The sequence below is a fragment of the Callithrix jacchus genome, chromosome 4 (genome assembly GCF_049354715.1).
Source record: "Callithrix jacchus isolate 240 chromosome 4, calJac240_pri, whole genome shotgun sequence".
Classification (NCBI taxonomy): domain Eukaryota; kingdom Metazoa; phylum Chordata; class Mammalia; order Primates; family Cebidae; genus Callithrix; species Callithrix jacchus.
In genome coordinates, this window is record NC_133505.1 from 18,763,698 (window position 1) to 18,826,094 (window position 62,397).

Consider the following 62,397-nt stretch of genomic DNA (forward strand, 5'->3'; position numbering starts at 1 on the left):
CTTTTCAATAGCTGCACATAGTAGCTAACAGACATTTTGGTATGTTAAACCATCATATTATTTTAAATTTATATATAGATAGAGGTTGCTTGAGTGATACCAAGATAGATACTGAAAGCTAGAATTGTGAGTGGTTTTATTAAAACACTTAATAAGTTTAAAATATTAATTCATTTAAATGCGTTATTTTAAAAGTTGATATTTAATCATAATCTTTATGCTGATATTTAATTATACATTTTGATTTCATGTAATACAATTTTTATTTTTTATCTTATTTTTAATAAAACACTTTTGGAGGAAAGGTAACATTAAAAATAATTTTAATTTTTCAATGTTAGTATTTATTTAAGTTTGCTCTTAGATAAAAATATTTATATTTTGTATATATTGCACACAATTACATTTTAAATCCTTTGGTTTATTCCTACCCATAGAACAAACTATATGGAAGTTTTTATTATAACAACACTGTTAGTGTCTTTGCTGAAATGAAGGCAAGAAAAAAAAATATGGAGTATATACGCAATACTTCAAGAACTATGTGTATCTTTACAATTCACCCAAACATTGCCAACCTGTTCACAGGACAGCAAGACATCCATGAGAATAATTAAAGTCTATTTTCTTTGATATTGTAGAAGATAATTTTTAGTCATCTAAAAACCGTAGCTTTGCACATCTTTTATTGTTTCTTTATGAATGTGCGTTTCTTATGGCAGGAGGCCAGCACAGTTGATTGTTGCTATTTGTGGTAGTTACGTCCTATAAAGTCACAGGGAACACTGAATTATCAAATACTGAACCACTGCCCTAGGGGAAATGCATGGTTAGGTTTCTGGTCACAGCATTTTTATCAACTGATGAGTACATAAACTGTTCCTGTTAAAAGACACCTTATTTAACATGTATTGTTAGTTCATTAATGTTGAACTCAGGGCTAACAGCGTTATCACTCATGTCTGAGCAATGCCTATCATATGCTCCCCATAAAACTCATCACAGCATCTCTGCAGTTAGGAGCACTGTATGGCAGCGATCTCCTACCTTTTTGGCACCAGGTACTGGTTTAATGGAAGACAATTTTTCCACAGATTGAGCGGTGGGGAATTGTTTCAGGATGATTCAAGTGTATTGCATTTATTGTGAACTTTATTTCTATTATAATTACATTATAATATATAATGAAATAGTTACACAACTCAGCATAATGTAGAATCAGTGGGAGGCTTGAGTTTGTTTTCCTGCAAGTAGACAGTGCCATCCGGGAATAATTGGAGACAGTGACAGGTCACGAGGCATTAGATTCTCATAAGGAGCATGCAACCTACATCCCTCCCACGTGTAGTTCACCATGGGGCTCACGCTTGTATGTGAATCTAATGCTACCACTGATCTGACAGGAGGCGGAGTTCAGGCAGTAATGTGAGTGATGGAGAGTGGCTGTAAATACAGAAGAAGCTTTGCTAATCCACTGGCCACTCACCTCGTGCTGTGCTGCCCAGTTCCTAATGGGCTGTGGACCCAATATCTGGCGCTTCAGCATGACACTTGAGGCCATTTTAAACAGAATTACCAACAAAAAGCACTAAAATTTAAAAAATGTGACATTAAATAGATCATAAAAAGGACACCCATTTACCAGATGAATACTGAAAGGAGGAGGCAGTGCTTTTTCCTTGTTCATTTCAGCTGGGAACACGCATGTTGGCAACTGAAAGGTTTGTCCTTCCATTACAGTCTGTGAATGTCTGCAACAGTGACTCAAGAGCTGATTTTGGGTTTCCAAATAAATTTTAGCTAGTAGGCAAATTAGCAGATACAGAATTTGAGAATAAGGCAAATCAATTGTACATATTTTATATAATAATTTGTTAACTTGATTTATAATTTTAAATACTTAGTCATATGGTATGTGAATTTCTGTTTGAATTCTTAGGCCCTACAAGTGTAAAGAATGGGACTGGAACACAACATTTGTTGCTGAAGTTACATATTTTGGTATGTTTGATAAATTTAGGTAAATATCATAAGAGAGATAATTCATTTTAGAATAGAATTTTTAAAAGACTAATTTAAATGCTAACGAAAATCTGCTGCAGCCAATACTCTAACAGAAAAACTTAAAAAGATCCAAAAATGTGCTGTTTTTCTAACTGTATCATAAATTTTAATATTATGATAAATTAAATTAATGTGTCTCTTAGTAGTAGTAAAATAAGAAAGAGCGTTGTATTCAAATCAGGGTGACACACACTAATTGTTGTGTTTCAGACAGCTGTAAGCAGTTTTGTGCCACTGGGAGACAATGATTCTGGTTGTGTGGAACAGACACAAGGGATTAGGCAAAGGATAACTTAAACCAGGCAACTTCTTAGGAACTGTCTCCAAAGCTGGCCCTGGAGAGCCCCATTTCTCAGATGATAGCAATTAAGAAAGGAGGTTGTAAGTCAGCTAGCTGTTTAGAGACTAGGGGCTGTCAGAACCACGGTAACCAATAGATTGTGTGAGGCAGGGTGGGGGAGTAGAAAGACTGATAGCGTGCATAGGTTGATGACTGGACGGTTGTTATTTTTTTTAAGTCACCTCTAGTCTTATTTATCTTTACTTTTGTTGCCTGTGCTTTTGGTGTCATATTCAAGAAATATTTCTGTGTATCAAAGGAAATAATTAGTAGAATGAAAAGGTAACCTACAGAATGGAGAAAATATTTGCAGATTACATAGTGGATAAGGGTTTCATGTCCAGAATATATAAAGAACTCTTACAATTCAACAACAAAAATCCAAATAACCTGATTTTAAAATGAGCAAAGGATTTGAATAGACATTTCTCCAAAGAAGATATACAAACAGACAATAAATGTATAAAAAGATGTTCAACATCACCAATCATTAGAGAATACAAATAAAAACCACAATGAGATACTGCTTCACATCTGTCAGAAGGACTATCATGAAAAAAAAAAAAAACACAGAAAATAATAAGTGTTGGTGAGGATATAGAGAAATGGGAACCTTTCTGCACTGTTGGTGGGAAAGTAAATGGTGCAGCTGCTATAGAAAAACTCTATGGAGATTCCTCAGAAAATTAAAAATAGAACTACCATATGATCTGGCATTTCCATTTCTGGGCACGTAACCAAAAGAACTGAAAGCAGAATATTGAAGAAATATTTGCACATCCATGTTTAGAGCACCATTATTCACAATAGCCAAAGGTGGGAATAACTCAATGTCTGTTGCCAGATGAATGGATAAACAAGAGATGTTCTATACCTACAATGGAATATTATTCAGCCTTAAAAAGGAGGAAATCTTGTCTCATGCCACAATATCGATAAATCTTGAGGGCATGTGGTAAGTGAAATAGGGTAGTTACAAAAAGACACATACTGTATGATCCCATTTGGATTAAGTATCTAAGGTGGTCAAGTTCACAGAAACAGAAAATACAATGGTGGTTGACAGGGGCTGGGAGGAGACAGAAATGGGGAATTGTTTAATGGGTATAAAGTATCAGGTTTGCAAGATTAAAGTGTTCTAGAGGTCAGTTTCACACAATGTGAATATACTTAACACTACTAAACTGGATGCTTAAAAATGGCTCAGATGGGCTTACATCATATGGCCAGAAACATTAGCTAGTGCTTATTCTACCCTCTAATGCGGAAGCAGTGGACTACCAGAGACTAAACTGTATCTGCCTCTATTTCCAAGAGACTCACATTCAACTTTGGCTCATAAAAAGCTGGGAAAATTTCATGAGTCCTTCTTTAAAAAAAATTATTATTATGGCAAAAAAAAGCAATCTGAACTTTAATAACGCAACTGAAACAGTCAGCAGCAGTAGCAGCAATGGCAGAAAAAGAGGTTTAATTTACTTGATTTTCTGTGGTTGCTGGTTTGTTCACTGGGAGCCGCACATTTTTCCTAAGGGACAGAAAAGCTGCTGAAGGTCTGGTTCTCCTGAAAGCAACTCAACGCAAAGCAAGGATCTAGGGCTCTTCGTACCATCCCAAGATCTGAATGGGGGCATACCTTTTTGTCTGGTATTTGATGGAGCCTTCTCACTAAAGGTACCTTGGATTTCCAGAAAGAAATTGAGTTTCTCAATGCAGGTTTCCAAATGGAGCAGTGTATTGTATGTGACATATGAATTCTGACTGTTGGTAATTATATATTACAGATTTTGCAGACAGTGGGGTAGTAAGCCAGATCAAACCCTGGGAATTCTGATGAGTGAGCTTGACCCGTCAGTTAAGGAAAGACTCTTTCTCCATGAAAGACTGTGTCACTGCAGAGGATGTCACTCAGACTGGAATTGGTGCCCTTGCGCTAGGTTCTGTCATTGATGCCACGCTGTTCAATCCTTGTGAGTAGTTGATGAAAGGAAGGAAGGCAGATGGCCCTTATGGGACTACTCACATCACTCCAGAACCAGAAGTTTTATATGTTAGCTTTGAAACAAACTTAAATCAGACCTCCCGTGATGACCTGATCAGGAAATTTGTGGAATTTTTTTTTTTTTTTTTTAGAATGGAGTCTTGCTATGTCTTCCAGGCTGGAATGCAGTGGCACAATCTTGGCTCACTGCAACTTCCACCTCCCAGGTGATTTTCCTGCCTCAGCCAGATTTTCCTGATAGTTGCAATTGCAGGAGCATACCACTGCAACCAGCTTATTTTCATATTTTTAGTAGAGACAGAGTTTCGCCATGTTGGCCAGGCTGGTTTCAAACTCCTGACCTCAAGTGATCTGCCCACCTCGGCCTCCCAATGTGCTGGGATTACAGGCGTGAGCCTGGCCCACTTTGTTTATCAGAGTTCTATACAGTGCTTTTTTTTTGCCCCAGAAGATTGAAGTTTTAAGTGTCTTGAGAGTGCTGGTTCAATGATTATTATTTTGTTTTTACTGGTTTTGTTAAGAAGCAGCAACAGCAGCATTGACTAAGAAAAATGAAGACTAGATATTGAAACCAGGAGCCATGCTTTCCATAACTACCACCTTGTAGTTTCAGAAACCCTAGACATAATGAGAGTATAATCATTTTTGAATTGTATGTGTCATTATATCAAGGAATTAGATATATTGCATGAATGCTCACTTCTGTGTTTAGGTACTCTTTGCCATTCTTGCTGTGAAATTAAAGTGTATGTAGAAAAAACCTTTTACTCTATGAAACTTTACGACACTTGTGAAAGCAACTCAGTTTGGTTTAGGCACAGTGTAATCTTTCTTCAGGAATCATCCAAAATTCCCCACAGGCAAAACGCTTATCTTCAGGCTAATCATCTGGGATTGTCCAATTAAACTGGTGCTAGAATTTTACATCCAGTTTTGTCTACTTTCCAGGACGTATTCTTTACTAATGTTATTGAAACCAATTTCTGCTTAAAACAAATATTTTTTGCAACAGCAAAAAAGTTTTTCTTCCATGAGTAGAGTCCTTTAGAAAAAAAAAAAATGGTTAAGGTGGTAAATGTCATGTAATTTTTACCACAACTAAAAATTAAAAAAATTATTAAGCAAAAAGAAAGTCATCTGTAAAAGAACAGGTAATATTGATCTGTTTTCCATCCTAGTCTTAATGAGATAAAATACATCTATGGAAATATCACTGATGCTTATAATTTTTTTCTCATTCTTACATAAAGAGAGAAACAGCTGACTCCATAGATTGAAGAATCAAGTTGTTTGCTGGAGATGATTAAAAACAATCTAAAGGATCCATTAATAGAAGATTTATAAAAGGGATTTGTCGCTGGGGGACTAAAGAGGTTTAGCTGTCATTGGAATATGCAGTTTTCAAGATCAACACTATCATTATCTACGTATCTACAACGATCCTGATCTTTCTCCAAGCTGGTTTTCCACTTCTTGAAGTCGTATTCAAAAACCATCTTAATACTAACTTTTTCATCATGACACTAAAGCAATGCCAAACTATCAAAAAGTACCTCAAAGTTGATACACAATATCTCAGTCTTAGTTACTGTGTTCTTCCGAGAACTTGTTTTTTTAGGAAAATTGTAAAACAACACCAATAATTACAATTCTTGTCTCTATTCAAAGTGGTGACATTGAGGTCTTCTAAAGTAACTATAGCCCTTGGAATAAATTTCTTGAGGCTAATTTCTATGTAACGGGAAATTACAACCCTGATGAAAGCATCAGGAACATTTTGTTTCTACCTGTAGAGGGGGACAGGGATAGGATGTCAATTCTCGTTCTTCTGACTGGCTCTGCTTAGCGAATGGTTTAGGTGGACCAGGATTAGCTCTTACTCTTTGTCCTTGTCCCTGAAATTCATTATCTATTGCTGCATATCAAATTATTCAGAAATGTAGTGACTTAAAACAACAACATTTATTATTCTATTTCACAGTTCCTATAGGTCAGGAAATCCTGGCTGGCCCATGGCTTAGCTGGGTCCTCTGTCTCGGGTCTTTTTAAAACTGCAATCAAGGCGTCCACTGGGGCTGTGGTCATCTCAAAGCTTGGCTGGGGGTAGATTTGCTTCGAATGTTGCCCACGTGATTGTTGGAACGATTCAGTTCCTTGATGGCTGTTGACAGGATGTGCCCTTCATTCTGGACATGTGAGTCGCTCCATCAGGACAGCTCACTTGAGAGCTGGACTCATCAGAACAAGTGAGAAGGGCCTAAAAGATGTTAGCAAGACTGAAGTTGTTGTGTTTTATAACCTCCTCAAAGTGGCATTCTATCACTTTTGCTGTAGTTCATTCATTAGAAGCAGCCCATGTTCAAGGGGAGAAGATTCCGCAGGGCATGAGGACCACTGGGGGGCATTCTAAAGACTGCCTGCCACACCAACCTTCACACGGATGTGTTTCATTTGGGCTCACATTTCTATTCAATTTCTAAAGGAGGAAAAGAGATTTGTAAGAAGTACATGAAGTAGGAATGGAATTAAAAGTGTATCCACGGAAATAGGCTATAGATCCAAGAAACACAGAGAGAGGAGAGCTGGAAGCGTGCAGGAGTGACTGGGATTCTGGCCATTAAAAAGATGCGGTTCTATGGAGAACCCTCGGGACCTGGAGAGGCGATGCATTGGTGGGAGGAACATGTTAGTGGTTTTCAAATATCTGAAGTTATAGACAGAGGGGGAATGATATTTACTTTTTAAAAAAAATTCCAGAAAAGAAAGTCAGGACCAAAGTCAAGAGACCAATTTCTGCCAGTGGAGCCATGAACCAGCGGAATGTGCACCACTGCAGTGGGTGCTCCACTGCACGGAAACGTTCAGGAAGAGGCTGGGCAGCTGCCGATAGAGATTGTGACACTGTCTTCTCTCTCTATTTCTCCCTGTTTCCCAGTTTTGGTTAGTCATATTATAATTTATTGCTAACGTTTATCACTTTTAAATTCAATTAGCCACCTGTAACTGCCCTCCATGTTTTGTCCTTAGATATTTACTCTGAAGAAGTATCGGACTATTATAATTATAGAAACATTATTCATAAAGATATCCATAAAGAGTAATATGATCCCATGCCACAAGCTTTCGCTGTTCCAAGGAGAATGTCCAATTAATATCTGTTTAATTCTTTTTAACTTTGTCTTCAGCTCTCCTCACCTCTTCTTGGTCACACTTCATTGTCATGTGTCTTATTTCTCATGTTCCTTTGAAAATTCCTTTATTTTGGGAGTAAGCAAGCCTCTGGGGAATACTTTCACAGGGGATACGTGAGTAATATACTTTTTGAGTTACTGCATATCAGGAGATGTTTTAATTTGACCGTGTGCTTTATGATTATTTGGCCGGGTGTAGTATGCAAGAACCAAATTTGTTTCTCTTCAGAACGTTGAAGTTTTGCCACCCTGTCTTCCAGTGTCTTCTGTTGCTAATGGAATGTCTGACGTTAATTTGATTTTCATCCCTTGGCATGTGGCCAATATTCTTCCTTCTCTGGTTTCTAGGCTTTTCTATTTATTCTGTGGAATTCTAAGATTTCATCACCTTGAATCCAGGGGTGAGTTTTTTCATCTACCTGCTTAATCCTTAGTAGATATTTTCAGTATTAAGACTTCTAATATTTTCAACTCATAGGAACTCTATCAATTATGATTATTATCTCCAATTTACTAATAAGGTTCAGGGAGATAAAAACGAGTGACCGAGGTCACTGCCTCGTCTTTCTATTGAATTATGTTTGGAGTAAGGAAATATACCTGAAGATCATGATTAAGACTATACTTGGTACAAAATATAAAGCACTTTGATTTTACTTTAGAAAGCTGGATAGTTGCTACCTTGAAATTTTGATGTTCATAACAGTAATGATTAATAATAAATGGATAAGTGTATATATACAAGTTCTATTTACTGTAAAAAAATGAAGAAACACTTGAATAGTTACTTTTGGGCACTCTCCTTGACCACACTTCAAGCTAAACACTTCTTTTATGGGCCCTGAAGGTGAGACGGATGCAGAAACAGTGAAAGTAAGATCTGTTGGAGTAGGCGATAGCAGCATTTGGGGTTCATCCGCTAATCAAACCTTCCCTGTTGATGGAAGAAAAAGGTAAGTTGACACCACACACACACACACACACACACACACTTTCTCTCTCACACATACATATATAAAGAAATCATAGTTGATTCTTTTAACGAATTAGAAGAATAAACAGAGAGGCAACACCATGTGCTCTCAATATGTCACAGATCATGGAGATCTCATGAGTCATTATGTTTTTAAGCCAGGGAGTTCCCCAAGGTCCCATTGCAAATCAGTGGCAGAGTATATACTAAGTATTTTTTTAAAAAGATATCAAATTATTTTCCCATCTTATCAGCTGAGAATGGATTTCTTTGCCTCCTTTCTCTATAGGCACCCAGGAAATTTGCTACCACTAATAAGGATAGCATGAAATTCTCTTTAAAGTAAAATGAGCTAGAATCTCTCACTTCCAAGTTGGGGTCAGTTCCCTGACTACACATGCACAGAAAGGGGGGATGTGTACTCTCAGGCCAACAGGGTTATAATTGCAAAGGCCACTGGTGGCTGTTCTGGGTATGTTATGGGCAAAATTCTCTATTGGATGGAACAAGCTGTAGTGTTGTGATGTATGACCAAAATGGATGCTCTATACTGGGTCTCTCAGCCTTGGCATTATTGAGATTTGGGGCTGGATAATCCTTTGCTGTGTGGCCTGTCCTGTGCATGGTCAGAGGTTTTGAAGCACTTCTGGCTTCTGCCCACTCGATGCTGCTTGTGACAACCACAGATATCTTCAGTCATTGCCAAATGTCCCCTGGGAAGCAAAATCACCTCTGGTTGAGAACCACAGATCGAAGCAAATTCAATAAAAATTGTTTTTGGTAAATAACTCTGAAAAATACACAACAGGTATTTAAAAACACATTGTACTTTTCACACTGGAGTATTTGAAGATTATGTGCTAAAATATAAACATTCCAGGCTCTGGAAAGAGGCAAGGAATGTTTATATAAACACAATGAACCCTTGGGATGATCAGTTGGCAATAATGAAATACACACAAAATTCTACATGTTGCATGAGAAATAATTCTCTGAGCAGATTATTAATCTCAGCTTTGTGTTACTTATAGCCACATACATGACAATTAATCTCTCTGTGCATGCCTTTAAGCTTTGCAATGTTTAAACATCATCAAAATATATATATTCTTACTTTGAAAATAGAACAACTATGTGTAAAGATGTATCAGTCCCCAGGATGCTGTGGTTGGTGCTCCCCTAAATTCTATCTTTGCTGAGAGGAGCGACTGCCTTAAAAAAGAGACACTGAACCTTGGAATATGTTAAATCACGTTTTCCTGCACAGTTTTGCTTGGATAAATTTGCTTAATGGACATAGCTTGTGCCCTAAAGATACTCGTTTTATGTTTTTTTTTTGAGACGGAGTTTCGCTCTCGTTACCCAGGCTGGAGTGCAATGGCGCCATCTCGGCTCACCGCAACCTCCGCCTCGTGGGTTCAGGCAATTCTCCTGCCTCAGCCTCCTGAGTAGCTGAGATTACAGGCATGCGCCACCATGCCCAGCTAATTTTTTGTATTTTTAGTAGAGATGGGGTTTCACCATGTTGACCAGGATGGTCTTGATCTCTTGACCTTGTGATGCACCCACCTCGGCCTCCCAAAGTGCTGGGATTACAGGCGTGAGCCACTGCACCCAGCCTAGGAATTACTCAGAAATTACTAGGGGACTGAAATGGACCAAGTTCCAGAAACGCATTTGAATTTTTTGACTGTTGCCTAATATTGACATTTCTGAATTCTGTTGACTGTATTGACAATGGAACGTTGCCATTAACCCAATCTGTTGTTCCTGGGTGGGGGGTGGGGGTGAAGCTAGTAGGGGGTGAGGTGGGGAAGGGAACAAAGAGTAAAAGGTTTCTAATCAAAGAAGGGGAATCTATTTTTTTTTTTTTGAGACCGAGTTCTCACTCTGTCGCCCAGGCTGGAGTGCAATGGTGCTATCTCAGCTCACTGCAACCTCTGCCTCTCAGGTTCAAGTGATTCTCCTGCCTCAGCTTCCCAAGCAGCTGGGACTACAGGCGTGTGCCACCATGCCTGGCTAATTTTTGTATTGTTAGTAGAGATGGGGTTTCACCATGTTAGTGAGGATGGTCTCGATCTTCTGACCTCATGATCTGCCCACCTGGGCCTCCAAAGTGCCAGGATTACAGGCATGAGCTACCGCACCAGCCAAGAAAGGGAAACTTTAAGTAAAATGGCTTATTTGTAAGTTTAAAGTGTTTTTTTATGCTAAGCATTTTTGGAGTGTTAGATCCTTAGACATATATACATAAGGGTCTATGTATATATCTATATAAACACACACACATACACACACACATATATACATACATGTATATATATAGACACACACAAATATTTATAACTATATTTGATCTCTAACAACAGCTAGTCCTGAAAAACAACCTTCACAGAGCCCTTCAGAAGATGAATCCTGTTTGACTTGTGGAATTATGAGGTTGTCAGTAAAATTGTTCTTTTTTGTGTTTTAATAACACCTCTGTAAGGCCATTCGCTAAATCAGCCAGTCCATTAATTAATAGCCAGCCAGTTGGCCTCAAAGGTCTGGAAGTCTGCAGTAGGACAAGTCTCCAAGCTTCCTGGAGGAACATGTGTCCTAAAGCTTGAGTTGGAAAAAGAATCCACCAACCCAGGAATCCCGACTCCCAAGTCTCTTTGCTGGCAAGCTCTTCTGAATATTTATAAGACTCTTATGTAGAGGAGAAATAAACAAAGAATACATATCCTCCCCAAGAGAGTGGAGAAGACACAAACAGCTCCTTTGTAACAGCAGGACGAACAAGATGTGGGGCAAAGTCACGAAGAAAGGCAGCACAGCACGAAAGGAAGAAGCTCCTGCCAGAAGTGCAAGGCTTTGATAAAACCCAGAGACGCCATTTTTAGGCCTCTGCCCGTTCTAACCTGTTAAAAAGGGAGAGGGTGCGTCCTCTCCTTTCTCTCCGCTCAGGGAATAGAAAATTCAAAGGAATTCTTCATTTCAAGAAGCAGCAAAGGTTATGTGGCTTCTTTCATAGTAGACGTAGCAGCTTCAAACCAGGGCAGAAGTGTTCCTAAAAATAAATATGTAAATAAATAAATAACATTTCCTAAAAAGGCGATCACACTGAGGAAAGCAAATGGAGGAAATGATGTGTTGAGTCTTGGTCTTTTGAACTGCAGCGGTATGAGAAGTCTTCAAGCTGCCTTCTGCAGGCAATGGGATAGGGAGACAGCTTATTTCCTCAGCAGGGCGGTACTCAGGGGGTGGGAGGGGGCTTTCCCTTGATCTGTTAACCCTGCTCCCTCCTCTCCTCCGCTCTCATTCTGCACTGCTGCAGCAAAATTGACGCAAGACCTGACTCTGCACACCCCAGCGAAATGCATCTGTTGTACATACCTCTAATATTCTGAGTGTGAAACGCTAACTATAAATACCTGAAAGAATGGATGTCACAAATGTTTTTTGAACCCAAATGTGCTTTACAAAGTGGAATTATTAATATAAAGACTACAAACACGCGTGAAGACCTGGTAATCAAAAGTTTCAATCTGCCTCTACTGTGAGTAGAGACACCCAAAGCTGCGGCCTCATATTGTCTCGTGGCTTTGGCAATTGTTTTCATTCATGCAGTCAGTTGCACAGTCAACCAGGTAATCAATTATCTACGTCTGTAAACCTTTTAAAAAAATCTTAGGCCAACAGAAGTGTCTCTGGTTTTGCCATGTTTTCCATTTCAACCCACCACACTGGTTCCCTATACTATTAGATTAAGAATAGATTCTGTCTTTACTAAGAAAAATGCTCAAGCTCCCCCTTGAAAAGAGTGTGTGAAAGAAAACAACCAGGATATATTTTGGGACAAACAGAGTATTGTCTATGATGTATCCTTTTTTTGTTGTCTTATAAACCATCCCAAAACATAGTGGTTGAAAATAGCAATCATTTATTAGTTAATGATTCTGACCCAGCAGTTGGAACTGGGCTTGGCAGAGCAGTTCTGCTGGTATTGCCTGGGCTCATGTGTCCACCTGTGGTCAATGGGCTGGTGATCTGGGATCTGCTTGATTTACGATGTCCTTATTCACATGTTTGGCTCTTGGTGCTGGTTGTTAACTGGAGTGAGACAGCTAGCTGGGTCAAGAGTCTCCAGCTAGTTAGCCTAGGTTCACGGCACTTTTAGGATTCCTAGGGGCAGCAATAGGGAAATCCCTGATACACAAGCACTTCTGAAGCATCTCCTTCACAAATGAGTCACATTTTCTGATGTCTCATTAGTCAAAAAAAAAAAAGTCACAGGGCCAAGCCAAAATTCAAGGGGTTGAGAAATAAACTCTTGATGGGAGATGCTACCATAATGTCACATTGCAAAGGAGTGCACATAAAGGAATGGGAGAAATTCAGGGTTCTTTTTACAATTGGCCATACAAGACTACTGGCATATTTTTTACATGGAGGGAAGAATGCACATTAGAAGTTCATTCAGGCTGATCTCCCATCTAAAGATGGAACCAACAGCGTATGGGTAAATGTCTTTCCAATTATTGCTATGATTATTATAAGTCCCTTGCTTAGAATAAAAAATGTGATTGTATCCATGCAATTTGCATCTGCTGGTCTCAGTTCTACCTGTGGGATCAGTCACACAGGTCAAGATCTCACTTTCATGTGACAGCCCTTCTGATCTGTAGGACGACTGCCATAGCCCTTGGACCATCCCTTTTGCAGCCTGTTCATCTCAGGTCCTTCCACTATTTCTCATCAGACATGGCTACAGGACTCTTCATACCCCACTTGCTCTTTTCTACCTTCGCTCCACCTGGAAAGTCTGGTGCCTACCTGAGTCAAAAGCAAGATTCCAAGTGTGATCCATCAGCATGCAAAAAAGGGGACTACCTTTTCCTTCATGATCTGTTCTTCACTTCCTTTAGGGAAGCCTTAAGTCACACCGTTAACTCGTAGTGTGGGGAGCCACAAGTTCCCTCAACCTACACACAGATGCTGTTTGAGAAGATGTTACAGAGCCTTAGATTTTATTCTTGTCAAATTTCATCTGACAACATGCATACCATTTTCTCTTATTATTGAATCCTCTCAAGTTCCTTGTTCTGGCTTGCAAAGTTTTTTGATGACAGATGTTCTCTATGAATCCAGTCCATGTGCCTCCTGAATCTTCATTCAAGTGTTGGACAAACTATTACATAGGACAAGGTTGAGAACAAAACTCTAGGACGGACCACTAGAAACCTACTTGCATTTCCCACTAATTGGCATCAAGACAACATCCTCTTGCTTTTCTGTACTCACCTCATTTAGAACAGAGTAGTGTAGACCTTGTCAGATGGACCATTAAAGTCTATATATGTGGAGTCCGTCTCATTTTTCTAATTCAACAGACTAATTAACCTGTCCCACAAGAAGTGAGATTCCGATATTCCTGGTGAAAACAACTACATTTTAGTAAATCATAACAAAATGTCATTATCACTATTTCTGAGATTGACATGAATCTAACCAGTTTGTATTGAAAACCATAGCACCCACCTCCTCTGAATTCCTGGTGTTTTTTTCTGTGCCCATAGTTGATTCCCCTAAGAACACTGATGATAGGTTGAGATCACTCTGCAGTCAGCTTTCTCACCATCTCCTAGGATGTTACTCCCTGTGGCCAGCAAAACTACCAATGGCTCATTAAGAAACAATATGCGGCCGAGCGCGGTGGCTCATGCCTGTAATCCCAGCACTTTCGGAGGCTGAGGTGGGTGGATCACAAGGTCAACAGATCAAGACCATCCTGGCCAACATGGTGAAACCCTGTTTCTACTAAAAATACAAAAAAAATTAGCTGGGCATGGTGGCACACACCTGTAGTCCCAGCTACTCGGGAGGCTGAGGCAAGAGAACTGCTTGAACCCAGGAGGCGGAGATTGCAGTCAGCTGAGATCATGCCACTGCACTACAGCCTGGGTAACAGAGCAAGACTCTGCCTCAAAAAAAAAAAAAAAAAAGAAACTATATATACCTCTCGCTTAGGTCAGACATCGAACCCTCGTACAAACCCATTGCTCCATTCAATGTGCCTTTATTAAACATCTACTATGTCATATGCACCAAGAGGCACTGGGGATAAATATGGACAAAAACCAAGTCTGTGTAGGATGTTGACACTATGCCTGTGGGTGACGCTGACATTCTGTCTATGTGGGATGTTGTCACTGTATCTGAGGGTGACGTTTCTACCACGTTTGGGTGTAATGTTGACACTGTGCTGAAAGATGAGAGATCATGTGTTGTGGGTGTGGGTCTCTGAGAGTATCTGGGGGGGTGTTAGTGAGTGTGTGTATGAGAAAATGTGTGTGCGGTATATAGGCCAACATACCCTCTATGATGTGTATGCAGGAGATTATCTAACCATGGCCCTGGGCCTTGTTGATGGAACTATCTAAGAGTTTATATTCTAGTCAAGAAGATAAAGAAAAGTTAATTGAGGTTTGCAACAAAAACGAACATGATGTTATGGAGGTATGTTCAGGGTGCTGTAGAAGCTCAGAGGGGCACCTTGCTCAGAGTGGATATCCGGGAAGGCAGATGGTGACTGCAGTAAGATGTGGAGGTAGACCCATAAGGTTGGCATATTCAGACAGTGCCTGTGGGAGTTTCTAAGAGTTTGTTTTGGCTGGAGGCCCATTTGGGAATGAGCATGCCTAGAAATAAAGCCAGATAATTGCTTTTTATACCATGCTTGGGAGTTTGAAATTCTTCTGTACACAGTGGGGATCTGATGCCTAGTTTCAAGTAGGAAAGGGGCATAATCAAATTTGTGGGTTAAACAGATCTCTCTAGAAGGAATTTGGAGAACGGCGTAAGGGTGTAAATTATGAGGCTTCCACAGTAAACTAAGATACACAAAGCAAAGAACTGAATTAAGGCAGCAGCAGTTGAGATGAAAATGAGATCTATTTAGCTATGAGATACATTTAGGAATGTAAAGCCTTGAGCAATTGATTGAATGGGATGAAAGTGAAAAACAAGATTCTAGCACAACTCACCTTAGTTCCGGCCCTTTCAATTGGATAAATGGTCATACATCTACTGAAATAGGAAATAAATTATTGGTTTTTAAGTTACCATTTCCAGAGTTATACATATTTTATTACATTTGGATTCTTTTGAGAATTTTCTATGTAATTACAATCATTATCCTATGTTTATTTTTTTTCTTACTATTTAGTGTCTACTATGATGGAATAATCAGATGTAAAAATTCTGGGATTCCCCCCACAAGCTCCTGAACTCTTTGTCCTTTTAGTATCCCATGCAGATGAGACACTTCCTTGGACTTTTCAAAGCCTGTCTGCCAGTTGACCATGTGCTATCCTAGTACTGAGAATTTACTTTCTCTTAAAGTTCCCACTAAGTTCACTTTCCCAGAAAATTTCTCTAAATCTATACAAGATCTAGATTGCCTCCCCGCCTTACTATCTAGGACATGAAATGATTGAGAGTCAGTCTAATATTTCTTAGGTACTCTGCATTTTTGCTGAATGAGATTTAGAACTGGTGTCTCGATGCAGAGAGTCCATGATCACTCACTTCTATTTCTTGCTTTTGTGCCAATTTTATGGTTTATTTCAAAAGCATATTATCCATTCCCTACATCTGGCCAGGAAGTCCAGGCCATTCAATATCTCTCTCAGATACATACATGGTAGGATTATATCCTACCATGATTATATCCTACCATGTATGTATCTGAGAGAGATACTGAATCATACTTGTAGAATTTCAGGCCTAGAAGGGACTCAAGAGTCCACCAAATGCTTGTTTTGCAGGTAAGGAAACCGAAGTCCGGGGAGGTGATGTGATTTATATAAGACTGTAAGCCTGGCGAGTCAGGGACAGAGCCAGGGCGAGAATATATGTCTCCTGATTTCAGCCAGAATTTGTATTAAGTTATTCCCTTGGTAGGAAGTCAGACACTAGGACTTAAGTAAAGAATTTAGAGTATTCCACTTGCAGCACCGCAGGAGCCCAGTGACGCACGGAGGGTATAACACGGAAGTGCATGATCGTGAGAGGCTGTGAAGATGTCCTTATATAGTAACAGGAGACCCTCGGGTATGGATGGAGTTTCAACTACATCCTTCAGCTTAAAGAGCTCACAGTTCTGGGCATCTTTGACCCAACAGCTTCTTTACTTCCCAGGGGCTACCGTGACCACTGGACAGGTCTCTGAAAATTCACAGCAGCATCAAGGAGCTGTGATCACTCGCTGTGTCACCATGTACGTTTCCTTTTGCACTGTCTTATCTAGTTCAGTAGTAAACCTAAAAGAAAGTGTCATCTAACACAGCTCAAGCTGTTCTTCTTGCTCATCTCTAAACTCAAACCACCCCTTTGTCATCTGGTCTATTTCAGGTGAATTCCAGAAAGTCCTTTTTCACAACTGCCCCCTGGAACCAGTGCACTAATTATGTCTTGTAGTAAGAGACAATAAAATAATAAAGAAAAGGAGTTCCAACAGAGAGAGGGGCACGTTTCTCTGAGAGGAGTCACATAGATTTGGTGCCTAAAAAACTCTTCATAGAAGCCTCTGAGTCATGAGCAGATGGAGTGACATATAAGTTGACCCATGTACCACAATCTGGCCTGTTATATCAGTCCATTTTCATACTGCTATGAGGAAATACCCAAGACTGGTTAATTCATAAAGAAAAAGAGGTTTAACAGACTCACAGTTCCACGTGGCTGGGGAGGCCTCATAATCATGGTGGAAGGCAAAGGAGGAGCAAAGGCATGTCTTACATGGTGGCAGGCAAAAGAACATGTACAGGGGAATTGGAATTCCCCTTTAAACAACCATCAGATCTTCTGAGACTTATTCACTATCATGAGAACAGCATGGGTAAACCTGCCCCCCTGATTCAATTACCTCCCACTGGGTCCTTCCCATGACACGTGGGGCTTATGGGCACTACAATTTGAGATGAGATTTCAGCGTGGACACAGCCAAACCATATCACCTGTCATTGTCATTGATTGTAGTCTGAGAGCTGACAAATGAGCCATCACCCCTAATTAGAATGCAAGGGTGGCTTCTAGGAACTGTTCCTAAGAAGAGTAAATGCCATCTGAAAGAAGACGCCAGCCCACCTACCTGAAGAAATGTTGTAAGTGACTGAGGATGTTATAACTGTGAGTTGGCCATGCCATTGGGGGAGATCTACCATCAGGGCATTGGAGGGTCAAGACGCAAAGTGCAGATGGAGCCCTGGAGTGTGGTGCCTGGGACCTTACAGGTGGTCATGTGTTTTAAAACACTCTCCCTCTGGGACATTGAAGGATTCTTGTAGGACCAGGAAATACTGTGCTAGTAACGACATTTCTATGAACAGATAATAGCCACTGACCTTCTCTTTAAATTTTTCCTCCCTATGGCAAACTGAAACAGAATAAGAGTGACTCTCTAATATGAGGAATGATCTATGTTTGGGGAGGGAGGAATGTACCTCTACTACTCTCCCTCACCCCAATCAATGTTAATCTAGAATATTCTTGCTGTATGTGGTTTGGCATTAGAAGCAGTAGTGTGAAATTAAGAGTGAAAGGTGGGAGCTAGGATCCTCAAATCTTATTTTCTGTTCTGTTGGTGGCTCATTGACTAACTGAAGGTTCTTTGACAAGGACAGCCACAGACCTGGGGGACAGATGCCAGAAATCGCCAGCCACATTGATAAAGGGTCACAATACAACACAGTTTGTTTTCCAAGTGAATATGTAATAATAAGACAACATCATCCACATCAGTCATTTACTGCTTCAAGCTTGCTTTACTCTCTGGAGAGCTACGGGCCACTGCAGGTTTGCCAGGAGGCTGCCCCAGGTGTGTGCCCACATAGCCTGAACCTTTAAAAGGATTGCATTCCTTGGTTCTTTCTCAGTAGAACTGGTCTTTTCAGTCAAATTCTTTGGGGCTGTGAGGACAATGTACCCACAGATCATATAACTGTAAAATGAAAATTATTTTAAGTGTTTATGGAAATGTGGGGTGGGGGGCCGTTTTTCATCATACCATCACCTTGGATATTAGACCTTGTCCTAGAATCTGTGATGTGTTTTTGATTCTACCAAGAAAATAATCTCAGTGTCCCTAAGGAAATGTACTGGAGCTCAAGTGACTAGACCTTTTTGTGTTCACCTACCACTTAACGCTTTCCAAAAGAAATAATCAGACAAGATGACCTCATTGCCAAGCACTTCCACTGGCTAATCAATGCCTTCCTATAAGGGGTAGACTGCTCTCTAGCCCAGTGGCATTGGGCATGATACCAGTTCTTATCCAGTTCCGATCTGCTATCTCCAGAGTAAACATGGTAATTAATTTTACCTCCCAATCTAAACAGCCTGAGCAAGTCACAGGATCTATTGAGGCAGATCAAAGGATTTAGGGCCGTTTCTTTAAAGATGGGATTGTGCCACTGCAGGCACAAAAGCCTTCCTGAGCTCTGCCATAAGTGCATGGAACACCCACACCCCATGTGACTACCTCCATCCACTAAAGTGCAGTCACCATTTCAAATCACCTACACCGGGCTCCAGAAGGGATTTTCATTACAGGTTGGTCGTCTTCAATCCCCAAATCCAAAATCCAAAATGCTCCAAAATCTGAAACTGTTAGAGCCCCAAAATGATGCCACAAGTGAAAAACTCCACACTCAACCTCATGTGATAGATCACAGTCAAAACTTTGTTTTATGCACAAAATTATTAAACATCTTGTATAAAATCACTTTCAGGCAATCTAAAACATAAGTGAATTTTGCTTGGGTCCTATCCCCAAGATATCTCATTATATATATGGAAATATTTTAAAATTTGAAAAAAAAAATTCAAAATCCAAAATATGTCTGGTTCTAAGCATTTCAGATAAGGAATACTCAACCTGTATTGCAAAGTTGAGTCTCGCTACACATTCTGAAAATGTGACCAAAAGACTTACCTGTTAGCGCAGTGCTCTGACGTGCATCAGAGAAAGTTTCAGATGTCCTTGCGATTCCCCAGATGAAAAGGATGATGGAAGTGCAAATTATTGGCATTAGATAGGAAAGAGGATCATTGGAAGCTCAAGTGCAGTTTGGGGGAAATTAAAATAAGAACAAAGGAAAGGAAATTAAATTCAGGACTGTTCTTTAAAAGGCTGGGTTCTGATTTTGATCTTGAAAAAAAAAAATCTTCGAGGAGAAGCTGTTTCCAACTCTGTCCATCTTCTAACCTTTTATAATGTCTTTCATCTGTTGCATGGTGAGGCAGAGGGAGGGAGTTGATGGTGATAAAGTCTTCCTAGGATTTAGCATTTAAAAATAACAGCTAGTTTATATAAAATGATGGGAGCTGTACACATCTGTCACAAATATCTAGGTCAGTACAAACAAAGAGTAAAGAAATATAACTTGTACAAGTAAAACAAAAAGACAGCAACAAATGTAGCATTCTTATTCTAATACTATTCTTTTGCTATTTATCTCTCTGGTAAAAATATAATTTTCATTTTAGATAGAAAATATAAACTGTGTAGGCATTGGAAGAAAGGTGTGACATTGACATCATGAAATTCTTTGAAGATTTAATGTATGGCTCTCCCTTTTTCCCTCTTCTTTTCAGCCCCTCTGGGGAATTTGGCCAAATGACAGTTACATTTACTGCAGTAACAACTTAGATTGCAAGATAGGTTTGTGGGATTGCTATAGTTTCTGCCATCATTAATAAAAATTGAAACTATTTTACCAAAAATATTGCCTACAATAAATGAAAAAAAATATTTTTTAAGTGTTGGCATTAGTCTTGACAAATGGAAGAAAATTATTTTTCTCTGGTGGTTTAGAGCATAGGGTTACGAGGCTGAAGACCATCTCCCCAACTCAGTTTTCGGTCATGAAGATAATGTCTTCTGCCCTGAGTTTCTCAAAGGCACAAAGAAACTAACAAAGTAAAAGGTGTGATGATTCTCTGGAGAGTTTTAACTGAGGAGCAGTAGGAAAGAAGGCACAGCCCTAATGCTCATATGTCTGTATGACGACTGTAATCAGTAGTGAAGGAAACCATTCTTGGTGGTGGAATGGCTTCAAGTAGTGCCAGGCTCCGACAAAGTGAGAAGTAATGGATACCCACAGGTTTCCTATGGAGAACCACTTCTCTCCATTCTGCCCACCAAACACAAATATGGCAGCATCCCCCAGCCATCCCCATTCCCTTCTCCCTGTCTCTCTTTAAAACTTTCTAAAAAGCAGTTTGAGATGCGGTGATAATGTGACAAAGTTTTCATTTGTTATTCTCTCCGAGGTCTTTTTGTACTTAAACATGGATCTGTGTCTTAACCCATAGAAATGGCTTTAATGGCAGAGATCTTGGGCTCCTGTTTATTTATTCGTTACTGTATACTTTAATCTTTCGATCATGGATTCAACAAATATTTATTGAGCATTGACACTGCCAGACAATGTGCCAGAACTGGAGATGCAACTGAGAAAAAGAGGAGCATAGTCTGGGCTCTCATGAAACTGACTTGGAAATAGACACTCAAATAGGGAAGGACAGCCCATGAGGTGAGGGCTTTGACAGAGTGCCCTGGGATGCTGTGAGATGCCTCCAGAGAGGGAGAAGGTACTGGGGAAAGGTGGTTTGGGAGATGTGGGGGGCAGCTGTGCAGGGTTTAATATATACATATGTATTTATTTATTATACTTTAAGTTCTGGGGTACATGTGCAGAACATGCAGGTATGTTTCATAGGTATACATGTGCCATGGTAGCTTGCTGTACCCATCAAGCCATCATCTACATTAGGTATTTCCCCAAATGCTATCTGTACCCTAGCCTTCCAACCCCTGACAGGCCCCGGTGTATGATATGCCCCTCTCTGTGTCCATGTGTTCTCATTGTCCAGCTCCCACTTGTGAGTAAGAACATGTGGTATTTGGTTTTCTGTTCCATGTTAGTATGCTGAGAATGATGGTTTCTAGCTTCATCCATGTCCCTGCAAAGGACATGAACTCATCCTTTTTAATGGCTGCATAGTATTCCATGGTATATATATGTTACATTTTCTTTATCCAGTCCATCACTGATGGAGGAGGGGCATTTGGGTTGGTTCCAAGTCTTTACTACTGTGAATACTGCTGCAATAAACATACTTGTGCATGTGTCTTTATAATATAACAATTTACAATCCTTTGGGTATATACCCACCTTCTAGGTTGCTCTTGCTGAGAGCTGCAGAACGGAACTGTTCCCATTCAGCCATCTTGCCCAGGTCCCCTCAGCTATGCAAGTTTTGATGCCATCACTTAGGAGACCAATTAGTCTTCCACCTGCAAATAGGGCCAGTTCTGTTAAGAAGAAACTGATGATGGGGCCGGGTGCAGTGGCTCACGCCTGCAATCCAAGAACTTTGGGAGGCCGAGGTGGGTGGATCATTTGAGGTCAGGAGTTTGAGACCAGCCTGACCAACATGGTGAAACCCTGTCTCTACTAAAAATACAAAAAATTAGCCTGGTGTTGTGGTGGAAGCCTGTAATCCCAGCTACTTGGGAGGCTGAGGCAGGAGAATCAGTTGAACCTGGGAGGCGGAGGTTGCACTGAGCTGTGATTGTGCCATTGCAGTCCAGCTGTGGCTACAGAGCAAGACTCCTTCTCAAAAAAAAAAAAAAAAAAGAAAAGAAAAGAAAGAAAAGAAACTGATGGGGAAAAGAAAAAAAGGTTGAATTGAGAGTGGAATGCCCTAGACTGAGTCTCAGTCCTGCCTTAACCAGCAATATTTCTCTGGATAATTCCCTCAACTTTTCTGAGCTGAATTTTGTGGTCTTTATCAAAACTTTTTATCAACATGCTGTCTAATGCCTATATGAACCTTTCCTACTGAGGGGTTATATTCTAAATCTAAGGTCCAAAATGCAGTTTTGCTTGGTTCTACCCAAAGGATGTCTCATTGCCCATCTATTTTTCAGTGGAACAATTTCTTTACCACTGATTATGGCTGCTCCTATAACTTTCTTGAAAATCTGATGCAAGGACCTTGGTCAGATGAATGATAAACACATGTTCTGCGTTGCCACCCACAGGCAATGAAGAATGGACTGATAACCAACCTGAGATGCTCAATAGATGTCTTATCATATCAGGACAAGAATCCTTAGATCTATTGCACATGACAAATTTAATGAACCTCACCAAGGGGGTAATGGGAAAACATTAAAGGAAATAATAAATCTAAATCAGGTAAGTATACTTTGTCATACAAATTTTCCTTGTTATCAAGCTTTAAAAAACACGACCCCTACAGAGCCAAATTACAATGACAACTTCTCTCAGGCATATAATTGTAAAAAATGAAAGCCACTTAAGAGGTCATTTGATCCAAACCCTGCACTTCAGAGATGAGGAAATTGAGGCTCAGAGGGGATAAAGTATTCGGCCAAGAACTCACAGCTACTTGGAGACAGACTAAGACTAGAATTCTGATGTTCTGATTCCCAGGCTCCGGGGCTCTCTGGTTCACCTCACTATCTATGCTAGATTTTAGCTTTGGTCTTTAAGCCGTACATTTCCAAAATGAACCCTGCCACTCTTGGGGTCTGTTTTGGTTCCTCACCTCTAAACAGGTCACCACCACAGCTTCACTGACTTTGTGAGTGCCTCTCTTGCTCAGAGGGCCTCTGTTCCTAGCCTCTGGAAATCCCACTTCCTTTGCTGTTTTCTTCATGGCCTAACATTGTTGCTGCATCCGGGTAAATGCAATCTGGGTTTGACACAAAGAAGGATTGTTGAAGAACCAGTTAGGGGACTTGTTTCCTCACCACACATTATTTTTGTGTTTTCATGCATCTCTTGGGATGTGAATGGCACTGCTGTGGAACAAATGCTAGAGCCATCAGGGAAGTCAGCAAGGCCAGAGACAGACCTCAGTGCCAATTGGGTAATGCTTTTAGTGGAATTGGGGTCTGGGCCACTCTTTCACGTTTCCTGCTCTTAAAGGGCATGTTGAAAGACAGGAGGGAAAGGTGGCCTTTCCAGCAACCCCACGCTCTAGGACCGGCTTTCTCCTCCTGCCAGTGAGCAGCCAGATCACAAGGAGAAAACATTCATGCTGCCCCACACTCTTATTTTCATGTCCAAAGAACATCGATTTTAATTTAAATGATTTCTGAAAAATGAATTGCTGTTTTTTTCTGAGAGAAAGAAAACACGCTCACGTTTGCATTCTCTTAAGAATATGCAACAGCAGATACTTTTGGTACATACATTACAGAAAGAAAATCAATAAGAAATAAGAAGAGCAAGATAAATGGATGATCATATTGATTTAAATAGAACAAAGACTGTCCTAAATCCATAATCTCTAAAAATCATTACACACACACAAGCGTGCACTTATCTTTAGGAGTATTTACCAATCAATAAGCAGACATGTATTAAATACCTATGTATATGTAAAAGGCACTGAGCTAGTAGCTTTTTTCCAATATCTGAATTCCAAAATTCAAGGGGTCTTATTACTAGCTAAAGATAGTACTACCTATGGAAGAAAAGAAAGAAGGCAGTATTTTATCCCATACGTGCTCTGACACAATGTTCTCCAAGACCGGGCCACCTACCTGATGGTTATTTTAAGAAGGGGAATTCTGGCTACAGCTGGGACTCTGCCATAAACAACTTACACACCAACGTTCGACCTAACACTGAAAACTTCTAAGACAGAAACATCTTTCTAAGTAAATTTTGGAGATATCTCAGGTGACCAGTCTATCCAGAGCCATAGAAAATGGCAGAATCATGCTTGTGTCCATGACCACTTTCTTTTCATCCACCCTCTCCACCTGCAAGCTGAGTGTGGGCTTCAAAGAACTTTCCATTGTGGGAAGGGCTGAAGAACATCAACAGCACACGAATCATCATTGTTACTATCTCAGGCATTGACATCAACTCAATGAAATAATTAAACCCAAGCATATTTCAAAAGCTTCTAGGAACTACCTTGGCAATTAATTTCAACCTCAAAATTTCACTCTGGGCATTTGAAGTTCTGCCAGACCTCCTGACTGCTTTGGTTATTTGTCTCCTCCAAATCTCATGTTGAAATTTGATCCCTCATTGGAGGTGGGGCCTCGTGGGACATGTTTGGGTCACGGGGGTGGATCCCTCAAAAATGAGTTGGCACCGACCTGTGGAAATGGAGGAGTTTTTGCTCGATTAGCTCACCTGAGAGTTGGTTGTTGGAAAAGGCCTGGTACCTCTCCCTTTTCTCTCTTGCTCCCTTTCTCTTGCTAAGTGATGCCTGCTCTCCTTCATCTTCTGCTGTGAGTGGAAGCTCCCGGCAGCCATGCTTTTTGTACAGCCTGCAGAACTGTGAACCAAATAAGCCTCTTTTCTTTATATATGACCCAGCCTCAGGTGTTCCTTTATAACAACACAAATGCACTGAGACAACTCCCAACCTCCCCATAACTATGCTTCTGATCGGCTCCAGCTGCACTGGCTCCTTCCTGACTCTACCCAATTCTTTACCTGATTCACTGGTTCCTGCTCTAATGGCTTTCCTGTTACCGAGAAGAGCTCAGCACCCACCTGTCTTCCCAAAGTCCTCCCTCTCATTCGATCTGAAAAAACCTTGGCAGGGTGCTGAGGATCACACCTGTAATCCCAGCACTTTGAGAGGCCAAGGCAGGCAGATGTCGAGGTGAAGAGATTTGAGACCATCCTGGCCAACATGGTGAAACCCTGTCTCTACTAAAAATACAAAAATTAACCAGGTGTGGGGGTGCATGCCTGTAGTCTCAGCTACTCAGGTGGCTGAGGCAGGAGAATCGCTTGAACCTGGGAGGCGGAGGTTCCAGTGAGCCAAGATCACACCACTGCACTGCAGCCTGGCAACAGAGTGAGACTCGACCTCAAAAAAAAAAAAATCTTAACCTAATAAGTGTATTTTACATCCATGTGACACATATGTCTTTTTGTGCAAGTGTTTTCTACATCATGGTCATTTGTAGGGAGGTTTACTTGCCCAGAGGTAAATAAAATTCAAGTTATTCAAAACCATGACATTAATGAATTCAGTCTTAAAACTAGCATTAAAAACAAGGAACATTCGTGTTCAAGTGGGAACTGGAGCCGCTGTCTTAAAGGTTCTTCCAAAATTCAGCAAAAATAGGTCAGTTGACTTTAATCTATTTTGCTTATTTTGTTTGTCACTTGATTGGGACTGGAACATTTCTGGTGCTCTGCCCTTTTCTTCACAGTATGTGTCAAGGTACAACAATTCAGTTGGCTTTGACTGGCACTGGCATTTTCTCCCAACATGGACATTTGCAGATAAGAAGACCTAACCGCATACACATATATGTACACGCCTTTACATCAGAGCTCAAGCACAACTAATACCCCACTTTTGTGAATGAGATTTAATCACTATATACCACATCTTAAGAATTGTGTAATCTTTAAAACATCCTAGTACAGGGTCTCATACTTGGAAGGCACTCAATAAATTTTGGCTGTAAGAAGATCTAGCTGACAAAACATCTCACTGATTATCAATATAGCTAACCTTAGTGGGGACCCTTATTATTTGATTTCCAAATATAAAATACAAATTCAACCTCACCTTTCTTTTCTTCCACGGATTTCGAGAAGGTCTTAAGGGTTTTGGAGTTTCGCAGCCAGCCTTTTCTTAAATTGCTTTTCTTCTTTTTAATATTTTTAATTTTTGTAATTGCTTTTCTTCTATACTGTATATAAATCTATGGTTTTAAAAGATACTAAGCATATTCAAATAATCATCCCACTTAACTTTATAAGAAGAGAGTTGTGTTCATGGAAGTGTTTTTTCTACTAACAGAAAAAAAGGAAGAATTTTCTGATATTCGTCTGGCTATCTGAGTGTCAGTGAAACAGAGTAACTGGCATCGACATCTTCCATCTCTGCAACAGGAATACTTATGAGCTGGCGTCCTTCACCCTTTCTAGGAACAAACAACTAATTTTCAAAGCTGCCTTTAAGTGGTATTGATTCAAAGTGCTGGGAAAGGAAGAGCCTGGTCCTTTAAATGACAGGGAAGCAGGGAAAGGAAGCCCTGTGTAGAGAAAGGGCGTGGCCCCGGCTAGGGCTCCACCCCCACAGACCTAAGTGAGGACAGGCACTTCTTCCCTGGTGCTCAAATGTTTCATTTTCCAAGACCACGCCCCCAACCTGGGCCTATAAAAACCCAAGCCCTTGGCCAGGTAGAGATAGAAGCCTTTGGATGTTCGAAAGCACGTATGTAGCAGAGTAGGAGAAAGAACACACAGGCAGCTGGACTGGGAGTGAAATACGAGAGAACCTCAGCTGAGGAGGAACACACCGGTGCCTGGGCTGCTAGCGAAACCCAGCGATTCCAGCACTGGCCTGCGGATAGGCCACTGACCAGCAGAACTACGTGGAGTTTGCCGGGGCAGTCGGATTTGAGCCGGGCCAAGTGCCCAGACTACAGAGTTAAACTGTCTCCCTGTAGCTCCCCCATCTCTCTTGAGTTGCTGAGTAAAATCTTGCACTAGGGCCAGGAGTGGTGCCTCATGCCTGTAATCCCAGCTCTTTGGGAGGCCAGGGCGAGCGGATCATGACGTGAAGAGTTCGAGACCAGTCTGGTAGACTTGGTGAAACCCATCTCTAATAAAACTACAAAAAAATTAGCAGGGCATGTGTTGTGTGTAATCTCAGCGACTCGGGAGAATTAACTAACCCTGGGAGGTGGAGGTTGCAGTAAACCAAAATGGTGCCCTTGTACTCCAGGCCGGCCAACAATGCAAGGCTCTTTCTCAACAACAACAAAAAACTTTGTGCTCGGTGTGGTGGTGCGTGCCTGTAGTCCCACCTACTCGGGAGGCTGAGTGGGGAGGATCGCTTGAGCCTAGGAGTTCTGGGCTGTAGTGCCCTATGCCGATCAGGTGTCCGCACTAAGTTCAGCATCAATATGGTGACCTCCCAGCAGCGAGGAACCACCAGATTGCCTAAGGAGAGGTGAATTGTCCCAGCTTGGAAACAGAGCAGATCAAAACTCCAGTGCTGATCCGTCATGGGATCGTGCCTATGAAAAGCCACTGCACTCCAGCCTGGGCATCATAGTGAGACCCTGTCTCAAAAATAAATAAATAAATAAATAAAATAAACAAACAAAAATACCTTTGTACTCATTCCCCATTCTTCATGCCTATGTGTGATCCGATTCTTTAGGTCCACCAAGACCAGAAACACCAGGATACAGACTATTCCTCTGCCCTTGTGAAAAGGTAGAATATCTAATTGAGCTAACAGTAGCTGCCTATTGACTGCAAAGTAAAAGAGCACCCTGTAACACATGCCTACTGGGGCTTCAGGAGCTGAAAACATTCACTCTTAGACACTACTGTGGGGTCAGAGCCTCACAGCCTGTCTGTATGCTCCCCTAGAGGTTTGAGAAATGGGGTGCTGAAGAAGCAAGCCTCCTCCTGTCATACAGGGCGTCAAGGAAACCTTACCCATTTCAGTACTTAACAGTGATAGTCACTGTTGGGCAGAAGTTTTGATGATGTTTTGCTGCCACCTGTTTAAATAGATCTATACCTTGGTTGTCTAAAGAGTCTGATCCTCTGCTGTCTCTCTTGCTCTTTCTCTTCCTTTGTGATGCCTGCTCTCCTTTGCCCTCTGTGAGTGGAAGCTCCCGGCGGCCCTCATCAGAAGCAGATGCTGGTGCCATGCTTCTTGTACAGCCTGCAGAACTGTGAACTCAATAAACTTCTTTTCTTAATATATGACCCTGCCTCAGGTGTTCCTTTATAGCAACACAAATGCACTAAGGCAACTCCCAACCTCCCCATGACTATGCTTCTGACCTGCTGCAGCTGCACTGGCTCCTTCCTGATTCTATCTGATTCTTCACCTGATTCACTGGTTCCTACTCAAATGGCTTCCCTGATACTGAGAAGAGCTCAGCACCCACCTATCTCCCCAAAGTCCCCCCCTCATTGGAGCTGAAAAAAATCCTGGCAGGGCACGATGGCTCGCGCCTGTAATCCCAGCAGTTTGAGAGGCCGAGGCAGGTGGATGGCTAGGTGAAGAGATTGAGACCATCCTGGCCAACATGGTGAAACCCTGTCTCTACTAAAAATACAAAAATTAGCCAGGCATGGTGGGGCATGCCTGTAGTCCCAGCCACTCAGGTGGCTGAGGCAGGAGAATCACTTGAACCTGGGAGGCAGAGGTTCCAATGAGCCAGCATCACACCACTGCACTCCAGCTTTGTAACAAAGCACGACTGAATCTCAAAAAAAAAAAAACTTAACCTAAGAAGTGTATTTTACATCCATGTGACACATATGTCTATTTGTGCAAGTGTTTTCTACATCATGGTCATTTGTAGGGAGGTTTACTTGCCCAGAGGAAAATAAAATTCAAGTTATTCAAAACCATGACATTAATGAATTCAGTCTTAAAACTAGCATTAAAAACAAGGAACATTCGTGTTCAAGTGGGAACTGGAGCCGCTGTCTTGAAGGTTCTTCCAAAATTCAGCAAAAATAGGTCAGTTGACTTTAATCTATTTTGCTTATTTTGTTTGTCACTTGATTGGGACTGGAACATTTCTGGTGCTCTGCCCTTTTCTTCACAGTATGTGTCAAGGTACAACAATTCAGTTGGCTTTGACTGGCACTGGCATTTTCTCCCAACATGGACATTTGCAGATAAGAAGACCTAACCGCATACACATATATGTACACGCCTTTACGTCTGAGCTCAAGCACAACTAATACTCCACTTTTATGAATGAGATTTAATCACTATATACCACATCTTAAGAATTGTGTAATCTTTAAAACATCCTAGTACAGGGTCTCATACTTGGAAGGCACTCAATAAATTTTGGCTGTAAGAAGATCTAGCTCACAAAACATGTCACTGATTATCAATATACCTGACCTTAGTGGGGAAGCTTACTTATTATTTGATATACAAATATGAAATACAAATTCAACCTCACCTTTCTTTTCTTCCATGTATTTCTAGAAGGTCTTAAGGGTTTTGGAGTTTCAGAGCCAGTGTTTTCTTAAATTGCTTTTCTTCTATACTGTATATAAATCTATGGTTTTAAAAGATACCAAGCATATTCAAATTATCATCTCACTTAATAAGAAGAGAGTTGTGTTCATGGAAGTGTTTTTCCTACTAACAGAAAAAAAGGAAGAATTTTCTGATAGCTGTCTGGCTATCTGAGGGTCACTGAAACAGATTGGCCTCGACATCTTACATCTCTGCAACAGGAATACTTATGAGCTGGCGTCCTTCACCCTTTCTAGGAACGAACAACTAATTTTCAAAGCTGGCTTTAAGTGGTATTGATACAAAGTGCTGGGAGGGGAAGAGTGTGGTCCCTTTAAATGACAGGGAAGCAGGGAAAGGAAGCCCTGTGTACAGAAAGGGCGTGGTCCCGGCTAGGGCTCCACCCCCACAGACCTAAGTGAGGACAGGCACTTCTTCCCTGGTGCTCAAATGTTGCATTTTCCAAGACCACGCCCCCAAACTGGGTCTATAAAAACCCGAGCCCCTGGCCAGGCAGAGACAGTAGCACATGGACATCAAAAGGAGCAGATAGGCGGCCAGGCTGCGAGAGGAATGTGAGAGGAACACAGCGGAGGAGGAACACACAGGAGGCCGGGCTGCCAGAGGAACCTGAGAGAAACCCAGCGGTACCAGCACTGGCCTGCAGACGGGCCACTGACCAGCAGACCCACATTGCGTTTGCCAGGGCATTCTAAGTAGAGCCGGGCCGAGTGGCCAGATTCCAGTTAAACCCTTTCCCTGTAGCTCCTCCATCTCCTGTGAATTACTCTGTAAAATCTTGCACTAGGGCCAGGTGTGGTGGCTCACGCCTATAATCACAGCTCTTTGGGAGGCCAGGGCGAGCAGATCAGGATGTGAGAAGTTTGAGACCAGTCTGGCCAATGTGGTGAAACCTGTCTCTAATAAAACTACAAAAAAATTAGCCGGCTGTGTGGTGTGCATTATCTCAGCTACTTGGAGGAGTGCAGCGGGAGAATTGACTTAACCTGGGAGGTGGAGGTTGCAGTGAGCTGAGATGGCGCCATTGCACTCCAGGCTGGGCGACAGTGCGAGGCTCTGTCTCAAAACAAAAAAACCTTTGCCAGCTATGGTGGCGGGTGCCTGTAGCCCCAGCTACTCGGGGGGCTGAGGTGGGAGGATCGCTGGAGCCCAGGAGTCCTGGACTGTACTGTGCTATGCCGATCAGGTGTCTGCACTAAGTTCGGCATCAATATGGTGGCCTCCTGGGAGCGGGGGACCACTAGATTGCCTAAGGAGGGGTGAACCGGTCCAGGTTGCAAATGGAACAGGTCAAAACTCCCATGCTGATCAGTCGTGGGGTCGTGCCTGTGAATAGCCACTGCCCTGCAGCCTGGGCAACATGGCCAGACCCTGTCTCTAAAACAAAACAAAACAAAAAAACCTTTTTACTCATTCCCCATTCTCTAAGCCCACGTGTGATCTGATTCTTTAGGTCAACCAAGGCCAGAAACACCAGGATACAGACATTCCTCTGCCCTTGTGACAAGGTGGAATGCCTAATGGAGCTAACAGTAGCTGCCTATAGACTGCAATGTAAAAGAGCACCCTGTAACACACGCCCACTGAGGCTTCAGGAGCTATAAACATTCTCCCTTAGACACTACTGTGGGGTCAGAGCCTGCCTATCTGTATGCTCCCCTAGGCGTTTGAGAAGCGGGGTGCTGAAGAAGCCAGCCACTCTTCCTGTAGTACAGGGGGACAAGGGAACCTTACCCATTTCAGTACTTAACAGTGATAGTCACTGTTGGGCAGAAGTTTTGATGATATTTTGCTTCCACCAGTTTAAATAGATACCTTGGTTGTCTAAAGAACCTGGTCCTCTGCTGTCTCTCTTGCTCTTTCTCTTCCTTTGTGATGCCTGCTCTCCTTTGCCCTCTGTGAGTGGAAGCTCCCGGCGGCCCTCATCAGAAGCAGATGCTGGTGCCATGCTTCTTGTACAGCCTGCAGAACTGTGAACCCAATAAGCCTCTTTTCTTTACTTATGACCCAGCCTCAGGTGTTCCTTTGTAGCAACACAAATGCACTGAGACCACTCCCAACCTCCCCATGACTTTGCTTCTGACCTGCTGCAGCTGAACCGGCTCCTTCCTGATTTTATCTGACTCTTCACCTGATTCACTGGTTCCTACTCAAATGGCTTTCCTGTTACTGAGAAGAGCTCAGCACCCTCCTTTCTCCCTCCTTTCAGTTCGCCTCTCTCTCATGCGAACTGAAAAAATCTTGGCAGGGCGCCATGGCTCACGCCTGTAATGCCAGCACTTTAATAGGTGGATCACGACGGTAGGTGGATCATGATGTGAAGAGATTGAGACCATCCTGGCCAACATGGTGAAACCCTGTCTCTACTAAAAATACAAAAATTAGCCAGGCATGTGGGGCATGCCTGTAGTCCCAGCTACTCAGGTGGCTGAGGCAGGAGAATCGCTTGAAACTCTGAGGCAGAGGTTCCCGTGAGCCAAGATCACACCACTGCGCTCCAGCCTGGCAACAGAGTGAGACTCGATCTACACACACAAAAAAAATCTTAACCTAGGAAGTATATTTTACATCCATGTGACATATATGTCTATTTGTGCAAGTGTTTTCTACATCATGGTCATTTGTAGGGAGGTTTACTTGCCCAGAGGTAAATAAAATTCAAGTTATTCAAAACCATGACATTAATGAATTCAACCTTAAAACTAGCATTAAAAACAACAACAGACATTCGTGCTCAAGTGGGAATTGAACCGCTGTCTTAATGGTTCTTCCAAAATTCAGTAAAAATCGATAAGTTGACTTTAATATCTTTTGTTTGTCACTTGATTGGGACTGGAACATTTTTGTTGCTCTGCCCTTTTCTTCACAGTATGTGTCAATGTACAACAATTCAGTTGGCTTTGACTGGCACTGGCATTTTCTCCCAACATGGACATTTGCAGATAAGAAGACCTAACCACATACATGTATATGTACACCCCTTTACATCTGAGCTCAAGCACAACTCATACTCCACCTTTGTGAATACCAAAACTAATACCACACAACTAATACCCCACAACCAATACTCCACCTTTGTGAATACCCCACTAATACCACACAAGTAATACTCCACCTTTGTGAATACCCCACTAATACCACACAACTAATACCCCACAAGTAATACTCCACCTTTGTGAATACCCCACTAATACCCCACAACCAATACTCCACCTTTGTGAATACCCCACTAATAACACACAACTAATACCCCACAACTAATACTCCACCTTTGTGAATACCGAAACTAATATCACACAACTAATACCGCACAACTAATACCCCACAACTAATACTCCACCATTGTGAATAACCCAATACCCAACTAATACCACACAACTAATACTCCACAACTAACACTCCACCTTTGTGAATACCCCAATACCCAACTAATACCGCACAACTAATACTCCACAACTAACACTCCACCTTTGTGAATACACCAGTACCCAACTAATACCGCACAACTAATACCCCACAACTAATACCCTACAACTAATACTCCACCTTTGTGAATACCGAAACTAAAACCCCACAACTGATACCCCACAACTGATACCCCACAACTAATACCCAACTATATACCACATCTTAAGTAAGAACTGTGTGACCTTTGAAACATCCTAGTGCAGGGGCTCATACTTGGAAGGCACTCAATAAATTTTGGCTGTAAGAAGATCTAGCTGACAAAACATCTCACTGATTATCAATATAGCTGATCTTAGCAGGACCCTTACTTATTATTTGATTTCCAAATATAAAATACAAATTCAACCTCACCTTTCTTTTCTTCCACGGATTTCGAGAAGGTCTTAAGGGTTTTGGAGTTTCACAGCCAGCCTTTTCTTAAATTGCTTTTCTTCTTTTTAATATTTTTTAATTTTTGTAATTGCTTTTCTTCTATACTGTATATAAATCTATGGTTTTAAAAGATACTAAGCACATTCAAATAATCATCCCACTTAACTTTATAAGAAGAGAGTTGTGTTCATGGAAGTGTTTTTCCTACTAACAGAAAAAAAGGAAGAATTTTCCGATAGTCGTCTGGCTATCTGAGTGTCAGTGAAACAGAGTAACTGGCCTCGACATCTTCCATCTCTGCAACAGGAATACTTATGAGCTGGCGTCCTTCACCCTTTCTAGGAACAAACAACTAATTTTCAAAGCTGCCTTTAAGTGGTATTGATACAAAGTGCTGGGAAAGGAAGAGCCTGGTCCATTTAAATGACAGGGAAGCAGGGAAAGGAAGCCCCGTGTAGAGAAAGGGCGTGGCCCCAGCTAGGGCTCCACCCCCACAGACCTAAGTGAGGACAGGCACTTCTTCCCTGGTGCTCAAATGTTTCATTTTCCAAGACCACGCCCCCAACCTGGGCCTATAAAAACCCAAGCCCTTGGCCAGGGGAAGACAGAAGCCCTAGGATGTTCAAAAGAGCAGGTCTGTAGTAGAGTAGGAGAAAGAACACACAGGCAGCTGGACTGGGAGTGGAATACGAGAGAACCGCAGCTGAGGAGGAAAACACCGGTGCCTGGGCTGCTAGCGAAACCCAGCGGTTCCAGCACTGGCCTGCGGATAGGCCACTGACCAGCAGAACTACGTGGAGTTTGCCGGGGCAGTCGGAGTAGAGCTGGGCCAAGTGCCCAGACTACAGAGTTAAACTGTCTCCCTGTAGCTCCCCCATCTCTCTTGAGTTGCTGAGTAAAATCTTGCACTAGGGCCAGGTGTGGTGCCTCATGCCTGTAATCCCAGCACTTTGGGAGGCCAGGGCGAGCGGATCATGACGTGAAGAGTTCGAGACCAGTTTGGCAGACTTGGTGAAACCCATCTCTAATAAAACTACAAAAAAATTAGCAGGGCGTGTGGTGTGTGTAATCTCAGCTACTCTGGCGAATTAACTGAACCGGGGAGGTGGAGGTTGCGGTAAACCAAAATGGTGCCCTTGTACTCCAGGCTGGCCAACAGTGCAAGGCACTGTCTCAACAAAAAAAAAAAACTTTGTGCTCAGTGTGGTGGCGTGTGCCTGTGAACTCAATAAACTTCTTTTCTTACTATATGACCCTGCCTCAGGTGTTCCTTTATAGCAACATAAATGCACTGAGGCAACTCCCAACCTCCCCATGACTATGCTTCTGACCTGCTGCAGCTGCACTGGCTCCTTCCTGATTCTATCTGATTCTTCACCTGATTCACTGGTTCCTACTCAAATGGCTTCCCTGATACTGAGAAGAGCTCAGCACCCACCTGTCTCCCCGAAGTTCCCCCTCTCATCAGAGCTGAAAAAAATCTTGGCAGGGCACCATGGCTCACGCCTGTAATCCCAGCAATTTGAGAGGCCGAGGCAGGTGGATGGTTAGGTGAAGAGATTGAGAACATCCTGGCCAACATGATGAAACCCTGTCTACTAAAAATACAAAAATTGGTCAGGCATAGTGGTGCATGCCTGTAGTCCCAGCCACTCAGGCACTGAGTCAGGAGAATCGCTTGAACCTGGGAGGCAGAGGTTCCAATGAGCCAACATCACACCACTGCACTCCAGCTTTGCAACAAAGCAAGACTGAATCTCAAAAAAAAACACTTAACCTAAGAAGTGTATTTTACATCCATGTGACACATATGTCTATTCGTGCAAGTTTTTTCTACATCATGGTCATTTGTAGGGAGGTTTACTTGCCCAGAGGTAAATGAAATTCAAGTTATTCAAAACCATGACATTAATGAATTCAGTCTTAAAACTAGCATTAAAAACAACAACAGACATTCGTGCTCAAGTGGGAACTTGAACCGCTGTCTTAATGATTCTTCCAAAATTCAGTAAAAATCGATAAGTTGACTTTAATATATTTTGTTTATCACTTGATTGGGACTGGAACATTTCTGTTGCTCTGCCCTTTTCTTCACAGTATGTGTCAAGGTACAACAATTCAGTTGGCTTTGACTGGCACTGGCATTTTCTCCCAACATGGACATTTGCAGATAAGAAGACCTAACCACATACATGTATATGTACACGCCTTTACATCTGAGCTCAAGCACAACTCATACTCCACCTTTGTGAAACTAATACCACACAACTAATACCACACAACTAATACCCCACAACCAATACTCCACCTTTGTGAATACCCCACTAATACCACACAACTAATACCCCACAAGTAATACTCCACCTTTGTGAATACCCCACTAATACCACACAACTAATACCCCACAAGTAATACTCCACCTTTGTGAATACCCCAATACCCAACTAATACCACACAACTAATACCCCACAACTAATACTCCACCTTTGTGAATACCCCACTAATACCGCACAACTGATACCCCACAATTGATACTGCACAACTGATACCCCACAACTGATACCCCACAGCTGATACCGCAAAACTGATACCGCATAACCAATACCGCACAACCGATACCGCACAACCGATACCGCACAACCGATACCGCACAACCGATACCTCACAACCGATACCCCACAACCGATACCGCACAACCGATACCCCACAACCGATACCCCACAACCGATACCGCACAACCGATACCCCACAACCGATACCGCACAACCGATACCGCACAACTGATACCCCACAACTGATACCCCACAACTAATACCCAACTATATACCACATCTTAAGTAAGAACTGTGTGACCTTTGAACCATCCTAGTGCAGGGGCTCATACTTGGAAGGCACTTAATAAATTTTGACTGTAAGAACATGTAGCTCACAAAACGTCTTAGTGATTATCAATATAGCTGATCTTAGCGGGACCCTTACTTATTATTTGATTTCCAAATATAAAATACAAATTCAACTTCAGCTTTGTTTTCTTCCACGGATTTCGAGAAGGTCTTAAGGGTTTTGGAGTTTCACAGCCAGCCTTTTCTTAAATTGCTTTTCTTCTTTTTATTTTTTTTTAATTTCTGTAATTGCTTTTCTTCTATACTGTCTATAAATCTATGGTTTTAAAAGATACTAAGCATATTCAAATAATCATCCCACTTAACTTTATAAGAAGAGAGTTGTGTTCATGGAAGTGTTTTTCCTACTAACAGAAAAAAAGGAAGAATTTTCCGATAGTCGTCTGGCTATCTGAGGGTCAGTGAAACAGAGTAACTGGCATCGACATCTTCCATCTCTGCAACAGGAATACTTATGAGCTGGCGTCCTTCACCCTTTCTAGGAACAAACAACTAATTTTCAAAGCTGCCTTTAAGTGGTATTGATACAAAGTGCTGGGAAAGGAAGAGCCTGGTCCATTTAAATGACAGGGAAGCAGGGAAAGGAAGCCCCGTGTAGAGAAAGGGCGTGGCCCCAGCTAGGGCTCCACCCCCACAGACCTAAGTGAGGACAGGCACTTCTTCCCTGGTGCTCAAATGTTTCATTTTCCAAGACCACGCCCCCAACCTGGGCCTATAAGAACTTGAGCCTCTGGCCAGGCAGAGACAGAAGAGGCTGGAAGTCCGAAGAAGCAGAAGGGCTGCGGAGGAGGAACCAAGCGGTACCAGCACTGGCCTGCGAGTAGGCCACTGACCAGAACTATGTGGAGTTTGCCAGGGCAGTCGGAGTAGAGTCAGGTCAAGCGGCCAGACTCCAAAGCTAAACCGTCTCCCTGTAGCTCCCTCATCCCCTGAGTTACTCAGTAAAACCTTGCACTCCGGCCATGCATGGTGGCTCAGGCCTGTAACCGCAGCCCTTTGGGAGGCCAAGGCAAGCTGATAACGACGTGAGAAGTTTGGGACCAGTTTTGGCCGGTCCCTAATAAAACTACAAAAAAATTAGCCGGGTGTGTGGTGTGCATAATCGCAGCTATTTGAGAGGCTGCTGCAGGAGAATCTAGTGAACCTGGGAGGCAGAGGTTGTAGTGAACCGAGATGGCGCCATTGCACTCCAGGCCTGGCAACAAAGCGAGGTTCTTTCTAAAAACGAAAAAGCCTTTGTGCCGGGTGCGGTGGCGCATGCCTGTAGTCCCAGCTATTTGGGAAGCGAAGGCTGGGGATCCCTTGAGCCCAGTAGTTCTGGGCTGTAGTACGCTATGGCGATCAGGTGTCCGCACTAAGTTCGGCATCAACATGGTGACCTCCCGGGAGTGGGGGACCACTAGGTGGCCTAAGGAGGGGTGAACCGGACCAGGTTGCAAACAGAGCAGGTCAAAACTCCCGTGCTGATCAGTCTTGGAATCGTGCATCTGAATAGCCAGTGCACTCCAGCCTGGGCAACATGGTCAGACCCTGTCTCTTAACAAAAATAAATAAATAAAAACCCTTTGCAGTCATTCCCCATTCTCCAAGCCCACATGTGCTTCGATTCTTTAGGTCCACCAAGGCAAGAAACCCCAGGATACAGAAATCCCTCTGCCCTTGTGACAAGGTAGAATGTCTAACTGAGCTAACAGTAGCTGCCTATAGACTGCAAAGTAAAAGAGCACCCTGTAACACACTCCCACTGGGGCTTCAGGAGCTGTAAACATTCACCCCTGGACATTACTGTGGGTTCAGAGCTCCACAACCTGAGCCCCACAACCTGCCTGTCTGTATGCTCCCCTAGAGGTTTGAGAAGTAGGGTGCTGAAGAAGCCAGCCACTTCCCCTGTCGTGCAGGGGGACATGGGAACTTTTCCCATTTCAGTACTTAACAGTGATAGTCACTGTGTGGGCAGAAGTTTTTATGATGTTTTGCTTCCACCGGTTTAAGCAGATCTATAACTTGGTTGTCTGAAGAACCTGGTCCTCTGCTGTCTCTCTTGCTCTTTCTCTTCCTTTGTGATGCCTGCTGTCCTTTGCCCTCCGTGAGTGGAAGCTCCCGGTGGCCCTCATCAGAAGCAGATGCTGGTGTCATGCTTCATGTACAGCCTGCAGAACTGTGAACCCAATAAGCCTCTTTTCTTTATATATGACCCAGCCTCAGGTGTTCCTTTATAGCAACACAAATGCACTGAGACCACTCCCAACCTCCCCATGACTTTGCTTCTGACCTACTGCAGCTGCACTGGCTCCTTCCTGATTTTATCTGATTCTTCACCTGATTCACTGGTTCCTACTCAAATGGCTTTCCTGTTACCGGGAAGAGCTCAGCACCCTCCTTTCTCCCCAAAGGCCTCCCTCTTATGCGAACTGAAAAAATCTTGGCAGGGCGCCTTGGCTCATGCCTGTAATTCCAGCACTTTAAGAGGCCAAGGCAGGTGGATAACGATGTGAAGAGATTGAGACCATCCTGGCCAACATGGTGAAACCCTGTCTCTACTAAAAATACAAAAATTAGCCAGGCATGGTGGGGCATGCCTGTAGTCCCAGCTACTCAGGTGGCTGAGGCAGGAGAATCACTTGAACCTGGGAGGCAGAGTTTCCAGTGAGCCAAGATCACACCACTGCACTCCAGCCTGGCAACAGAGCAAGACTCAATATAAAAAAAAAAAAAAAAAAATCTTAAGAAGTATGTTATACATTCATGTGACACCTATGTCTATTCATGCAAGTATTTTCTACATCATGGTCATTTGTAGGGAGGTTTACTTGCCCAGAGGTAAATGAAATTCAAATTGTTTACAACCATGACATTAATGAATTCAGTCTTAAAACTAGCATTAAAAACAAGGAGCATTCGTGTTCAAGTGGGAACTGGAGTCGCTGTCTTAATGGTTCTTCCAAAATTCAGCAAAAATAGGTCAGTTGACTTTAATCTATTTTGCTTATTTTGTTTGTCACTTGATTGGGACTGGAACATTTCTGTTGCTCTGCCCTTTTCTTCACAGTATGTGTCAAGGTACAACAATTCAGTTGGCTTTGACTGGCACTGGCATTTTCTCCCAACATGGACATTTGCAGATAAGAAGACCTAACCGCATACACATATATGTACACGCCTTTACATCTGAGCTCAAGCACAACTAATACCCCACTTTTGTGAATGAGATTTAATCACTATATACCACATCTTAAGTAAGAATTGTGTAATTTTTAAAACATCCTAGTATGGGGTCTCATACTTGGAAGGCACTCAATAAATTTTGGCTGTAAGAAGATCTAGCTGACAAAACATCTCACTGATTATCAATATAGCTGATCTTAGCGGGACCCTTACTTATTATTTGATTTCCAAATATAAAATACAAATTCAACCTCACCTTTCTTTTCTTCCACGGATTTCGAGAAGGTCTTAAGGGTTTTGGAGTTTCACAGCCAGCCTTTTCTTAAATTGCTTTTCTTCTTTTTAATATTTTTTAATTTTTGTAATTGCTTTTCTTCTATACTGTATATAAATCTATGGTTTTAAAAGATACTAAGCATATTCAAATAATCATCCCACTTAACTTTTAAGAAGAGAGTTATGTTCACGGAAGTGTTTTTCCTACTAACAGAAAAAAAGGAAGAATTTTCTGATAGCTGTCTGGCTATCTGAGTGTCAGTGAAACAGAGTAACTGGCCTCGACATCTTACATCTCTGCAACAGGAATACTTATGAGCTGGCGTCCTTCACCCTTTCTAGGAACAAACAACTAATTTTCAAAGGTGCCTTCAAGTGGTATTGATACAAAGTGCTGGGAAAAGAAGAGCTTGCTCCCTTTAAATGATAGGGAAGCAGGAAAGGAAGTGCTGGGTAGAGTAAGGGCGTGGCCCCGGCAAGGGTTCCACCCCCACAGACCTAAGTGAGGACAGGCACTTCTTCCCTGGTGCTCAAATGTTGCATTTTCCAAGACCACGCCCCCAACCTGGGCCTATAAAAGCTTGAGCCCCTGGCCAGGCAGACACAGAAGAGGCTGGAAGTCCAATGGTGCAGGTGGGCTGCGAGAGGAATGCGGCGGTACCGGCACTGACATGTGGCTAGGCCACTGGCCAGCAGAACCATGTGGAGTTTGCCGGGACAGTCCGAGAAGAGCCGGATCAAGCGGCCAGACTCCAGAGTTAAACCGTCTCCCTGTATCTCCCCCATCACCTGTGAGCTACTCAGTAAAATGTTGCAGTAGGGCCAGGTGTGGTGGCTCACGCCTGTAGTCCCAGCTCTTTGGGAGGCCAGGGTGAACGGATCAAGAGGTGAAGAGTTCGAAACCAGTCTGGCCAACGTGGTGAAGCCCGTCTCTAATAAAACTACAAAAAAAATTAGCCGGGTGTGTGATACGCGTAATCCCAGCTACTCGGGAGGCTGTGGCGGGAGAATCGACTGAACCTGGGAAGTGGAGGTTGCGGTGAACCCAGGTGGTGCCATTGCCCTTCAGGCTGGGAGACAGCTGGAGGCTCTGTCTCAAAACAAACAAACAAAAAAGCCTTTGTGCAAGGCGAGGTGGTGCGTGCCTATAGTCCAGCTACTCAGGAGGCTGAGGTGGGAGGATTGCCTGAGCCCAGGAGTTCTGGGCTGTACTGCACTATGCCGATTGGGTGTCTGCACTAAGTTCGGCATCAATATGGTGACCTCCGGGAGCAGGGGACCACCAGGTTGCCTAAGGTGGGTTGATCCGGCCCAGTTCAGAAATGGAGCAGGTCAAACCAGTGCTGATTGGTAGTCGGAATGTGCCTGTGAATAGCCACCGCACACCAGCCTGGGCAACACAGCGAGATCCCTCTCTTCAAACAAAAAAACCTTTGTACTCCTTCCCCATTCTCCAAGCCCAGGTGTGATCCGATTCTTTAGGTCCACCAAGGCAAGAAACCCCAGGATACAGAAATTCCTCTGCCCTTGTGAAAAGGTGTAATGTCTAATGGAGCTAACAGTAGCTGCCTATAGACTGCAAAGTAAAAGAGCACCCTGTAACACACTCCCACTGGGGCTTCAGGAGCTGTAAACATTCACCCCTAGACACTACTGTGGGGTCAGAGACCCATAGCCTGCCTGTCTGTATGTTTCCTTAGAGATCTAAAAAGCAGGGTGCTGAAGAAGCCAGCCACTCCCCCTGTAGTACAGGGGGGACAAGGGAACGTTTCCAGTTTCAGTACTTAACGGTGATAGTCACTGTGTGGGCAGAAGTGTTGATGATGTTTTGCTTCCGCTGGTTTATGTAGATCTATAACTTGGTTGTCTGAAGAACCTGGTCCTCTGCTGTCTCTCTTGCTCTTCCTCTTCCTATGTGATGCCTGCTCTCCTTTGCCCTCTGTGAGTGGAAGCTCCCGGCAGCCCTCATCAGATGCTGGTGCCATGCTTGTTGTACAGCCTGCAGAACTGTGAACACAATAAGGTTCTTTTCTTTATAAATAAGCCTCTTCCTTTATAAAGATTAAGATTCATGAAGCAATAAGAGTAATTTATGTTAGTTTAAACATTTATGATGCAGCCAACTAAGAATCTCGGGAAAATATATGTCATTGAACCCTGAGCACTGTGTTACTTGTCTTGTTCTTCCAAATGTTTCTTCCAGACACACACACATATGTTGATGGGTTTCTGCAGGAGTCACTTGAAGAAGACGACAGCTTCCAAGGAGGGATTGAGCATCTAAGGGGGATAGAATATTAAGTACTGGCCAGGTTCGGTGGCTTCACACCTGTAATCCCAGCACTTTGGGAGGCAAGTAAGTAGAAAAAAAAACAAAGAAAAAAAGTGCCGTGGTAAAATCTATTTAGTGGTTAAATCAGAAAAATCAGACAAAAATATTTACCATATTTGTGCATACTAAAGTAGCTGGTTATCTTTCACGAATCAGTTAACTTCTCTGCAATTTGGGTTTGCTACAGAGGTGACCAACAATTTAATCAATCTGAGTCAGTAGACTAAGGATACATTCTGCCCACCTGATAACTTCCCTTTGAAGAGATGCCATTGTTTTATGTCCTAAGCTATCAGGTTGCTATGACTGATTGGTGGGAAGACAGTGCCTTGCACAATGTTTGGTCCATAACAGATGCTCAAGGAGTATTTGTTGACTCAATTAATGAATGATTGAGGTGTTCAATATGCCTGACAAATCTCCCTTTATTCTAGACAGTTTTGGAGTTTGTTCTATTCAAGCAAACAAGCTTACTCTGAATTCTGTGGGTAGGAAAAAAAATGTCAGCCCGACAGCTTTTTTTGTTTTTCCGTCTGTGAATGAGAAAAAAACAAAACAAAACATTTGAAGTAGTATAAAGAGGCAAATATAGACACCAAACACTATTAAACAAAATTCAATTGTTCCTAATTGAGCTCAATCAAATTGCTTCTGACTTTGAAAGTTGGAGAGTACGTCTTCCCTGCTTGACAGGCACTTTCAACACTTCGGAAGAAATTACGGGATTGACAGGAAGAAGCTTAGAGAAACACATATGGAAATTAAATAATTGAACACCGTCATATCCAATTGATTTAAAGAAACTAAGTGCCTATTCTTTCTCCTGCTGGGCTAATTTACTATTCCAATTGACGGCAGTGTGGCATTCACAAATATCAAATAGCTGCATGTGTCAGGGGCTTCCTTTTCCCTCCACAATAACCTTGGATTAAACCTTCACCTCTCACTCCACAGCTAATTAAATCCAGCAGCAGTTTGGTGAGACATTCTTTGCTGAAATATTTAGTGAGGGTCTTAAATTCCTTCATACTTGTCCCAACCACTACGTCTACCTCCCACAGTACATCTGCTTCAGTGTCACAATATTTTGTCAAAAAACTGCAGGACTGCCATGGTAACACCATAAACCTGTCCCTCGCCCAACTCTTCAAGGAGTTTATAAAAATCCAGCTGTAAAAATTGGCCATAGGCTGCATGAACCGGTTGTTTTATGTGTGGTAGTTAACCTCTTTTCCCTTTTTTCTGCACCACTCCCTCTCCAAAAACTGCTCATTTTAAAATATTTGCAAAATAAGTTAACATTTATTTAGCCATCAAATAGGAAATTGGAGTTGAGCTCAAGTTGACTTTTTTTTTAACTATTATACTGCTTTCTAAGGTGAAAATCGTCACTTTTTCTTTTCTTTTTGCCCTCTGGGTGAGTTCAGCTGAAATCAGAAGTTCATTTTTATCCCTCTTTCATTTCCTCTTTCTTGGAAGTCTTCACTTCTCTGAGTGCCTTTTAAATTCAGTGGTAGTCCCATATAGAGGAAAAATACATAGTCATTTGTGGGAAAGGGACAGAGATGGGAGGGACAAATCATTCTAGAATATGGATCACCTCCATTTCCCTAGATCACGCTTAACTGCACTTGAAATAGGTAAAGCTGTCCCTTTTACTTTTTACTTCAAAGAAAAGTCACACAAGGTATATGTGTCTCCATTATTCTTACTGATCAGAGGTTTTCCCTTGCACTGATTTGGGCGCATGTCTAGAAATCCCATTTGTCCCTATCCTAAGCCTTTAGATAAGGTGGGATGTGGTTTCCTCACGCATACTGGGTGAAGCTGACACAAGGGAACTCTGTGTCACCTAAAGAGAGGGAGATTTTTAAGTTTTGTGGAGTTATTTTTTTGGTTTTTGTTTTTTCTTATTTTTTTGTAGAGGTGGGGTCTTGCTGCGTTGCCCAGACTGGTCTTAAATTCCCGGGCTCAAATGTTCTTTCTGCCTTGACTTCCCAAAAAGTTGGGATTACAGGCATGAGCCCTCAAGCCTGGCAAAAAGAAAGAAACAAAAACTCCAGGAAATCAACAACATCTCCTGGAACTATTTTGAGTTAAAGCCGTGGAAAGAATATAAATACATCAGTGCAGACGAGGCTTCAAGACGCTTGACAAGAGGCACCCAGCACTCGCCTCCTCCACAAAGAAGAACCAAAACAGTGAGTAGAAAAGCACAGGTTGAATAGATTGTGTAAGAGACCATGCTAGAATTCAGCAGGAAAGTGATGGGGGCCCTTGGGGGCAGGGAAGGAGAGGGCAATGAAGAAGCCAGGCAGCAAGGATTGGCTGGGGTAGAAGATGAGAGGACCCAGTGGTGCACACAAGCACAGCAGAATCCTACAGTTCTAGGCGTGGCAGAGCACCTTGGTTTTGGGGGGCTGAGACTAGTGCAGATAGCCACATGCAGTAGGCATTGTTCCAAAGATGGGGTTTGCACTGGGTCCCACACACCCCCAGGGCCCAAGCAGTGGCAGTGCAGCAGCATTTTGGGAGCCCATCCCCCACCAGACCACACCCTGGCTTGGGCCTAACAGCCCCTGCACCCCACATGCCTGGAGTACCACTGACATACCCCATATCCACCCAGGGGGTGTTTCAGAACTACCACAGGATCCAGCAATCCCACCACTGGGTATTTATCCAAAGGAAAGGAAATCAGTACATCAAAAGGATACCTACACCTTATTTCTTTTCTTCTTTTTTTTAGACAGTCTCATTGTGTCATCCAGGCTGGAGTTCAGTGGTGCAATCACAGTTCACTGCAGGCTTGAACTCCTGGGCTTAAGTGATCCTCTTTTGTCAGCCTCCTGAGTAGGTGGGACCACAGAGGCATGTCACTACAACTGGCTTTTTGTTGTTGTTGTTGTTGTTGGAGAGATGGAGTTTCTCTATGTTGGCCTGGCTGGTCTCAAGCTATCATTATCTATGTTGCTCTGGTCCTGGCCTCAAGCAGTCCTCCTGCCTCATCCTCCCAAAGTGCTGGGATTACAGGTATGAGCCATGATAATGTTTGAGGTGATGGTTAAATACCCTGATTTGATTGTTACACTCTGTATGCATATATAAAAATATCACATGTACCACCAAATAGGTATAAATATAATGTATTAATTAAAAATGATGTAAGTCCAGTTATGTTCATTTGTATAACATTTAGTAGGTTAGATGCCCTTGAGCAAAATTCAGTTGGAGGTTTTGATACAGTTATCACTTAGGCTAACTTACCTCAGGACAAACATGGAATGCATATAATTAAATAGTTCCTGGTGAAGGAAGCTTGAATGGGCTGAATTGCATATTTACGTCCAAAATGGAGTTATGCTGCCTTGGGGTAAACACAGGCAGGGTCTGTTCTGAGGCTGGCAAGCTAAGGCTTGTGTCCAGGATGGACAGGAGGGATTCTGATTGTAATGAACAAGGCTGGCCCAGGCACAATCATGACATTGATGAGGTTGAGGAGCTTGTATCTGGGACCCTCCCATCCCCCATTTTCCTTGCCTCTCCACTTGCCAGCACTATACTTGATACTTGTATAGCCACTCAGCACATCCATTCTTTGTGAATGATTGAATTTTGTCCCTTTCATTTTTTTTTTAGTTTGTATAAATTTAAGAGGCACAAGTGCACTTTTGTTCCATAGATATATTGTAGTGAAGTCTGAGTTTTTAGTGTTACCATCACTTGAATAAGGTATACCGTATCCATTAAGCAATTTCTCATCCCTCGTGCCCCTCTCCATCCTCACAGCCTTCCGGATTTTCATTTCTGATTGGTAATAGTAATGCATTATCTCAGGGACTGTATAATGACATCTAAGTCAAGAGAGTTATAACATCTTGAAACCATTCACCATAGCCTAGCAAATGAAATAACTCAGCTCAGACTAAAAAAAATCCCCACTGGCCATGTATGGCAGCAGCATTAGAGTCCTTAGTCATAAAACAACAGAGCCACAGAATAGTTGCAGTGGAGATGGTTATCATTCCACTTAAAAAAATGTTTTCATGCACTCTGCAGCTTGGAATTTCCCCTCTTGCCCCACCACCTTCATGTCAAGAACAGCTACACATGTGGGTCAGCTCTAAGGGCCACACAAGTTCATCTGAGCTTGGTCTGGAAATTCCCTCCTATGAATGTATTGGTACGATGGAATAAGAGGTGATTTTATAGAGTAAATACATTTCAATACAACAATCATTCTGAACAGGGAAAAAACCCTCTGTTTTTCTCACTGTCTATTATATTCCAGACAGGGGAATATGCATAGAAAGGTCAAGACAACATTTCTAGTCTTCACATAAAAGCACAAGAGTTTCCTACGTAGGCCACGTGGACGGAGGTGAGCAACTAGAGAGAGAATGAGAAGGGAAGAAGTCAAGGTCAAAGTCTTGAGGAACTTCAATGTTTAATTGTCAGAAAGTGAAAGCTAATTTTGAAAAATATTTTTCCAGAGGAATAAGAGACAAACTGGGAGCACATCGGGGTTGTAGAAATCCAGCGAAAAGAGGTTTCAAGAAAGTAAATGTGGACAGTACTCCTGAATTACCCTGTAAGGTCAAGTAAAATGAGCAAAGGAAGAAAGTCAATAGCATGTTGTGAACCGAATGGTTTTCTCTAAAATTTACACATTGAAGACTTAATTCCCAATGTGACTGTATTTGGAGATGGGGCTTTGAAAGATGTAACTCATATTAAATAGGTCAGAAGGGTGGGCTCCAATTTAATATGACTGGTGTCCTTATGAAACTCTGTGTGTCCTGTGGAAATCAGGACACACACAGACAGAGGGAAGACCACGTGAAGCTACAAACCAAGGACAGAGGTCTCAGAAGAAACCAACCCGGCTGAACCCTTGCTCTGGGACTTGCAGCCTGCAAAACTGTGAGCTGGTACATTTCTGTTGTTTAACCCCTCAGACTCTGGTACTGCAGCCTAACGCATTTCAACAACAACGTGCCATAGATGACCTATGATAAAGCTGTTCTGGGGAAGGATGAAGGTGGAAAACTGGATTGGAGCATGCTGCGGACTAACTGAAGGCAAGTAAATAAATGGAGTAAGGCTGTATAGACAATTCTGTCAAGAAATTTGAATGTGAAGACAGAGGGATAAACTGGGAGAAGTGAGGTTTTAAGATTCTAAAGATTAAATTTGAAAAATGGCAAGTAATGAATAAGATCATCTATGCAAAAATCATCATAAAAAGGGAAAATATTTCTCAGATTAAAGAGCAGAATTACAATTCAATCATCATGTCAATAATAAAAATAACAACAAATCAGTAATAATATCATTTATTGAGCAACTATTATAAGCCAAGTTGTAAGCTTCATGCTTTATATATTTTGTCTAATGTTCTATTTACAGTATAATGCCTGAAGCCTACTAGGTATTCAGTACATATTTACTAAACAAATAATGAATGACCATACAAAATAAGTAGTATTATTTTTCCCAAGTTATATATGGGGAAATTAAGATTTCTGCAGTTTAAGTAACTTATTCCACGTTTATATGGCTCCAAAGTGATGATACATCTAAAGTAAAGATGTGTCAAAAGGAAAATGCCCTAAGTGAAAGGTAAAAAAGATTAGAAAGAGTAAAGCTAAGCATACTTTCATATTGCTGTCCAGAACAAAGGGTACCAGGTCAGCAACACTATCGACCTTGGAGAGTCAAACCATCTCCTGGAAAAGGTGCAGAAAGCTTTAATGTAGTGATTAGGGTCATTCTAACACTAATTCCCCACCTAGAAGCCAGGGGCCAGATTTTAGATCCTGTAGGTCCCTGTCGAAACTCAGCAAGATGATAAATGACTGGTTTTCTTCCCTTACCCTGTGTTAATTTGGACCCTCCAAGAGGGAGACACACAGACTGAGAGGGGAAAGACGCTTGCGAGAAAGACAGGGAGAAAGGCAGAGGAGGCTGAGAGCTATGAGAACTTAGAGGTGAGATGAGATGGAAAGAGGGAGTGTGGCTGGGGGCAAGTGTCTTAGACCACGTTGTGGTTCTCAGAAAGTACAGTCGGCCCTCCCTCTCCACAGGTTATGCATATGCAGATTTAACTAACCACAGACTGAATATTTGGAAAGCAATATAAACATAAAACAATACTGTGAAACAACTATTTACATAGCATTTACATTGTATTAGGTATTATAAATAATCTAGAAATTATTTAAAGAATGCAGAATGACGTACCAGATGAGGTTATATGCAAATACTATGCCACTGTAGAGAAGAGATTTGAGTATCCTTGGATTCTGTTTTTTTATTTCATTTCATTATCCACAGGGGTCCTGGAACCAATCCCCTGAAGGTACCAAGGGATAACTGAATTGGCAAAGCTGATGAACAGTCCTTGGATCACGATACCCATCACAGGAGTCCTTGTCTTCCAGGAAAAAGCCTGCCTTATGTCCCTGCCACACTCAGCCATTGGCCAAGGGGGCAGCCCAGGGGAAGCATGGCCTTGGGCTTTGAGATGTGGGCTGCCTACTGTCACACATCCTTGGCATAATGTGGTGGTGTATTTCAAAGTGAAATGGCGGAGCTGTTGATCAACTATGCCACCTGCAGCCAAGATCGGCAAGTCCCATGATCACAGCCACCTCATACCCCGTGTTCATTTTTAGCTTCCTACTGAATAAAATTATTTTATATAAATGAGTGAATGGAAATAAAAATACTAAGGAAATCTAAAAATAATGGTCCTTTTTAGTCTGTAGTTAACTACCTATTTATAATACTACTTTCTTAAATAAGTCAACCGACAGAACACACTATAATACAGACAACTTAGAATTGGTACGAGATGAATATTTGACATAAATGTTTAAAATATCATCAGTGTCTCATGAAATGTCAATTTCATATCTTTTAATAGGCAAGATAAAGAAAAAGGCAAAGAACACTTTCTTCTGCTTCCCAGTGATCTCGTTAGTTACCAGCCTTGGGTCAGCCTAGACCTCAGCTTGCCTTCTCTTCTTTCATGCTCTAGCCCTCTTCCCATACTACCTCCTGTCAAAGTTGCTCCTTGGATTTCCACTTAGCATTTATCCCAAAAGGTCAAGGACAAAGCCGCTTGCTCTCCATGTATTTGATGCAACAACCATGTGCTGACAACTTGCTTTCTGCAGGTTGGGGATTCAATGAGCCGACGATTGATGATTTCCTAATAAAGGAAATAAGCAAAGGAGAACAACCACCCTGCTTTCCTCAAGGCTGTGTGCTAAGACTGTTGCAATACAGTGTGCTTATTTGTAAAAGAGAAAAACTGAGTCTCAGAATAAAGAATGATTTTATTTTCACACTTCCTTGTGAGTAAATACCAGACAGAAATGTCACATAAAATTTTCAAATCCTGTACCATACTGGAATGACTACCTTGAGATTGCAGTACCTTTACAAGCTGAGCACATCAGTGCCTGAGAATCATTCATTGTGTGTCTGAGAGAATAAATAGCTGTACTTTTGCAACTGAATATTGATTCTTCAGCATTCTGTCGTGTTAGACATACCATTTCAGTTGAATGAAGGATTTTTTTTTCTCCGGATTTCAAGGGAAAAAAATAATAGCTATAGAACAGCATTTCATGCCTTCTAATATATTGGTTGCTTAAATGAGAGCTTCGGCTTTAAATTTGCGAGTAACCATGTCCCTCTTGCTTTTGTTATATCCAGTATATATCCCAATAACATCCACGCATTTCAAATTTAAAGTGGGGGAGAAAAGAGAACCGCAGATCAAGGGAAAACTGGGTTTTTCTTTCCCAGGCTAAAGGAAATCAGAAATTAATAACTATATAATGGATCTTATAATTATCTCTTTTCTCATGAGGATAGAAACCTCGACTGCCTTGTCCATGGGGCAGTGGACCAATTGACCAACATCTTCTACTATTTCTAAGACAAAACAAAAACTCTGTAGACCCTCATTCACTTTACTTAAAGTATCCATTTACTGGGAGCTTTCTATTAATATATTTCATGGTAGGAAGTCGAGCAATTCAAGGGATTAACAGAACCTTTTCAGGCTTCCAAAACATGACTTCCCATTTTGGAGCTTCTTTGGGAAAGGTTTTCTTTGGGACCTTTCCCAAAGGTCACCTACTCTTCTATTCAATAGAGAAACAGTGAAGCCCTCTGAAGCAACAGGAGAATGGTCGCTCTAAAGAGTGATAATGCGGCTGGGCGCGGTGGCTCAAGCCTATAATCCCAGCACTTTGGGAGGCCGAGGCGGGTGGATCATAAGGTCAAGAGATCAAGACCATCCTGGTCAACATGGTGAAACCCCGTCTCTACTTAAAATACAAAAAATTAGCTGGGCACAGTGGTGCGTGCCTGTAAACCCAGCTACTCAGGAGCGCCATTGCACTCCAGCCTGGGTAACAAGAGAGAAACTCCATCTCAAAAAAAAAAAGAGTGATAATGCAATGTAAAACCATGTTCTTTCAAAGACTTGATGTGAATCTACTACACATGTATACATATGAATACATAAATATCTGTAGATTTTATTTCATATAATAAACTACTATATTTTTATGTGTGCTCTTTGGTCAAAAATTTTAGTTCCCATCCTTGTTTAGCTTAACTGCACTCACTGTGATCCTATGGCAGAATTAAATCTAGACTTCCTGTACAGATGGAAATGGATATAATCTTTATCCTAGTTTACAGAGACTCCAGAAAGAGAGATTATGCACTATCTATTCCAGAAAGTTCTTTCCTAATTTTTTTTTCTTTGCAGGGGTTCTTCCTCGCCAATTTTATTTTTTTTGTTTGTTTGCTTTAAAAACTATGTATACATGAGGATTTTCATTAAGTAGTTTCTCTACCAACTTTTCAGGCTACAATAATTGTCATGGTCTTACACTTTGTTCAAAGATCTTATATCCAAAATGTAAATATCTGGAAGGCTTTCCTTTGACTTATTCATGAAATAAATTTGTTGAGTCTGTATTGGTCAAGGCGCTCACTGGTGCCGTGGAGAATGCTTGCAGTCGACATGTATCCGGAGATGCGCAGGGCACTCTTCTGTGCTCGTTTTGGCTTGGCTCTGGCTCTTTTCTTTTAGGTTTGCTTAATCCTCACACTGTTAGCAAAGTAGACAAAAAACTTGGGAAGGGCTGCCTCTGTCTCTTTCTTTGCTCTTTTCTTTTGAGGGGGGTGGGAAGCAGGGAAACTTTTCCTAGAAGTCCTTCAGAGTTTTCTTCTATTTTTTTCATTGTCCAGGATTTGGTTCTAATACCATTGCAAAAACAATCACTAATAAAAAGATGGGATTACAATATTTGGTTTAGACTAACAGATTTAGATGGAGTCGATGTTAGGAAATCAACCACAGGAGCTATGATAGGCATGCAAATAAATCATGAAGTGCGGGATAGAAAGTGATAAACTGGAAAAAGACACAACTGGAGTGCTTTGGGTGTTAACCGGTAGAAACTATTTCCATCTAGGGATTAAGAAATAACTGACTTGTGGGGCCGGGGCGTGGTGGCTCACGCCTGTAATCCCAGCACTTTGGGAGGCCGAGGCGGGTGGATCACAAGGTCAAGAGATTGAGACCATCCTGGTCAACATGATGAAACCCCGTCTCTACTAAAAATACAAAAAATTAGCTGGGCACGGTGGTGCGTGCCTGTAATCCCAGGTACTCAGGAGGCTGAGGCAGGAGAATTGCTTGAACCCAGGTGGCGGAGGTTGCGGTGAGCCGAGATCGCGCCATTGCACTCCAGCCTGGATAACAAGAGCGAAACTCCATCTCAAAAAAAAAAAAGAAAAAGAAAAAAGAAAAGAAATAACTGACTTGTGAATTGAAGCCTGGATTTAGCACAAAAAGATGAAAAAGGGCACTTTAATTTGCCAGTCAAGAAATAACAATAGGAAAGAATGAGGCATCTATCAGGATACAAGTGACATTTGTCTGAAATAAAAGGTACAGGAAAGTCTATCAATTAGCTCTTTCTGTGATAACAAATAGCTCCCACATCTCAGAGGCTTGTGACCACATCCATGTATGTCTTGGTCACAGATCTACTTCTTGTCTGCAGCTCCGCCTGACCCTGTTCCAAGTGTCATTTTACTCCTGGACCCAGGCTGAAGAAGCAGCCCCTATCTGTGATATATTTCTCTTGTCACAGAGAGTAGAAACCAAACCTATGGCGAAGTTTCTAGAGGTGCAGTGATCGGAGGTATTCCCTCTGAGATGAAGCCAAATTTGTGATATCTTTCACTTTCTACCACCAAGTAAGGGGCACAACGGCTGGTGAGGAGTTTTTGAGCTCTGGAGGCAGTGGATATCATAATTAGGTGTGCAGTTCCTGTCTATGTTCCAAGTGATATTTGATCTACACGATTTTGCAAAGGGCTGAGAGCAAGAGAAAGATCTGCAGGCCAGGTGTGGTGGCTCACCCCTGTAATCCCAGCACATTGGGAAACTGAGACGGGACAAGATCACTTGGGGTCAGGAGTTCAGACCAGCCTGGCCAACATGATGATACCCATTTCTACTAAAAATACAAAAATTAGCCGGATGTGGTGGCACACATCTGTAATCCCAGCTTCTCAGAAGGCTAAGGCAGGAGAATCGCTTTAACCCAGGAGGCGGAGGTTGCAGTGAGCCGAGATCATGTCACTGCACTCCAGCCTGGGTGACAGAGCAAGACTTCACCTCAAAAAAAAAAAAAGTCTGCAGAGCAGATCCAAGCTAGTACTTAATGTGCTCTACAACTTGTGCATTTAGGTCTACCAGATCAGATGACAGATGGAGTGTCTGAGATGCCCTCTGAGATGGAGTTTCCAAAAGCCTCAATGGGAGAAGCACTATGCAGGCCTCTAGACTTTTGAGAGCTATGCCCTCTTCTGTCATTAACTCTTCTCCTTGGGAGAAACAGCATATATCTCCCCAGACTTAGAGCTCATCTTGGCATGGATGGTTCTTAGATACCCAGAGAGTCATGGGTATTGAGCTAATGGTGGTTGGATGAAGGAGCCTGTGGAGTGAGTCGCAGAAAGGCTTATGCTTGGCTTTGAGAGGCTTTGATCTAGGCTTCTTTATCTGGATGTTCGTGCCGGTTAAGGCAGTCCCACTGCCCACTGTCCACCGCTGCAAACAAAGGAAAGACTTTCCAGGAGTGCTCAGTGCACAGGTCATGCCTTTTTCAGTCATTAAACCTCTTCCATTGGCAGCAGTAAGCTGGGAGGGTGTGACTGTGACCAGGAAAGACCCTGGTGGGTCGAATTTAAATCCAAGATGCCGGCCCTTGGATCCGGCTGACCCAAATTCACCCTGGCTCTGTTATTCTGACTAATTTCCCCTGGAGTGTAGGCTAAGCTGTGAAAAGAGAAAACACACACTTGCCCATTATGGGAACAGGTGTTTGCACTGTGAATCGCTCCACGCCATCACATCGAGGTACGTTCTCAAAAGTGGGCAGATGTAATTTTTTTTTGACATCTGATAATGTTGAGGATATGACCAGACCTGCTCCCTTTCAGCTGAGAAACAATCCCCTCTTCTCTGTGGCAAGTAGGAGGATGACAGCCAACTTTCATTTTCCCTGACAAGGTAACTCAGACATTTTCCTCAGGGAAAGGCGATTGATCATTGGGTTCTGCTGGAGAATAACATGGAGTGTATGAACGAGCTCACAGAACTCCGTTCTTTATAGCTTCCTCCTTTGAAAACATGTGAGAACTCACAGGATAGTCTTCATTAGATGAGAAGCCCACTTGGGATTTTTACTTCTAAAGGCTCTTGAGTACTAAGGGCCGTGACAAGAGGCCATTTCTGCTCCACAGTATAGACCAAAAAAGCTCTTTTCAGCCCCGCAACTACCCCCCTACCCTAACTACTCTGGTCAACGTGGATCTCTCTCCTCTCTGAACTCATCAAAGCTCTTTTTGACTGAAACTTACCGCAGAACATTCATTATAGATATCATATGAGATCATGTGCTGTCTTCTTATATTTCATGTCATTTCTGGTGGACTTAAAACTTCTCAAGGACAGGGGACCTACCATACACATTTTTAGTAATCTCTGTGGGGCCCAGTGCAAAGCAGAGTAAATAAATGGTGTTCAATAAGTCATCTGATTGCTGGGTGCAGTGGCTCATGCCTGTAATCCTAGCGCTTTGGGAGGCCGAGGTGGGTGGATCACGAGATCAGAAGTTCGAGACCATCCTGGCCACCATGATGAAAACCCGTCTTTTAAAAAAAGAAGAAAAAGAACAAGTAATCTGATTGATATAGTCACAAGCACAAAGAGTAAAAGGAGAATGTGAGACATTAATAATATTACATCAACTTCCTTTTAGGCAACTTCATAAAAAGCTATCACCAATTTATAACTGAGTATTACAATACTTATTAATATTTTGTAACCTAGACAACAAGCAATGCACCAAGGCCCATGACATGAATAGTTTCCTGGCAACCGGAAGCTGGTCCCTTCGCTTGGGATTTTTAAACAATTGGATCGAAACTTCATCACCTTCTTGAACCTAATGAATGTACATCTACACGAGAACTTCTGTGTACCATTCTCTTATCATACCTTAAAATGATAACTGAGAGCTTGAGAGACCTGCCAGAAAGCATTTCAAAGAGTAAAGTTATTGGATGAATTATTTGGGGGTAATTAACTGAGATCAAAATTTCTTACTTAGACTACTGAAAGGCTGATAAGACATACAAAATTTATAAAATCGTGAAGATAAAAATACAGTGACCACAGAATTACCAAACGAGTACTATAATTCTACCATCTCAAGACATTTGGCAGGCCGGGCACGGTGGGCTCACGCCTTAATCCCAGCACTTTGGGAGGCCAAGGCAGGCAGATCCTGAGATCAGGAGATTGAGACCCTCCTGGCTAACACGAAGAAACCCCATCTCTACTAAAAATACAAAAATTTAGCCGGGTATGGTGGCAAGTGTCTATGGTCCCAGCTACTTGGGAGGCTGAGGCAGGAGAATCTCTTGAACCCGGGAGGCAGAGGTTGCAGTGAACTGAGATTGAGCCATTGCACTCCAGCTTGGCAACAAAGTGAGACTCCGCCTCAAAACAAAAGAAAAAAGAAAACAAGACACTCGGCAAACAACAGGCTTGGAAACCCCCTTATTTAATGATCAAACGACTAAAGATATAAACAGATCTTAAAAGGACTGGAATCAATTAATGGTTCATAAAGCCACAGTCCATTATTAAGGAAATCAGGAACACTTGGAATGCTTGTATGAAGGGCAAATTACCATACTTCTCAGACACATCATACTGAGTGAATTAGGGTATTGGACTTCTCTATTACTCTAAGTCTTCATTATTATCACCAGTCTGAAATTATTTTCTCTTTTTCTGAATTCTTACAGAATTTTATCTGGGCCAACAATGTATTCTGTGTATTTTCTTCATTGTATTACAAATGCATGTCATGTCTTCTACTAGCTTTAGAGGTCTTTGATGACATAAATAATGACAAGTATGATGATGATAATAATCGGAGCCAATATTTATTATATTTTACTGCCATAGTTTTTGGAATTTATCGATCCAGACTCATTTAATCATATTGCATTGATCTTTGCATGTCTTTTAGGTCTACTCACACTTGGAATAAAATTATCTGTGAAATCAACAAATGGTAAGCAAGTTTGATGTTTTTTTTCCTATCGGGTAACCTGGAAACACGGGCAGATCTGATTGAAATGCAGATTCCTCACTGGTTTTTTTCCTCCCATTATAATTTTTCAGAAGCCTGTTCTACCAGGTAAGGCGGGGCAAATCTTCTGACAGCCTATCTCCCTCCCAGTCCCTAGTGCAGTGGTATCTACCTAGTAGATTCGCAGCAAATGCCCCTTGACTTATATATTCCATAGCACTAATTGTGAAAATGATGTAGCATTGTCATTAGCATAAATGATAATAGCTTGGGGACATAGTTGCAGGTTATATACAGTGAAATGCTACCCTTGAAAATTTACAAGGAAATCAACATATAGTGTCCCATGAAGATAATGAGGTAGAAGATGCATATATAATTCATATGTTCCAAATAAGCTCTCTAATGAGCTTGAGAGGTCCCTGTGTATTTCTAATTTGTCTACATCTGTTGAAGGTGGGTGGGTTCTAAAATGTGGGTTTGAAATCTCTGAACACCATGAAAATAGTAAAAGAGAAACTGTGAGTGTTATTCCAAAGCTCTAAAAGGCTTAAAAATAAATCCTAAACATCCTCAAGAAACTCCCACTCTTAGGGAAATTATTAACTTGTGAGTAATGTGCAGACATTCTCAGTAGATTCCCAGTCACATATCCTGTCATCTCCATTGTTTACTCTTTAGAGTGGGCCCTTGTTATATTTCTCATGGATTCCCAGATACATAGAATGGCCCAAATGAAAAGAATTGCCCTTCCTGCTCCTTTTTTTGTACCAGCCCTCATCCCTCCCAGCCTCAGCTTGGCATTTTCTTGGGATTGCAGTCTTCTGAGGGAACTTGCCTTGGGCCAAAGGAAGCTGGGAGGAAAGAGACGAGAGGGATAGAGGTGAGAGAACCACGCCAGCTCATCTTTGAGCTCCTCATTACCCTGAGAAATTCTAAAGTGGCCTGGCTTTGTAGCCATCTACAGAATTTCCTCCAAAGAGAAGGTGGACCTTGTAGAGTTTTCTCCTTTTCTGATTAGGAGGAGACTCTTAGATCCTGGCTCTGAGAGTTTGCCTAAGTTTCTTTTCAGCGGTGGGCGGTAAATCAAGATGGCTGAATTCCCGAGCTTTCTGGTTATATGTGAAAGTTCTCAGCCTCTACCCAAGCCTTTTTCTCTGCCAAGTGGTGCGATAAAACTTGTGAGAACAGGTTTTCCTTGTGAGGTAGCTGATGCATCTGCATCCATTTCTGGCAGAAAACCAAAGCAAAAAGGATTTAGAGAAACATTATAGATCACATGCATTTGCTTCAGAAGTTTCATGATTATTCAAGGGAATGTGTTCTATTGTTTGACCTTTACCCAAGCCATTTCTCATAGCTCTCACACTAACTCTAACCCAGCATAACCAGCCAAGACCCAGGCAAGCCACTTTCATTTGGATGAATTATAAGCCTTTGCCAATTCAACATGATCAGTGTCCCCTAGGAGGTCTTTTTTAACAATGAGCATCCACAATAATAGGCCCTTTGGCCTGAAAGGCCTTTTCCATGAGTTATCACTTTTAATCTTAGGAGAGAATCCCTCCATCTGTCTCTAAAATTCATTCATTCTAACATCTCAGTTAAAGCAACTTTTTCTATTTTCCATCCTTTCTCTTTAATAAGAAACAGAATCAAAGAGAAATACGTATCCTTGGCTTTCCTTCAGAAATGAAGAGGGAACACAGCTAGCTGTTGCATTCTCCAGGGGCCTCTCAACCCACCCCTGATGGCAGCACCATAATCAGTTTAACCTTTGCTCACCCTTCCACTCCCCAAAACAGCAGCCATGGAGACTGTCAGTCACCGAGGAGCTGGGCTCCCCCACCTTCCTCTTCTCAGTTCTGCTGGGAAAAGTCCATGGGATACCAGCTGCCCAATACATGCTTGGTAGACAATCAATCCAAGAAAGCATTTATTTCGCCTTAGAAAGCTTCAAGATCACCAACCAATGTAGAGTTAGAAAGTGCTTTACTGATTATCTCATTGAACTCTTAATAATGTGATGCAAATGTCTTTATTTGTCATTTTGTAGAGAAAAAACTCAGAATTTTAGTGAGATTAAGTAACCTCACTTCATGCAGGTTACTTGGATTGAACTCATATCTTTTGGCTCATTTACAGTGGAGTACATTTACAACATCTTTGCTATTCAAAGTGCGCTCAGTGGACTGTCAGCATTACCTGTGAACTCCGGGTGCTCCTCGGATCTACTGAATCTGCATTTTAATCAGATCCCAAGTGATTTGTGTGCACACCGAAGTGTGAGAAATACTGCTGTACAATGTAACTATCTCCAGCCCAAGGGAAGTTCAGTTGAGGCGCCAAACACAGAGTGACCTAATGAGATGGATGTGTCCCCGGTGGGAACATTGAGGCAAGCTTTAATTTTGTGTTAGTCATCTGAAGTTCGTTTCAAGACTTAAGTCCCCCGAACTCTTCCAAGTTGAGTGAAACAAAATCTCAATCTCTATGGAAGATGGATATCTGTATATCTGTCCAATATCTCTTGACGGGGAAAGGGACATTGTTTTCATGTTAATCTTTCTGAAGCTCCCTAATAAACACAGGCTCATCACTTCTGTTAATTCTAGAGTCCTGGCTGATGTGGCTTTTGAGAAAACCCATTTAGCTTGAATACTCTTGGAGGTATTCATAGATAAGACATATCGATTTTTTGCTTGAACGAAAGCTGCTTTTGATTTTCAAGATAATTGGTAGTTGTAGGGGACAGGGAAGGGCTGGAGAGGAGATAGCTGTAAAGTCCCCAAGGGGAACAGGAACAAAAACTGCCTCAGACTTCATTCCCCTGTTCTCTGTACATCCTCTACCAGTGAGGGCTGCATGGGTCACTCAGTGCCTGTCTTCAAGATGTCGTTATTGAGAGAAAAATATGTCTGGATTCTTTTCACCTTCTGTCTTTCCCAACTTTCCATAGGAGTTGGCAGGAAACTGATGGGCATAATTTCAAAGATTGGGAAAGTCCAGTAATCCAGAATGCACCCACACTCTGCCATTCCATGCCAGGAATTCCATTAGATTCGTGTTTCTGCTGAAGGAATACTCACTGACACTCTGGAAACCTCGGGTGGTTGATGAAGTGCCACAGATGCTGTTGCACATAGGTGACGGCTTTGGGAAAAAATGTTTGCCCCCCGCCAAGCTTAAGCTGTTTAATTTGGGCATTGGGACTCTGAAATCCAGACTCTTCATGACAAAATGACTCTGGGGGGAGCTGCTTCTATCTCCTATTGGGAGTGTCCTGAACCTGCATGAAATGTGGCCCAGTGCACAGATATGATTTTCTCTTCTGTGCAGGACACCACATGGGGGACTCACAAGCATGATTCAGGCCACTTAGATAACTCTATTAATAGAATTGTGTGATTATTTTTTGTATCAATTTTTTTTTTCTAGACCGAGTCTTGCTCTGTCGCCAGGCTGGAGTGCAGTGGCACAAACTCAGCTCACTGCAATCTCTGCCTCCTGGGTTCAAGTGATTCTCTTGCCTCAGCCTCCTGAGTAGCTGGGACCACAGAGGACTGCCACCATGCCTGACTAAGTTTTGTATTTTTAGTAGAGATGGGGTTTCACCATGTTGGCCAGGATGGTCTCGATCTCTTGACCTTGTGATCCGCCCTCCTTGGCCTCCCAAAGAGCTGGGATCACAGGCGTGAGCCACCGTGCCTGGCCCCACATCATCTTTCTTATATGGTAGGTGTTTAATTCGATCAGTTGTACACAAGTATGTATTACTTCACTTTTTTCTGTCTTGAACAAAAATAGTGCCTCTAACCACAGTCTTTCTAAAATGTAGTCCATCTTGGCCTCTTTAAGAATCTAAATCTGGCCCGGTGCGGTGGCTCACGCCTGTAATCCCAGCACTTTGGGAGGCTGAGGCGGGAGGATCACGAGGTCAAGAGATCAAGACCATCCTGGTCAACATGATGAAACACCATCTCTACTAAATATACAAAAAGCTGGGCGTGGTGGCACACGACTGTACTCCCAGCTACTTGGGAGGCTGAGGCAAGAGAACTGCTTGAACCCAGTAGGTGGAGTTTGCAGTGAGCTGAGATCGCACCACTGCACTCCAGCCTGGGCAACAGAGTAAGACTCTGTCTCAAAAAATAAAAATAAAAAAAAGAATCTTAATCTAATGAATCCTCCTATTCCACTATTCATAACTCATTCTACCTCTTGGATTCTCCATTGTAAATTTTAGGGTCTTCCACTGACACCTTCTGGTCCAAATCTATGTTGATATAAAGATGGGTTCTCTCCAAATGCCTACTATGTGCTTGCTACTCCTGGGCAAGTTGGGACCATCAAGACTCACCATTCAATCCAAGTAGAAAGTTTGTATTAGAGACTCCATTCAAGGAAGCAAATCTCAAGATTGTCACAAATCTCTGCAATATGTAAGCCCTATGCAGAAATCTGGAGACATTCAGCATTTCCCTGTATTGGAAGAAATACTTACCATAAGATAAAAATGTAAGTAAAAGCTTTTTAATTAAAAAAAAGAATATAATTTGTATTATGCCAAAAGACAAATCATATGACTGTCCCTTACTCCAGTAAAATCTCTAGATTGTTACAGAATGCCCAGCTCTGCTTTTGCAAGGGTTCATTGTAGTAAGAGTTCTCCTAGGATTGAATGGTCACGCTTGGTGATCCCACCTCACCCAAGAGCAGCAAGCACATATTAGGCCTTCAGCAACTATGTGTTGAATGGGTAATGACATGATTGGAAAAGAAATGATAGCTAGATTAACTGGACTTCCCAAGGCCCCTCATCTGCCCCCACTCCCACCTTCCACACAAATGCCTACCATTTGAGTTGCTTTCGCTTACCCAAGAGACTATCAGCTGCTCCAGATTCTGGGGAGTTTTGGACCAAAAGCTTAGTAAATATTTCCTAAATCAAAACCACACAGGCAGAGTTCATTCAGTAGACTACTTGAGAACTATTGCTCTCCATAGTGAGACACACAGCAGTTGTAAGAAATAGGCCTTGAGAGGAAAATATTTGTAAAGGGAACAAAAGCAAATGCTGTTGTGTTTGCCAATGACATCTTGGAGAACCAGTGGGCATTAAAAGAGGGAAAACAAATAGGCCTGATATTATTATATGCCTTTCTTTCAAGCACACACATACACACACCAAAGTCAGCCCAGCCCGTTTTAGGGGGAATGTTTCTAGCAGAAATAATTACTCTATACTTACTGCTGCTGGAAGTGTGGCCCCAAGGGGGAACAGGAGGTACAAGGCAATGAGGTGGAGCTGCTGTGGGAAACGCATGGGCAGTAAGCAATTGACAAAGGGCTCGGTTTGGTCTACTTGGAGAGAGGAGTGTATATTTTTAAATATCACATGTAATTAACACTTGAAGAGAGGAATGAAATGGTTCACACCAGTGATTCCAGGCAGCTTTTGTACGAAACAGACTAAGGGGAAAAAAACCTGATTAGGTACCGGCCTTAAGTACAGTTTCCTTGTATTTCCTTTTTCTTCTTTACCATATAATAGCATAGCTTAAAATTAGTTCTGACAGCTAATCAGAATGAGTGGCTCTTTCTTTTCCCAGAGTGGTTAACAAGTACTGTACATTGTGCCAACATCACACACTGCTCAATGGATGTGAGAAAAAAAGAAGGGATTAGTTACTTCATTGCATGTAGCTCGTATCACTCTTCAGTTAAATCAGAGGTCTGACTATGCTGGAAGGGAAAAAAAATTTAATTAAAAAAATAAAAATAAAATAAAGTAAATCAGAGGGATCCTGTGGTACCAGGGTCTGTGATGTGTCTGAAGGCAGTGTGGAAATGTTGTCATCCAGCTCTGCTACATGGGTGGCTCCTCCTCCCCCCGAATGCTTACCTCCCAACTGGCTCCAATGCCTCCCACTCACAGTTACTTCGGCTTCTGATGGTGCACTGGAAATCTGTACTGTAAAGATGGAGTGTTGAACTAAATTTAGGCTGTTGAATGATAAAGCAGGATGTAGCTCAAGACAGAAATACAAAATCAAATCAAACTCTGTCTTCAAGAGAAGAAGCTGGGACCCAGGAGGATGTCTCAGAACAGAACGAGTACTCGTATGTGATCAGCAGATGTAAGGCCTGGTCATCTGGGTGCTTCCCTCCCCAAGGAGTGGCCTTTACTTGGTTGAAGGGAGTTAGTTAGCCTTATGGAGTTGCTTTTCTAGTTTGTAGTGCAAAAGGATAGTCATTGCTAAATAGGATGTGATAGGATGAAATGGAGTTAAAGGGCTCTGAGGCTTCCCAGATGAAAGCTGTACAAAGACACACAATGATTGCTCCACCAATTAAAAATAATAGCAGCTGGCTAATGCCCTTTTCGGCCTTAACCCACCTGCACCCAGGTGAATAATAATAATAGCAGCTGCAAAAGTGGCCCAAAGGTGGGATCTGGGCCAAGCACAACCCACGGAAATCCAAAGTCTGCCCTA

General features: G+C 42.1%; 1 pseudogene; it reads left to right on the plus strand.

Annotated features, from left to right (window-relative positions):
* Positions 1-1,704: 1,704 nt before the first annotated feature.
* On the plus strand, positions 1,705-36,324 carry LOC128931875 (S-adenosylmethionine decarboxylase proenzyme 1-like; annotated as a pseudogene).
* The last annotated feature ends 26,073 nt before the right edge of the window (positions 36,325-62,397 follow it).